The following is a 72089-nucleotide window of genomic DNA, read 5'->3' on the forward strand; positions in this document are numbered from 1 at the left end:
AACAAAATTGAGTTATTTGTAGTGAGGTGGATGGACCTAGTGTCTGTCATACAGAGTGAAGTAAGTCAGAAAGAGAAAAACAAATACCGTATGCTAACACATATATATGGAATCTAAAAAAAAAAAAGGTCATGAAGAACCCAGGGGCAGGATGGGAATAAAGACGCAGACCTACAAGAGAATGGACTTCAGGACATGGGGAGGGGGAAGGGTAAGCTGGGACGAAGTGAGAGAGTGGCATGTACATATATACACTACCAAATGTAAAACCGATAGCTAGTGGGAAGCAGCCGCATAGCACAGGGAGATCAGCTAGGTGCTTTGTGACCACCTAGAGGGGTGGGATAGGGATGGTGGGAGGGAGGGAGACGTAAGAGGGAAGAGATATGGGGATATATGTATATGTATAGCTGACTCACTCTGTCATAAAGCAGAAACTAACACGCCATTGTAAAGCAATTATACTCGAATAAAGATGTTAAATAAATAAATAAATAAAGTCTTAAAGAATCCAGAGAGTTCAGATAAGCAGAGTCAAAGAGAAGAAAGGGGGGAAGGAAAGGAAACTGAATTTGTCAAGCATCTCCTAACAATCACTTGCAGTTTCTGAGCACTTTATACCAGGACTTGCGCTAAGCACGTTATTTTATTTATTTCTTACAAAAACCCAGAAATGCCAGTATTATTATTGCCATTTTTAGATAAAGAGTCTGATTTTTTTTTTTAAGTGTTTAGAAATTTGCTCAGAGTTATACAGCTAGTAACTGGTGAACCCAGGTTTCTCTGCTATAGAAGCTCTTCTCTTTACATAAGGTAAAAATAAACATAGGCACTCTGGAAGAAATGTGCCTATGGTTTTTGAAAAGGCGATCTGCTGGAACCAAATTCATTTTGTTTTTCATGACAAAAGCATTCTGATGTGTTTTATTCTATTTAAGCAACTTTCTTTTTTTAATGTTGATCACAACCTACTAAACAGATTATTTAACATATTGATGGGCCATGACTCACAATTTGAAAAATAATACATTAAAATGTATTTGGTTTCACTACATACCTTGAAATTACTCTTCAGAATGACTATGCTAATTTACAAGGCATCAGGTTCTTTTTTCTCTACATCTTATTCAGCACTTGAATTTTTTTTTTTTTTTTTTTTGGCCAGTCTGATGAATGTAAAGCAGTGTGTCACTGTTGTTTTAATTTTACTTTCTCTGGTTACTAATAAATTCAGTTTCTCTTCATATGTATAATTACTACTTGACTTCCTCAGAAAGTGAGTTTGCCTGTTTTTCTATTGGGTTGCTAGATTTTTTTTTTTTTTTTTTTTTGGCTGCGTTAGTCTTCGTTGCTGTGAGCGGGCTTCGTCTAGTTGTGGCGAGCGGGGGCTACACTTGTTGCGGATCACGGGCTCCAGGCGTGTGGGCTCAGCAGTTGTGGCTAGTGGGCTCTAGAGCCCAGGCTCAGTAGTTGTGGCACACAGGCTTAGTTGCCCTGCAGCATGTGGGATCCTCCCAGACCAGGGATCAAACCCGTGTCCCCTGCATTAGCAGGTGGATTCTTAACCACTGCGCCACCAGGGAAGTCCCTGGGTTGCCAGATTTTTTTTTCTTGCTGACTTACTACTGAGTTTCTTGTACAACTTAGATTATAATTCTTTATTGATTTGTTGCAAATGCGCTGCAAATACTTTTTCCCAATCTGTTAATCATTTGTTAACTTTGTCTGTGATGTCATTCATTGAACAGAAATCCATCAGTCATTTTCTTTATGGTGTTTATTTAAAAAATGCTTTCTTGGGCTTCCCTGGTGGCGCAGTGGTTAAGAATCTGCCTGCCAAGGCAGGGGACATGGGTTCAAGGCCTGCTCCAGGAAGATCCCACATGCCACGGAGCCCATGCACCACAACCACTGAGCCTGAGCTCTAGAGCCCACGAGCCACAACTACTGAGCCCATGTGCCACAACTACTGAAGCCCACGTGCCTAGACCCCATGTCCCGCAACAAGAGAAGCCACTGCAATGAGAAACCCATGCACCACAATAAAGAGTAGCCCCCACTCGCTGCAACTAGAGAAAGCCCGTGCGCAGCAACAAAGACCAATGCAGCCAAAAATAAAATAAATACAGATAAATTAAAAACAAACAAAACAAAGAAATGCTTTCTTCACTCCATGTCATCATGATTTGCCTTTCAATATTTTATTTTTTACCATCTTTACTGGAGTATAACTACTTTACAATGTTGTGTTAGTTTCTGCTGTATAACATAGTGAATCAGCTATATGCATACATATATCACCATATACCCTCCCTCTTGCATCTCCCTCCCACCCTCCTTACTCCACTCCTTTAGGTGGTGGCAAAGCACCAAGCTGATCTCCCTGTGCCATGCAGCTGCTTCCCACTAGCTATCTATTTTACATTAGGTAGTGTATATATGTCAATGTTACTGTCTCACTTCGTGCCAGCTTACCCTTCACCCTCTCCGTGTCAAGTCCATTCTCTACGTCTGTGTCTTTATTCCAGTCCTGCCCCTAGGTTCATCAGGACCATTTTGTTTTAGATTCCACATATATGTGTTACCATATGGTATTTGTTTCTCTCTTTGACTTACTTCACTCTGTATGACAGACTCTAGGTCCATCCACCTCACTACAAATAACTCAATTTCGTTTCTTTTTATGGCTGAGTAATATTCCGTTGTAGATATGTGCCACATCTTCTTTATCCATTCATCTGTTGATGGACACTTAGGTTGCTTCCATGTCCTGGCTATTGTAAATAATGCTGCAAGGAACATTGTGGTACATGACTCTTTTTGAATTATGGTTTTCTCACGGTATATGCCCAGTAGTGGGATTGCTGGGTCGTATGGTAGCTCTATTTTTAGTTTTTTAAGGAACCTCCATACTGTTCTCCATAGTGGCTGTATCAATTTACATTCCCACCAACAGTGCAAGAGGGTTCCCTTTTTTCCACATCCTCTCCAGCATTTATTGTTTGTAGATATTTTGATGGTGGCCATTCTGACTGGTGTGAGGTGATACCTCATTGTAATTTTGATTTGCATTTCTCTAATGATTAGTGATGTTGAGCATCTTTTCATGTGTTTGTTGGCAACCTGTACATCTTCTTTGGAGAAATGTCTATTTAGGTCTTCTGCCCAGTTTTGGATTGGGTTGTTTGTTTTTCTGATATTAAGCTGCATGAGCTACTTGTAAATTTTGGAGATTAATCCTTTGTCAGTTGCTTCATTTGCAAATATTTTCTCCCAATCTGAGGACTGTCTTTCCGTCTTGTTTATGTTGTCCTTTGCTGTGCAAAAGCTTTTAAGTTTCATTAGGTCCCATTTGTTTATTTTTGTTTTTATTTCCATTTCTCTAGGTGGTGGGTCAAAATGGATCTTGCTGTGATTTAATCATAGAGTGTTCTCCCTATGTTTTCCTCTAAGGGTTTTATAGTGTCTGGCCTTACATTTAGGTCTTTAATCCATTTTGAGTTTATTTTTGTGGATGGTGTTAGGAAGTGTTCTAATTTCATTCTTTTCAATGTAGTTGTCCAGTTTTCTCAGCACCACTTATTGAAGAGGCTGTCTTTTCTCCATTGTATATTCTTGCCTCCTTTATCAAAAATAAGGTGACCACAGGTGCGTGGGTTTATCTCTGGGCTTTCTATCCTGTTCCATTGATCTATATTTCTGTTTTTCTGCCAGTACCATACTGTCTTGATTATGTAACTTTGCAGTACAGTTTGAAGTCCAGGAGCCTGATTCCTCCAGCTCTGTTTTTCTTTCTCAAGATTGTTGTGGCTATTCAGGGTCTTTTGTGTTTCCATTCAAATTGTGCAATTTTTTGTTCTAGTTCTGTGAAAAATGCCATTGGTAGTTTGATAGGGATTGCACTGAATCGGTAGATTGCTTTAGGTAGTATAGTCATTTTCACAATGTTGATTCTTCCAATCCAAGAACATGGTATATCTCTCCATCTGTTTGTATCATCTTTAATTTCTATCATCAGTGTCTTATAGTTTTCTGCATACAGGTCTTTTGTCTCCTTAGGTAGGTTTATTCCTAGGTATTTTATTCTTTTTGTTGCAATGGTGTATGGGAGTGTTTCCTTAATTTCTCTTTCAGATTTTTTATCATTGGTGTATAGGAATGCAAGGGATTTCTGTGCATTTATTTTGTAACCTGATACTCTACCAAATTCACTGATTAGCTCTAATAGTTTTCTGGTATCATCTTTAGGAATCTCTATGTATAGTATCATGTCATCGGCAAACAGTGATAGCTTTACTTCTTCTTTTCCGATTTGGATTCCTTTTATTTCTTTTTCTTCTCTGATTGCTGTGGCTAAAACTTCCAAAACTATGTTGAATAACAGTGGCAACAGTGGGCAACCTTGTCTTGTTCCTGATCTCAGAGGAAACGGTTTCAGTTTTTCACCATTGAGAACAATGTTGGCTGTGGGTTTGTCATATATGGCCTTTATTATGTTGAGATATGTTCCCTCTATATCTACTTTCTGGAGAGTTTTTATCATAAATGGGTGTTGAATTTTGTCAGAAGCTTTTTCTGCATCTATTGAGATGATCATATGGTTTTCCTCCTTCAATTTGTTAATATGGTGTATCACATTGACTGATTTGCGTATATTGAAGAATCCTTGCATTCCTGGGATAGACCCCACTTGATCACGGTGTATGATACTTTTAATGTGCTGTTGGATTCTGTTTGCTAGTATTTTGTTGAGGATTTTTGCCTCTATGTTCATCAGAGATATTGGCCTGTAGTTTTCTTTCTTTGTGACATCTTTGTCTGGTTTTGGTATCAGGGTGATGGTGGCCTCATAGAATGAGTTTGGGAGCGTTCCTACCTCTGCTATATTTTGGAAGAGTTTTAGAAGGATAGGTGTTCGCTCTTTAAATGTTTGATAGAATTCGCCTGGGAAGCCATCTGGTCCTAGGCTTTTGTTTGTTGGAAGATTTTTAATCACAGTTTCAATTTCAGTGCTTGTGATTGGTCTGTTCATATTTTCTATTTCTTCCTAGTTCAGCCTCGGAAGGTTGTGCTTTTCTAAGAATTTGTCCATTTCTTCCACTTCATTCGTTGTCCACTTCATTGGCATATACTTGCTTGTAGTAATCTCTCATGATCTTTTGTATTTCTGCAGTGTCAGTTGTTACTTCTCCTTTTTCATTTCTAATTCTGTTGATCTGAGTCTTCTCCCTTTTTTTCCTGATGAGTCTGCCTAATGGTTTATCAATTTTATCTTCTCAAAGAACCAGCTATTAGTTTTATTGGTCTTTGCTACTGTTTCCTTCATTTCTTTTTCATTTATTTCTGATCTGATCTTTATGATTTCTTTCCTTCTGCTAACTTTGAGGTTTTTTTGTTCTTCTTTCTCTAATTGCTTTACGTGTAAGGTTAGGTTGTTTATTTGAGATGTTTCTTGTTTCTTGAGGTAGGGTTGTATGACTTTAAACGTCCCTCTTAGAACTGCTTTTGCTGCATCACATAGGTTTTGGGTCATCGTGTTTTCATTGTCATTTGTTTCTAGATATTTTTTTATTTCCTCTTTGATTTCTTCAGTGATCTCTTGGTCATTTAGTAGCATATTGTTTACCCTCCATATGTTTGTATTTTTTACAGGTTTTTTTTCCTGTAATTGGTATCTAGTCTCATAGCATTGTGGTTGGAAAAGATACTTGATACGATTTCAATTTTCTTAAATTTACTGAGGCTTGATTTGTGACCCAAGATATGGTGTATCCTGGAGAATGTTCCATGAGCACTTGAGGAGAAAGTGCATTTTGTTGTTTTTGGATGGAATGTCCTATAAATATCAAGTCCATCTTGCTTACTGTGTCATTTAAAGCTTGTGTTTCCTTATTTATTTTCATTTTGGATGATCTGTCCATTGGTGAAAGTGGGGTGTTAAAGTCCCCTACTATTATTGTGTTACTGTCGATTTCCCCTTTTATGGCTGTTAGCATTTGCGTTATGTATTGAGGTGCTCCTATGTTGGGTGAATAAATATTTACAACTGTTATATCTTCTTCTTGGATTGATCCCTTGATCATTATGTAGTGTCCTTGTCTCTTGTAATAGTCTTTATTTTAAAGTCTATTTTGTCTGATATGAGAATTGCTACTCCAGCTTTCTTTTGATTTCCATTTGCATGGAATATCTTTTTCCATCCCCTCACTTTCAGTCTGTGTGTTTCCCTAGGTCTGAAGTGGGTCTCTTATAGACAGCATATGTATGTGTCTTGTTTTTGTATCCATTCAACCAGTCTATGTCTTTTGGTTGGAGCATTTAATCCATTTACATTTGAGGTAGTTATTGGTATGTATGTTCCTATTACCATTTTCTTAATTGTATTGCATTTGTTTTTGTAGGTCTTTTTCTTCTCTTGTGTTTCCTGCCTAGAGAAGTTCCTTTAGCATTTGTTGTAAAGCTGGTTTGGTGGTGCTGAATTCTCTTAACTTTTGCTTATCTGTAAAGGTTTTAATTTCTCCATCGAATCTGAATGAGATCCTTGCTGGGTAAAGTAATCTTGGTTGTAGGTTTTTCCCTTTCATCCCTTTAAATATTTCCTGACACTCCCTTCTGGCTTGCAGAGTTTCTGCTGAAAGATCAGCTGTTAACCTTACGGGCATTCCCTTGTATGTTATTTGTTGCTTTTCCCTTGCTGCTTTTAATATTTTTTTCTTTGTATTTAATTTTTGATAGTTTGATTAATATGTGTCTTGGCATGTTTCTCTTTGGATTTATCCTGTATGGGACTCTCTGTGCTTCCTGGACTTGATTGACTTTTTCCTTTCCCACATTAGGGAAGTTTTCAACTATAATCTCTTCAAATATTTTCTCAGACCCTTTCTTTATCTCTTTTTCTTCTGGGACCCCTATAATTCGAATGTTGGTGCATTCAGTGTTGTCCCAGAGGTCTCTGAGACTGTCCTCACTTCTTTTCATTCTTGTTTCTTTATTCTGCTCCCTGGCAGTCATTTCCACCATTTTATCTTCCAGCTCACTTATCCGTTCTTCTGCCTCAGTTATTCTGTTATTGATTCCTTCTAGAGTATTTTTAATTTCAGTAATTGTGTTTTTCATCACTGTTTGTTTGCTCTTTAGTTCTTCTAGATCCTTGTTAAATGTTTCTTGTATTTTCTCCATTCTGTTTCCTAGATTTTAGATCATCTTTACTATCATTATTCTGAATTCTTTTTCAGGTACGTTGCCTATTTTGTCTTCATTTATTTGGTCGTGTAGGTTTTTACCTTGCTCCTTCGTCTGCAACATATTTTTTTTGCCTTTTTTTTTTTTTTTTGATGGGTGGTGCTGTATTCCTGTCTTACTGGTTCTTTGGCCTGAGACGTCCAGCACTGCAGTTGGCAGACAGTTGGATAGAGCTGGGTCTTGGTGCTGAGATGAGGCCCTCCAGGAGGCCTCACTCTGATTAATATTCCCTGGGGTCTCAGGTTCTCTGTTAGTCCAGCGGTTTGGACTCAGAATTCCCACCACAGGAACTTGAGCCTGACCTCCAGACTGGGAACCAAGATCCCGCAAGCTTCGTGGCGCAGTAAAACAAGAAAAAAGGAAGAACGAAAGAAAAAAAGGAGCAGTACAATATCAAAGAATAAAAAACAAAATAAAATTAGATAAAAAATATATTAGGAAAAATAAAACTATAATTGAAACAACTGCCACAAGGTAAAAATAAAACCACAACAGAAAAAAGAAAACAAAAAAACAAAAAAAACGGGGGGGGAACAAGCCAAAAGGAGACATCACTAACAAAGTATAAAGAATAAAATAAAATTAGAAAAATAAAAGATTTATTAGGAAAAATAAAAATATAAAAGAATCAACAACAATGAATCAACAAGGTAAAACAGAACCCCAATCTAAAAGAGGAAAAAAGAAAAGAAAAAGAAAAAAAAAAAAAAAAAGCCTTGGCTATGGGGGCGGAGTTTAGGCGGGGGTGGAACTTAGGCAGGGGCAGGGTTTAGGGTGAGGCAGGACCTAGGGGGGTTGGGGGGGTGACGTTTGAGCCTGAGGCAGGGCCTAGGCCAGGCGACGTTCAAGTGTGAGGCAAGGCCTCTGTTTAGGTCCTGCACAGAAGGGGAGAGGCAGCAAATCCTAAGGGTGGAGTTCGGGAGTTTGGAGGTAGGGCCCTGAGTGAGGGTGTGTGGGTGGGGTTTAGGCCCAGCACATCGGAGGGGGGTCTCCAAGTGTAGAGGTAGGGCCGTGGGTGGGGGTGTAGGGGCGGGGATTGGGCTCTGCACGGCAGGAGGGAGGCTCCAAGCGCAGAGGATTAGGTGCAGGAGCCAAACAGGCTTCCCGGTGCCTGAGTGGACAGGGAAAGCACTGGCCCCGTTCCCTTCTGTTCCTTCGTGCCCTTCCCCTACCATCTCCCCCAGGGTCTCCCCTGTCGCCGCTGGACCCCTAAACATGGGTGGGTCCTGCTGGGTGTAGGAACTCCTTCCCTCCCCCAGCCACCCCTCAGGGGTGCCGGTCCTGTAGGTCTAGCCTTTACTTTTTTGCTCCCCCTTCCCTCCCTCCCATTCCCTCAAGACCCGCGCAGCTGGAGAGGGCCTAGGTGGGCAGAGGATCAGGCCCAGGATCTCAACAGGTTCCCGGGGGTCCAAGTGGCCAGGGGAAACCTGGCCACACTCCCTTTTGATCCTCTGCCCTCCCAATGGTTCCCCAATTTCTCCCTTCGGGCGTGGGATCCCTTCCCCTCCCCCAGCCACCCCTCAGGGGCACCAGTCCTGTCCCGCCTCCACTTCTCCTCCCCCTTTACTCCCCCCACACCACACATCCTACCCGATTGCATGGGGTTCGTCCTGTCCCCTTAGGTGTCCGTGGTCCCCCACCAGTGCCTGGTAGGTGCCCTAGTTGTGAGGAGATGCGGATTCCGCGTCCTCCTAGCCCGCCATCTTGACTCAGCCTCCCCAAATTTATTTTAGGGAAACACTAAAACCTTCTCCCATGGATTGGCTAATGCTCTCTGAATCAAATCTAAATTTAATATTGACTCTAAAAGAACACAATTATAAGGATATATTTGCAACCAAAATAAAAATCTCATAATACTTTCCAAAGTCAAGTAAAAATATTTTTAGATTATGTGCATTTAAAAATTATTTATGCTACTATTCCTACTATTCCTCTCCATCAATGTAGAAAATTAAGTGCAGTGTATCCTAAATGAAGCATGCCTTTAGATTTAGGAGGGTAATATGCTTACATTTCAAATATATATTTTATATCATACTCATTTGAACATCTCAATTATCTTATTTAACTATGGATTAACATGCTTTGCAAACAGCCTAGTACTCCAATGTACGTTCATTTAGCAACACAACATAAATAATAAAACATTTGGGAAAACAAGCTAGATCTATCTAATAGAATGCTTTGCTGTGGTTCCTAACTTTTGTTTTCTCATCAGTGGTAGAAATGACTGCTGAATTTGTAGTGTTCATGCTTTCATCTGAAAGAGCAAATGTAATTCTGTGTAATATCCCAGATACAATATAAATTATATGCTTCTTTAGAGAACAATAATTACAGAGTTTCTACCTATAAGAAGTAAACCTGCAATTGTCTGGCACTGAGAGGCTTCAGTGAATCAAAGAGCTGACTGAAATTAGAAAATTTCCTCATTTTTCTACTTTAAAGCCATGCATGTTCAATGAAGGACTTCTACAGATACACCAGACTGCAGAGAACATTTACATTTTATCTGAATATGAACTTAGTATCTACAACAATTTTTAAAACTAGAAGAAATTACCGGAAATGGCCCACAGTTGACAAAGGTTACAACACAAAACTATCTAATGCCAAGTCCTATAGTTGGGGAAATGGAATAGTGAGAGTAAACGCACCCCTATGTTCATTGCAGCATCATTTACAACAGCCAAGATATGGAAGCAACCTAAGTGCCCATCAATACATGAATGGATAAAGAACATGTGGTACATATATACAATGGAATACTACTCAGCTATGAAAAGAATGAAGTCGTGCCATCTGCAACAACATGGATGGACCTTGAGGGTAACATGCTAAGTGAAATAAGTCAGACAGAGAAAGACTAATACTGTATGATTTCACTTATACATGAAATCTAAAAAACAAAACAAATGAACAAACATAACGAAACAGAAACAAAGTCATAGATACAGAGAACAAACAGGTGGTTGCCAGAGGGGAGGAGGTTGGGCAGAGCAAAGAATTAGGTGCGGAAGGTTAAGAGGTACAAACTTCCGGACGCAAAATAAATGAATCACAGGTATGAAATATACAGTGTGCAGAATATAGTCAATAGTTATGTAATATCTTTGTATAATGACAGATGGTAACTAGACTTATCATTGTGATCATTCTGAAAAATTTAGAAATTTCAAATCACTATGTTGTATACCAGGAACTAACATAGTGTTGTAGGTCAGTTATACTTCAAAAATAAACAAGCAAAGAAACTCATAGAATTTTGGTTACCAGTGACAGAGGGTGGTGGGAGGGGAATTGGATGAAAGTAGTCAAAATGTACAAACTTCTAGTTATAAGATAAATAATACCGGGTGTAATGTACAAAATGATAAATATAATTAACACTGCTGTGTGTTATATATAAAAGTTAAGAGAGTGAATCCTAAGAGCTCTCATCACAGGAAAAAAAATTTTTTCTCTTCTTTAATTTTGTATCTATTATGAGATGATGGCGGTTCACTAAACTTACTGTGGTCATCATTTCATGATGTATGTAAGCCAAATCATTATGCTGCACACCTTAAACTTGTACAGTGCCATACAACTCAATAAAACTGAAAGAAAAAAAGAAGCTTACTTTTTTTTTATAACTCAATAAAACTGAAAGGAAAAAAAAAAAAGCTTACTCTCTTTGCTAACACCTTTCAACCCTTGCTGACACTAAAGCAATAGTAGATGGGTTCCTTGCCAAAAGTCTACAAATAAACAGTCTTTTAGATTTGAAGAAAAAAAAAGTCTAAGTGATGTGGAGAACCTGCAGCAGAACCAAAGAATAGGTCCGCCATGGAGAAACAAGTCCAAAGCCACTAAGTATAAAATGCAGAACAGATAAAGATGAGGGTAGGAGTAAGGAAAGCAAAATTTAAAACACAGCAAGCAGATACAGAGCCATTCTTCTAGCTTCTCTGAGGACTTTTTGTCCAAAATCACAGACAGATTGAAGCCTACCTCTCTGTCAAACTTCCAATGAATGCTCTCTCACACTGCTGGTGGGAGTGCAAATGGGTACAATATTTTTAGAAAATGACTGTTATTAAGAATCTTAGAACTGTTTAAAAAAAAAACAAAACTGTGATCCTTACTGGATCAATTCTAAAAAAATATATCTTAAGGGAATATTTCTAAATAAGGGAAACAACAACATGCACAAAGATGTTAGGGATTGACTGTTTACAATAAACAAATAAAAGAATAACACACTATTAGCAGAGCCATTAAATAAATTACTCTTCCCAAAGGAATATAGCCATTTAAAGTGAAAAACTCCTGCAAAACAAAAAAAGGGAAAAAATGTTTATGTTGAGTGAAAATGCAGTATGATCAAACTATGTCAAACAGGCTAAAACTCTACCTAGGTGAAAAGCAAAATGTGTGCACATTGGTTTTTCTTTCAGTGGTGGGACAACACCTTCTACTTTTCTGTATTTAATCATCTATGAAGAAATGTTACTTTTTGCAAGAAAAAATCTGGTAAGTTTTATCTTTATATAAACCAGAATATACTCCACAAAATGTTAAATGAGGATAAAGCCCAAAGAAGGCAGTAAAGAGAGAAAGCGATTATTTTCTTTCCCCTACCAGCTAAATATAATAGTACTGCAATGTTGATCCAGCCACTGGGTTTTCCTGCTTCTAATGAGGGGCCTGCCACATCACAGCTCTCTGTATGAGGCTCGTCATCACTCAGGGCAGGCTAGCAGTCAAAGCTTAGCTGGCAGCGTGGATTAAACACAGAGGCTGTGCATGCTCCTCAGTTTAGCAGCAAATCCACAGTGACACGCATTTTCTTTTTTCCTCCACTCATGGATACTAAAACTTCAGGTGGGCAGGCTATGCAGCTTCAGGGTACACTAGCAAGGCTAGTGGGTCAGCCAAGAGTGACATGAGCAGTTTCTTTGAATAATGATTAAGAAAGGGTATGTGGATGAATAGATGAAAGAAAAACTCAACTTTATCTTTTTCTAGTGAAAGAAGGCCAGCTTAGCCACAATCTGAACATCAAAGTTAGTGACTATTTTAAAAGGCTGAAAATACTAAGTGGTAGGGGATTAGTTTGGTTAAATTTTTTTTTTAACAGAGAAGCCTAACTGTGGCAAATGGAAATCATAACTCTATTTATTCTACTCATCCTCCTTTCCTCATACCTTTTGAAAAGTCCTGTGAGGCCAAGTTATACCATCAAAATATAGCCTCTCTCAGAGCATATCAGACTATAATTAGTTTCCTTTGGTTTGGGGTCATTTCATCTGCTCAAAAATGTTAACTGTAAAACCAGGGTATAGATACCAGGTTGACTCTGTTTTTTGTTTGCTTCTGTGTTGCTGACCCAGAAAGCCCTTATCTATGTCATTAAAAAGCATTATTCTGTAATTCAGAAGTTATAGGGCTTTTCATTCGGTTAGAACCTCTGAGCATGGAGACAATTGACACAAAGGAAGAACTAATAGATATTCCCTATCAAGGAATGCTTCATTACCTCTTCATATAGTGCCTGACAACACAAGTGCTCAAAAAAATATTTGGTGAGTTGACGAAAGCTATCTTTTATTGTTCTAAAATCATTTCATAGGCAAGAACCACGACTTATAAATCTTTTGTCTCTTCCAGCACACACTACCGTCATGGGTTCATAATAGGCAGTCAATTAAAATTTTAGGTAAATAAAGCCCCCCAAAATTGATATTATGAGCAAACACATAAAACCTGCTAAGCAAGTTTTATGCAGGGTACCTAAGAATAAATTTGTCTTTTCGTCTCCACATTCCTCTGATGTCCAACTGCCTCTCATAGACAGATATCCAATCTTTCTCCCCCTTTTAAAATTTAATCATATACTGTTACTCCCCACTTATACCAGCTTAAATTGAATTTGAACAGGGATGTGAATGATTGAAAATTACGACTCATAATGAGCCCCTCCTGCACCCCTCTTTGTGCACCTCACTTAGTGTGATAAACGCACCCTACCACCCCTGAAAGGAAATGCTTTAGCCCCAAGACAATATCGAAACACCACGGACACAGCTGAAAAATCAATAATCACTTTGCACTGGTATTTGACTAGAAGCAAGGCAACTGCTTTTCAAAATCTGATTTTTTTGGAAAATATAGTGGTAAAACAAAGCAGATTATACAGCCATTTAAAGTATGTCTGACACCTCCCAAAGCAACTTTTCCTATAAGAGAGTAGTCATGCAATAAATATGGCCCCCCATATAAATATAGTATAGCATAAGGCATTCGAGTAACTTACACAGTCATTCAGAGCAGCAGATAATCTCTCAGGGCTCTGTGAGAAAACTGACAAGCTAAATAACTCAGTCATCAAGGCTGTACTGAAGATCCTGGGCAAACATTACCCATTAATAGGAAACGGGATTGGGAATTAGGTTTGTCTAAGGAAACTTGGTTCTTTGCAAATTCTATCAGGCAGAACTTGCAAAGAAGGGAGGATATATAAAACAATCCAGTTGGACAGGAAGACTTGAATAAAACAACTTGGTGGAAAAATAAATGTGCCCAGGATATTGGCATTCCTTTTAGATTTGGGGAACAAAATTTGGGTACTGTCCAAATTACTGCAGGAAATTCAGCTTACACGAAAACTATAAACTGTCTGTCTTTGGTCCCATTTGTTTTCATCAGACCAGTGCTTTGTGCCTCAGTCTTATTCTGTTGGCCAACCATGCCCCTGCTCACGCTCAGCTTCCCAGGGAAGGCGTTAAGTCTTGTCCGTGCCCCTAAATATTTGCCAGCCCTCCTCTTCCCTCTCAGACCTCATCTTCCAATCCCCTCTCCCTCGTCCACCCCCACATTAACCCTCTCTACCTTCCTGGCCTCCTTGCTGCTCTTCGACCCAACCAGGCCCCCACCCACCTCTGGGCCCCCGTGCTTGCTATTCCCTCTGACGAGAACAGTTAACAGTGTTCCTATTTCCATGTGGCTTGCTCCTCACCCCCTGCTCAGATAGCTTCCTCCCTGTAGACGCACCCTAATACCCCTATTCAGTACCGCAGCTTCAAACACACACACATACACACACACTCATTTGGATATAAGCCTCATTAAGCCAAGTGTTTCTGGTGGTTTTGTTCACTACTGTCTACCCAGCACCTAGAAAACTACTCGGAACATAGTAGGCTCTCACTAAATGTTTATTGAACGAATGAATGATTAGAGGACTGGATGCTACTTCGAGGTTAAACAATTTACTTTAAATACCAACTGATAACATACAAAACAGTTTGCTTTCACATGGTTTTAGATAACAGTGCCAAGATAAAATGTAGATCAAACCTCTCGAACCATAATGGCAATTGTCAATGTTTCACTGATCAAAGGTTTTTTTGTTTTTGTTTGTGGGATCTCAGTTCCCTGACCAGGGATTGAACCCGGGCCACGGTAGTGAAAGCGCCAAGTCCTAACCACTGGACCACCAGGGAATTCCCTGATCAAAGTTTTTTTTAAAAATTGATGTCCACTTTATCCATTTGTCAAAATTATTGAGTGGTGGGCAGGAAGGGGGAAGAAGTATAGATGAAATAACAGTGGCAGATGGTGACAGTGGATGAAACTGCATGGTAGGTACATGGAAGCCCATTATACTATTTGTCGTATAGGTTTGAAATGTTCCATATATTAAGATCTTTTAAAAACGTATATTGAAGATTAAGAGATACAAACTACTACATATAAAACAAATAAGCTACAAGGATTTATTGTACAGGACAGGGAATATAGCCAATATTTTATAATAACTATAAATGGAATATAACCTTTAAAAATTGTGAGTCACTATGGTGTACACCTGAAATTTATATAACACTATAAATCAGCTATACCGCAATTAAAAAAAAAACCTATATTGAAGTTTCTTTCCAAATTGAACTGAGAAATAAGGAAAAAGAAGCTTATCAATTTTGATGGTAGCCTGTGGGCTATTTCTCTACGTTCACATTTTTAAAACTTTGAGCCTTCCCCAGGAAGTTTCCTTGGAAACACAGCCACTAGAAGTCAGAATTCCCCCAAGTAAACTTTGTTGGCTTCCTATTTTGATGGAGGTCGTGGAGCTATCCAGGTATGAGGCCAAACTGTGCAGAACACCATGTTTGGAAGGGAGAGTGTGATCACAGCCTTTGGAGTCAGTAAATGGATGCTCGTCCCAGTAGGGGTGAAAGCAGGTAAAGGCGCATTGTACACACCTGCACCAACCTCCCATGCTGCCTAGAAGGGGACAATAGGCCTGATTACAAACCCAGCTGTGGCAAGCCAGTCCTCCCTCCTCCTGACTCATCTCTCTAAAATACAGCCAATCTATGACTCCAGGAATAGCTAAAATCCTTTGCAAATAATGATACATTCTGGGGTTAAAAAAACTTTTTTGAATGCTAAAATAGTCCTGAAACAAATAAAAGTCAGTTCTGCATTTTTATATCCCTTTTTAGATGTCTACAGTCCTCAAAATTCAAAAGACACATGATTTTATACAAAAATTATGTGTGTCTTACAGCATGGTGATCATTCAGCCTTGTTGATGTGCTTTTTTAATTTATTCAGCATATGGAATATTTTTTCGAAGGCTGGGGCAAGCTCTAGCCTTATGGTTACAGAAAGACCTATATCTTCCAGAACAGCCTGAAAGAATATACTACTACCCTCATCTCCCTGAATATGACCAATTGCATTTGGAAGAGATATTAGAGTTTAATGATTCTACTCTGACCTCTAATCCATTTGCCTGCCACAGTTCACCAATTCATTGAAGCCCTAGCTTGAGTAAAAACAGAATACCATCCTTAGGTTCATTTAAGCCCCTGATTGCTGGGCCAGTTATTACCTAGCAGATAACTGACATGAAATTTTCAAAAGAAACTAAAGTAGAGGTTTTAAAGACTGGTGACTAGCAACAGTGTAATGAGTTTGTCTGTTGTCCACCTTACATATTTGTTACAAACAGTTGCAGAAAAATAATTTTAAAATTCAAGAAGACATTATTTCAATAAAAAAGTTTTTGTCACCACCTAATACCCATTAGGATGACTACCATACAAAAAAACAGAAAATAACAAGTTTTGGTGACAGTATGGAGAAATTGGAACACTTCTGCATTGTTGGTGAGAGTGTAAGTGAAGCAGTCGCAATGGAAAACAGTATGGTGGTTCTTCAAAAAATTAAGAACAGAATTACCAAACAATTGCTGGATCACGTATTACATGCCGAAAAGAACTGAAAGCACAGTCTCAAAGACATATTTATACACTCATGTTCATAGCAGCGTTATTCACAATAGCCAAAAGGTAGAAGCAACCCAAGTGTTCACCAACAGATGAATGGATAAATAAATAAAATGTAGTATATACATGCAATGGAATATTATTTGGACTTAAAAAGGAAGGAAATTCCAACATATGGTACAACACAAATGAATCTTGAGGACAGTATATTAAGTGAATTAAGCCAGTCACAATAACAATAATAATAATAATTTATGATTCTACTTATATGGGGTACATAGAGTAGTCAAATTTATAGGGAGAGGAAGTAGAACGCAACTGCCAGAGGCTGGGGGAGTGGGGAGTTGTTGTTTAGTGGGTGCAGAGTTTCAGTTTTAAAAGATGAAAAGAGTTCTGGAGACTGGGTGCACAACAACATGAATACACTTAACTACTGAACTGTACGCTTTAAAATGGCTGAGATGGTCAATTTTATGTTGTATGCATTCTACCACAATTTTTTAAGTCAAGAGAAAAAAGGCTTTTGTCTATCTGGTGGAACAAAGCCTTTCTCCTCCTGTTCTCTGGAGTCTTGAAATCGTTACTGACACTGGATGTACAGACAGCCATGCTCTGACACTTACAGCATTCAGATGAATTGCTCCAAGGATCTAGTGTAAATCAACTGGAAGCACCAGGGCATGGCTGCAGATGGCAGAGGAGACATCGTGGCTGATAGAGCTTGATGAGGAGCGACTTTGAGGGACAGGGAGGCTGAGTCTGGCTATGTCCAATGCCATAAAAGGCACCACATTGAAAAAGTCCAAATCAGAGCTTTCAACTATCTTAGCAACTAATGCATCCTACAGCAAGGTCCATCTATCAAATGTACCACTCAGGGCAGGAAAATATGAATGTATGGACACAATTTTAGGCTAAACAAATGCAACAATAATTGTAATTGGATCACCCCTTCCTGCCGTTCACCCATCCCTCACGCTTCTTACCCACAGATTTACTGAACAGCAACTGAAAACCAACTACTGGATACAACTGTGTAGTTCTAGAGCCAGAAGAGCTTCTAGAGATAATCTGTCTCAAGGCCACCCTGATCATTTGGTATTAGCTGCCTCGAATGTGATGCTGAGAAAGATTCTAAGGCTACATCTGGGCTCAGTGGGAAACCATGACTTGATGACTTGGTTATGTCTGGCCCAGATCATTCAGAGAGACTGAAACAGAATTGGGAATAAAACTACCTGTCCAGAGTCTGTTCTGTTGAAGAGCAACTTCTCATGGATGAAGAAGCAAGTTGGTAAGCCATAAAATGGAATTTGCTTTACATATCGCTTCCAAGTTCCAGTCCACAGAATAGGAAATGACTTGGGGGTGGGAGGAGAGAAGGGGGGAGTTTGGGAATACCTGCTTCAATATAACTAGAATTTTCATAAGTGAGGTGGGCCTCTGGATATGAATGACTCACCAGAAAGGAGACAGTAGAGAATCACAGAGGCATAAAAAAGAAAAAAGAAGGCTAGTAAGAGAAAAAACATTCATAACAAGATAAGCTTTGTAAGAAGCCAAAGAGACCTTAGAAAATTCCAGTCCAACGTATTTCTTTTGTTTTCTCATGATTCTTTTTTTACAGAAATTGTCTACCTTGTCATCCCTGTTCTTGTGCACATTAATCATATCATTTTAGAGTTTGCATCTAATAGCTCTACTATCAGGACGATCCATGGATCTATCTGGTTTTCCTTTGGTTTTTAGTCATGTGGTCCTGTCTCCTGGCATCCTAGTTAACTCTTAATTGTCATGTATTGTATATGAAAAGTTAAAAAGGATATACTAGCTTCCTCCAGAGAGCATTTAATTTTTCTCCCAAAAGCTATTAGACCAAAGGCAGATCCAATTAGGAGCTGAGATGCTTTGAGACTAGTTTGTAGCCTTTGAGAGGGCTGGTCTACTTCTGGTTTATCCTAGAGTCCAGTCTTTCAACAGTCTCAACTCAGGCATTTACCACGGACACTGTTCCTTGGAGTTCTGACGCCATTGTTTTTTTTTGTTTGATTGGCTGGTTGGTTTGCTGGGGCAGGGGGGCTGTTTGGGGGAGGGTTTGGGGGTTTTTTGGTCTCCCAAGCTCTAAGAGAAATCCAAAAACCCTAGGCCTCCACTTTTTACCCAGCCTCTCATCCCTGCTTACACATCAGCAAAAACCTAGAGTGGGGAAGTAACAGAATTTCAGGGTTATTTCAATGTGTTTCCCTTTTCTCTATCTTGGCTCTTCAAGTCCTGGCTGTCTTGGTTGTTTTCTGATGATTTCAACAGCTATTTGTGTATATATGTGTGCGTGTGTGTGTGTGCATGTGTGTGTGTGTGTGTGTGTGTATTGGTGACAGGATTGATCTGATACAAGTTTTCTATTATAGCCAGAAGCAGAAGGATGTTTTATTTTCAATAAATTAATTATTCCACTATTGGATGGTACAAAAAAAGCATAATAAAACTGAAAAAGACAAAAGGAAACGGCTCACCCGTAATCTTATCATCTTAATATAATCAACTTAGTATTCTGGTATTTTCTTAAATTATTTTCTCCTATGCCTTTTTACATCATTCTAATAATAGTATAAATACAACTTTACAGCCTAGTAAGAACTCTAAGGAAACGTGTACAAAATTTTAAAGTGTAAATCCCTTTAGAACTCTTTAGTAAGTGATGTGAGGATTCAAATAGATGTAATCTGTGGCACCAAAGAGCTTATGATTTGTTTAAGGAGACCAAAAAAATGCATAACTCTTAAAGGTTTTTCAACTCAGTGATGAGGGCTATTCTCTAACTTCTTGACTTAGCAAAAAATAATAAAATTATTTTCATTTTTTCATAAACAAATGAATGGCCCAAGGGAACTTTAAACCTAAAAACTGAATAACTGGACAAAATTAACATCACAGGACAAATAAAAAAATACAAAGAAAAGAATCTTTCAGGACTTTTGCTTAAGCTTCCTTTCTTTAAAAAAAAATCTATAAAAATTACTTTCCTCCATCTTTCATTTATCATATCCTCCCAGTAGTAAATACTCTATATGTGCTTGTGAGCCAGCCAGCCAGCTTTCAGCTGACTGATATATCTAGTTAATTTAAGATCAAGCCACCAAGGTAGTAAGCTGACCACAACGCCTGCTTCTGACGAGCTGTTATCCTGTGAAGCCAATGTGCTAAGGACAGAATTTCACAGTAGGGATTTTCCACATCTATGTTGCAGAAGAAATTATTTGAGGTGTAATAGATTTTTTTGCCAGACCAACTGAGTCAGCACTTTGTAGTGTCAATCCCTCTTCCCTCTTAGGTTTTAGATACATGCTTGTCCTGGAATTGATGCAGGCCAGCATGATGCCTTACAAGTCATTCTTCAGACCAAAGAGGACCAGGAAGGGCTCATGACATTTCTCATTCTTTTGCAGCCAGACATGATGGGCAGCTGTCTTTAGAGGGGTCTCCCCCTTCAGGTACTGCTTAGCCAACAAATCTGTGAAACACATCATGGGCATTAAACCTGACTAGTATGTATGAATCTAAGGATTTCTCAAAAGCAGAGTATAAAATTATGAAAAAAATATTATTCATCCTCCTGAGTAAAGTGACTTGGCTTTTTCTATTTGCATACCCAAGCTGAAATTTCTTTGTAAATAAAGCATGGTGTGATATGAAGTTTATGTTTCAAAGAAAATACTATTAATAATACTTTGAGTTTTATAATATCCATTATATCCAACATAAACAAATGAACAAGCCCATAAAGACAAATAAATAATTTAACATGAAGCTGGGAGATGTTTCAGGTAAGTCACAGAGGACTATGTTGGCAGGGAAGTAACATTTTTTCCTCTTTTTTGGTACAACTCCTAGATTTCTTTAAAATGCATGTAAAGCAGCCCTTTGACACTCACCAGTACATGTACCCAGATATTCATAAATTCCCAAATCATAATTGTTTCTGATACCTACTGGTTCTCTTCCAAATCATGTTTCATCAAGAGCCACATGTTTCTTAGGCAGATCTTCACATCACTCAAGTTTTACCCTCTCACTCAGTGACCATTTTCACACACACAAACACACACACAATTATTGTGTATGAAAATTAGCAGAGAAAAACAAAGCTTTAAAACTATATTAAAATACAGGAGCCAGGGAGCCATCTAGGCTCACAGGAAAGCAAATACTGAGCTGTCACCTACTATCCTTCACCCAACCTCAATTCACACCTTTTCAAAACTGCAATATAAAGTACGTATCATGGACCTTGAGATCCAAGAGAAATCACTGAAAACTGCAAATATCAAATCCTTGAAGGACAAAGATCAACTGGTATTGACTATCTGGTAATGATGCAAAGCTCCCAGTGTGGTATATAAATATTCTTAGAAGGCTTAAAAAGATATCAAAGGACTCTGATAGTGTAAAATGGAAAAATTTAACATTCAGAAAACAACATCATGGAACTACCAATAGGTTCACTTTAAAAAATGGCTGGTACAAGTGTAGAGGATCAACTAAACAAGCCTTACAGGGTCTAAATCAAATAGACTCTTCCTTGTGCTGATTGCATCTTCAAGGGATCGCTGGAGGTAGGTGGTCTCTTTCACATTAGTAGACTTGTAACACATAAGAGCAAGTGTCCCTTTTATTCTACCCACATCTATAGCAGACTTATTTCCTTAAGTAAATATTTTTCTAAATATGACATCTTAAGTGCTTTCAAGATCATTTTATTACTACAACACCCAAGAAAATATATTCCATTTTTTCAAAGGTCATAAAAGAAACCCACCCAAATAGAAAGGCACAGAAATGTACCCTTTCATATGTATGTACAAGTCTAGTTTTTACCATTGTTTCTCCTTCTGAGTCAAAACCATTGCTTGTATGCATGTCCTCAGCCTCCTAACAAAAGGCACAATTATCATTTATTACACCAATAAGTAAGCTTTAGTTTCCACAGCCAAAATCAGAGTTTAAGCCAGGAAAAAGCCTGAGCAATGACCAAGGAAAATGCTTTAATTTTTTAAATAACTTTTCCTATTCCTTTAAGATTTCCAAAGGATCACTTGCGCAATCCAGGTAAACCACAGAAGGAAATGGGTGGCAAATGACAGTGATAGGATTACAGCACAGTAATACTAGCACCAAGAATATAATGAAATGAAATTCTAGTCCTATAGATTGCAACAATACAGGACCTGCTAACGGGTAGTATTAGACAGGCTTTCCTCACTGGCTCAAAGACTCAGCCAAATGTCTGAATCTGACAAACTTGTTTTCCACCTAGAATGCATTAAGTCTTTAAAAATCCAAAGGCACAAAGAAAAAATAAGTCTTCTAGTGTAGATTGAAAAAAAAAAATCTGTATGTTTGAAATGGAAGAGAAGGGAAGCTTTCCTTTGCCAGTGTTTGCAGACTAGAATATTTTGAAGAAATATCTAAGGGTGCCCAAGCTTTAAAATGGATCAGAATATGCACGGAGATCACTGTCTTTTTCCATGCGGTGGGAATTGAGTAAATAAAGGGGAAGAGAGGGATTTGAACGTGCACTTAAAGAGGAGGGTTTTTTTTAGACGTGGGGACTTTTGTGTGATGGTTGTTTAGTTGCTATAAAGCAAGGAGTCTAATATTGAATTTCCTGATGTTTATGTCACAATACATACCATCCAAGGACTGGTCTTGGGGCCAGTCAGTTCAGCTACCTGAGCCTTAGCTTTGCGTCTGTTTAAGAAGAGAGAGATCATTCCTGTCTTCAATCCCAGCTCTAAAAGGCCTTCAATCTGTAAACAGGAAAGACCCTTTCATATGTACGTACAAGTCTAGTTTTTACCATTGTTTCTCCTTCTGAGTCAAAACCATTGCATGTCCTCAGCCTCCTAACAAAAGTAACAGGCAATTCATTTCTGATTCTCAGGAGTGAAATATACTAGGTGGGAAATTATATACTAGGATTACACAGGCAATTAACCAGCTCTGTCAATTGAAGTAGTGACAGCTGTTAATCATATCTTTTAATTCTTCTCTATTTTTTAATCTGTTATTATTACTCTTATAACAATTTTCTGATCTCTTTACTTTCTCACAATCTTTTTCTGCTTCAGAAAATCCTAAGTGAACTCTTCCTGACCTTCTTTTATGTTGGATAATTTTCCCCCTGGAAACACTGGCTTCACTTCATTTCAGCCCTCTAGTTTCCTCATTCTAGCTCCCTCTGCTGATTGCAACCAATTTGTTTTCAAAGGTCTAGGCAGCCATCAAAGGAAAGCACTAACTCACGCTCCTGCTCTGTAACCTCCAATGATGATAGAAAAGAATATGTTTCTTGGTCAAACATGGAGGCATTTTTCAGGCTATATCGTCCAGCCCTTTATAAATAAGAAAACTGAGATTTTTAAAGACTCCACTAAAGTAACTGTACTATGTCATTTTAACATTGCTTCCATAACTAACCATTGTCACATGACATATGGAAGGACCTGCTGACTTCTTGCTCTGATTTTAAGTGCGAAGCTCCAAACAAATCACATTATTATTATCATCATTACCATAAGAGGAGTTGGTTCAACAGCAGCTCTATTAGTCGGGGTTTCTAGTGGAAACAACAGAATCCCCTCTGGCTAATGTAAGCAGAAAGGAGGTTTATTAAAGGATATTAGGTAACTTACAAAATCATAGAGAGACTAGAGGCTCAGGTTCCAGGAACCTGAGGACCTGACTTTACCGTCCCTGCCACCACCTCCAGTACAAATACTACTTCTTACCACCTATGCCACACCTGAAAGTCAGCTGCCTCAACAGCCAGGCAAACCAGAGAATGGAAGTCAGCGCTGCCCTGTTTCCTCCTGCTCTTGCAAATCAACGCCTCACACAGACACAAGCCCAGCATCCCACATTTATTTCAAGTGCAAAGGGCACTGAGACTCATAATGTGGGAATTTCCCCAAATACACAAAGGCTATTCAAAAGTAAATGAGTAGCCAAAGATCTAACAAATGTGGACTTCAGTTGCTAAATGAAAAGCAGAATTCCAGCGTCCTCCGGCTCCATCCCCCTGGTCTTGCCCATTTTATTACAGCACAATTACATTCACAAATGACTCATTCCTGCAGTGAACAGAGAGAAATAAACATTCTCTTTATCCACACACACACACATCCAGAGCAATACTGGGATGCAGTAAGTCCTCAGCTAGACTCATTCCCCCAAAAATGAATGCTTATACATTGCTTATGTTCAATGCAATAAATAAATATCAAGCACGTGCTATATCTAGAGCTTGTTCTGGGTGCTGAGGGATGATAAATAGATGAGTAAAATATGGTCCAGCCCTCAAGGAATTTATAGCTTGGGAATAGGAGAAATATTTGGGGACTAAATGTAATACACCTTGACAAATACCATGCAATAAAAAAAAGACATGAAATGTGACAAGGAAACAAGTAACTAACTTTACCTTGAACTGGAAAGCTGGGGAAGTGGGGTAGCAACCTTTGGACCCAAGTGCAAAAGAGTTTTACAGATGAGGAGAAAGGACACTTCAAGCAGAGGACTTAGTGACAGCTAAAGCTTCTAAGCACTTAGCAATACCGGGCATGTTTCCAAGCATTTTACATGTGGTAACTCATTTAACCCACTCAATAAACCTATGATGTAGCTACTATTAATATTCCTGTTTCACACAAGAATTGAATGTGGGTGTCCTGATTCCAGCATCTGAGCTGTCACCATGATCCCAGCATCCATGCTGCTCTCCTGCAGTAGCAAACGTACAGATACTGAGGTGTGAGAGAGTACAGTGCATTCCACGTAGAGCTGAAACTTTAAGTGTTGTCCCTGTATATAATGGTTTGGTACTAAAGAAAAGGCTGAAAGGTAAAGTCATCCTTAACTGCCTTAAATTTAAATACCTTTCTTAAGCAGCAAGAGTTAAGATCAGAGTGGCTAATCTTTGCCAGGACAAAAGTGGTGAGGGGGAAGAAGGGTAACCTTTTTTTTTTAAATTATTTTTCAAAATTGGTAGTAGAAAAAGTGAAAGCTTTGCTAAAGAAAGTGAGTCTTGCTCTGTGCTGCTGTGCTTCCCAGCTTAACTTTGGTGCCTGGTTGTGCCCGGTGACAAGAGGCTGCCCTCCCCCTCTGACAGTGTTTACGCCCAAGGTGGCTAGGGTAGGCACCTCTTTTCTCCTTCATCCCTCACACCACATCCCTAGGACCACAACCACTTCAGAGGGAAGCACAGTAAATATTCTATTGAAGCCAAGTTCAGAAACCTTGTGACTTGAGGCACAGAAAGTTAAACCAAGCTACTTTTTTGAAATCCTCCCAAACAGAATAATTCCCCACTAGAAAAGAAGGATCAGCTGGTTTACTCATGCGACTCATCCATCCCTGACGTCTGTGATCCTGTGATATGATTCCAATTTGCCTTCATGGAGGGCTGTCTGCTGAGCTAATTGTATGCACCCCTTTGTGCTCGCCTCTTATGTTTATTTCATTACAATATTTACAAAAGGACTTGAGAAATAAGTCACTATGCAAATGGAAGTATGAATACATGATTCAGAGGAATATTAAAATTCATTAACCTTATTTACATTTAAACTATTATCATGTATATTTGAGCACAGTGCACCTGCCAGAATGGATGTAAAGCCACATCAGCAGTCCACTGAATAATCTATTCACTGTCTTTATTTCCCCGTCAAGTAAAGTAAAAACTTCCTCATCTTGGACACATTCAAAAATCACTACCAAACTGATTTATTCATTAGCAGTTCTTATTTCTAGAGAAGTCTAATACAAATTTCAAGTTGTCCTTTGGCATTTGGAGGCTCTATTCCGTTAAAGAATTTTTCTCATCTTTGTTAATTTTGAAGTACTGTGTTTCTCTTATCACCCACTTGGAAATGAAGTAGACCAAGCTCATCATTTTAAAGGCTGACAAAGAAAAGCTATATCTGCATGACACCATCCCTCACCGCCCAAAACTCAGTTCTATAAGAAAAGGAAAAATATAAAAGAAGAACAGTCAAATTGGTGACTTGGTATTAGTTAGGCAAAGCAACCAACTGATAGGAATTTTCACTTTTTCAGTCATTTATTTGGCATTATCTTGATCCAGTTAGTGTATGGGATCAAGTGACAAGTCGAAACGGTGAGCAGAGCCACTCTGATGATGTTTTACGCCCTCTACGACAGTGAGAACTGAATCTGCCTCAGACAGTCCACTTGGCTTTGGATTATGTAGCAGAGGAAACAACAGGAAAAAAATGTGTGATTTACAACTGCTGTCTGACAGGGTAAATCCAATTAAAGGGCAGTCTTTCTGTTCTACCAATGCCTTCATGAGTTTGTAAATGCAAGTTGGCAAGTGGGAGCTGATGAGAGATCCACACAACAGAAGGATGATATTCTGAAGACCCAAAGGAGCTAATGAGAAGGGTAGAAGCTGAGCGCTGTAGGATGCGAGGGTCAGAACAGCCCAAAGGCCAGCACAGCTGAAAAGAGAGAACAGGAATTTCCAAAAGGCCACTGTTAACTTGTTTCTTGTGGGGTATGTAATACAAATACCTCCTCGCCACTCTTCAACTTATCTTCAGTAAAGTCTGCATGTTCATAAGTGCTTTTTGTGTGAGTGGATTCTTAGAAGGAGTGTTTAGATTTCTAAGTCAATGTGGTGCAACAAAGAATCAGCATAAGAACTTGGAGCCTAGAAGCAAAGGGCTCAGTGCAAACAACAGGTCGTAAGAACATGTGGCATCTAAGAGCTGCAACATAATCAATAATCAATCATAACTACATAATCAAGCCATGGAAATGGTGGGTTTGGGCAGTGGCTCTCAAACTTTAACTTGCATCAGAATCACCTGGAGGACTTGTTAAAACAAATCTCTATGCCCACCCCTGAGGTTTTCATTCAGTAGGTCTGGGCTTGGCCCCAAAATTTATATTTCTACCAAGTTCCCAGGTGATGCAGATGCTCCTAGAATGGGGACCACACTTTGAGAACAGCTCTCTCTAGCTCTAGAGATGGCAGGAGGCCTGAAAGCTCTACTAACTACAAGGCAGTGATTCTCAGTTTTGGATTCATGTTAGTATCACATGGGGAGCTATTTTAAACTATTAATGCCTAGGCCCACCCTACTAGTTAAATCAGAATTCTTAGAGGTGGGAAACTAGGCCTTGATATTTTTTAAAAGCTCTCCAGACAGTTGCCTGTAATGCCAGGATTAGGAGGCACCACCATAAGGTAACAATCAAAGGCAGAGACCTAGACAGCAGAAGTTGTGCTTTCTGGCATATGGAACTCTGATGTGGAGAATGGACAATAGGACACAGTGGCTTAAGTGGACAACCCCAAGTGCAAAGAGAGGCAGCATTTAAAGAAACACACTGCAGGGCTTCCCTGGTGGCGCAGTGGTTGAGAGTCTGCCTGCCAATGCAGGGGACACGGGTTCGAGCCCTGGTCTGGGAAGATCCCACATGCCGCAGAGCAACTGGGCCCGTGAGCCACAACTACTGAGCCTGCGCGTCTGGAGCCTGTGCTCCGCAACAAGAGAGGCCGCGATAGTGAGAGGCCCACGCACTGTGATGAAGAGTGGCCCCCGCTTGCCGCCAACTAGAGAAAGCCCTCGCACAGAAACGAAGACCCAACACAGCCATAAATAATAAAATAAGTAAATAAATAAATAGCATTCCCTTTAAAAAAAAAAAAAAAAAAAAGAACCACACTGCAGCTTCTCACTCAAAGGCACAAGGGTAGCAGGCAGTCAAAGGTGGAATAGTCTCTTCTAAAGAAAAGCCTGGAGATTAACATGGGTCAAAATAAGAATAGAAAGCTCAGGAAAAGCTTTGGAAATAGCATCTATACCATCTACATATATCTACAGTATCAACTACAGATGGAGTAGTTTACAAGTCTTTGCATTAGAACCACACGAAAAAGAAGCTTATCAATCTAATCTCTTTAGCTAACTCTATACATAGTAGTGACAACCATCATCCTAACACCACGCATACAAATTGAAAAGTGGGAGCTGAAGAGATATAAACACAATGGGGAGAAAACAACTGAAGATTCAAAGGGGCTAATAATTATGTGTGTGCTGGGGAAGGAATGGGGTGGGGGGGTGTTGCACACACATGTGTATATTTGTGCATGTGTGACTGTGGGTGCGTAAGTGTCCCAGAAGACTTGGATCTAAGGCCTAAGGACATTTAACTTGAGAAATCAGGTGGCACCTCCCCCTTCCATCTGGTCACAACCTTTGATGTGCATGGAGCCCATGAACCTCCTGTAAAGAACATACGGTGTATGCACACTTGGAGGTCCAAACTCATAGACTTGTGTACCCACTTTGGTAAGAGCACTCAAGTTGGCTAAATTATGTGGATCTCTATGGAGCAGAGCCCTTGAGGAAAAAAATAATGGAGGCGGGGTGAGAGGAGACACCTGGCCAGCACAGACAGACTTCACAGAAGAACGCAAGCATCTGAGAAAAGTAGTGGTTCCAGGTATCATAGGAGGCTTTATTTGAATCACTTTATAGGCACTTTTGTAAAGCAAATAATCGTTGCATCAAGATTTTCACACATTATTTTTAGCATAGGAACATTGTCATCAAGCAAAAGCATATCGGAAACAAAGTTATAAAGCAGAAAAAGACAGAACTGCTCCACAGGGAAGAGTGGCAAGCCCCATCCCCAAACTGGGGCTCACCTTACTCCCTACTGCAGTCCCTGAGAAGCCCTGCACATCATAGTTTGAAAACCGCTGGAAAACACATTTGGTATTGTGAATCTGAATTTTTCACTCAGAAAACTGATTTTTATACAAGATAAAAAGGGAACTGTGGTATTTTCATTGAACCCTGGCAAATAAGAGGTTAGACTATTCTTTGGTTTCTAAGTCATGAGAGGTGCCAGAGGAAGAACTACCCACAGAGTTCAGCCCAGCTCAGAGAGCAGTTCTGCAGATGATATCTAGTAGAGCTGCCTTGGTCAGCAAGCCAGTCAATGTGTCTTCGGTGCACAAGTCTACAGAGGTCAAGTAAATTACCACCTTAGCCTTTTCCTCTCTGTGTATTTATTTTCTTAAGGTCAAAAGAAGGTAAATTCAGAAGTACCTTTATGCCTGAACGTCAAAGTCAACCTGCTTGGAACCAGGTCCTGTGGCATAAACTCTTTTATAGCTGGGTAGTTTTATTATTAGATTTAAAACCTCATATCACCAACTGACAGAAGGTCTCTATAAAATAGGAAGTGTAGCAATGAAGGAAGACACCTGGGAATAGGAATATATGCAGATGGTACATCTGGCCCAGCAGACGGGTAAAATCTCAACTGGAGATGCCCATCTGGGTTTACCTTGGTACCCTGAACATCCCTGCTTCCCTTCTCTAGTGTTTATTAAATTAAATCTTTAGTCTATCTCTACCCATGTTTCCCACTTAATGTTTTCATCTTCTCTCTACTCCAAACACCATTTTCCATTATCCAGACTACCAGCACAGTTTCAAGATGTTGTGTCCTAACTAGGCGTGTCCAATAGTGAAAACATTTCCAGATCCTGGGCAAGCTGGAGCAAACCCCCTCACTCACTTTTCTTGGCCATGCTTTCCCTGCTATACACTACTCAGGGTTGTGCTTCCTCAGTAGTAATAGTTAAAATATTTAATGAAGGGAATAGTAAGGGCACCCATGGCCCTACTGAATGCCAGTCCATCATTTATGACACACACGACTGCAGTCTTTGATATAAACACTTTGAATCCTCAATAAAATAACAGTATTCCAGATTCCAGGAAACAGGGTAAAATGAAAGTTTACTAATGTATTTGCAGATATGCCACAGTTAAAGAGATCCTTAAATACACTGTTATAGAAGATTACGTTATAATAAGGATTCAATATATATTAATTAGTATTCACTACTCTCTGTTTTAAGCTGAGTCATATTATTCCCATACACGTCACAACACCTATAAATACCCATAAATACACACCCAGAAAATTCCTATTACAAAATCAGAAATTAATTTTCTTCCTAAAAGTCAAATATCTTAATCAAAAGGTTCACCAACTTCCATGGACCATCTATCTCACTAAGGCACTTACTCTTTTCTAACAGAAGCTGTACTACCATCAAATTCCTCTTTTGCATGTACCTGCTTTCATCTTCTGGAACAAAGAATTATAATTTCATCATGAAGAAGGGAAGATTTAAGGCATTCCCTTCCAGAATAAATCAAATCAGACTTATTTTAAAGGATATTTTATTTTTAGGACTTTTTAATGAAGGAAGAAATAGGTCATTAATTTTGATAGGTTTTAGTATAAGTAAATATACAAACAAAGCTCCCCCAAATATTTTTTCCCTTTTGAGTGTATGCTGAATTTAATTGTAGAGTTAAACTTTTGTAAAGTGTTTAAACCAGCAAATCATCTTAGCTAGCCCGAAGGACCTATTTTCTATGCTTTTCCTCTTGTTTACTTAGAGCCACTAGTCAATTAGCTAATTGTTCACATTCTGGATTATTAGTGGCAAATCCCATTTCTTCAGCTTTGAGAAGTCCTTTTAGATTAAAAAACATAAACTTTAGTATGACTTTGAGTGCTCATGTCATAGTAAAGATGCATAAAAAAAGGTCAGTTGCTTCAGAGTGAGTCTCCTCTTAGTAAAGATTAACTCAGGTTTAGAAATACGATATTAGAGGTTTCTTTTAGGGCTCCTGGGAGAAAAGGACTACATCTTACATGACACTGATTTAGAAAGCAGAATGCCAACTTCTTAATTTACCATCACAGGATATTCCCTCAGGAGATGGTCACCAGGAGAACAAGTCAGAAATCAGAAAGATGTTCATGACCCTAGAACTGGGTGCGGGGGGAGGGAGCAGTCCTAGTTAGCCTAATATGTGGAAGTTAAGCTAAAGTATGAAAATTAATCTAAGGCAGGGATTCTCAACCTTTAGCTTGCATCAGAATCACCTAGAGGTCTTATTAAAACACAGATTGCTGGACCCCGTCCCCCGGCATTTCCAAATCAGTGGGTCTGTAATAGGACCCAGGAATTTGCATTTTTACAACTTCCCAGGTGATACTGCTCCCAGGCCCACAGTTAAGGGAACTAGATGAATCAGCCTTGCCCACTGATGGATATATCTGTCTGTATAACCAGTATTGGTATTTAGAACTAAAGTCCATCCCCTCCTGAGCAATGGTTAATTCACAAATTCTTTACTCTATAGATAAGGAATTCTTTGTCAGTCAACTATGGGACAGCTATAGCCCATGTTATAATTCTCAAAAACTTAGTGTGTGCTACTTGTGCTTTACATTAAAGCCTTCCTGATGAAATCATTTGGAAACATGCTATTCTCTCATTTAAAAATCATGTTTACAACAGACCTGTTAAATGTGCTGCTTGGGCCAGTTAATTCCATGCATTGAGCAATGATTATTGTTAGCTTCTACTTCAATCTGCAACATTTTGCTAATTTCAAGGTCTGAAGATGCCACCCGGATCAGCAAGGATTACATTCATCTAAAAGTAACAAAAAACGTGATTTACAGAGAAGCCTTGACCACAGGTTTATTTTTTCACATAATAAGAAATTTGAATTGAAGCAGTCCAGGGCTGCTGCGGCTTTTCGAGTATGCTGCCAATGACCCAGACTTGTGCTTCCTACTCTGCCATCCCTTGCATGTTGGATCTTGTCCACCTGCTTATTGCTTCATTGTAAAAAGATGGATGCTGCACCCTCAGCCTCATGTCATTATTCCAGGTAGAAAGAATAACAAAGTAAGGAAGAAAGGGGAGTACCTGTATCAGAAACTGAAAAGCTTGCCATGAAACCCAATTTAAATTTCATTAGCTGGCACTATGAAAAATGACCAACTCTAGTTGTTCAGAAAGGTGATAATTGTAGCTGGATACATAATTGTCCCTTTCCGCATAAAATTGGCATTCCATTAGGAAAGATGAAAGGAAGAGCTCATTTACCAATGTATGCTCCACTGCTGTATTTGAATATAGCATCCCCATCACAGACCTCAGCTCTCAGGATGTCAGGACAGTCCTGGGAATCTTTGACGTAAGCACAGAATCACCAGACCAGGTCATAAAGCAAGCAAGCAAGCACCATTTTTTTCTTTTGTAAGAACTGTAAATTCCACCGAATCATTAGCATGAAATATCAGTGTCACCACTGATGCCCAAAGTGCTAGAGATTTGTGAACATATATATGAATAAAAGTATTTTCCCATCAAATATTTCTATAGCAGCCCAGGGGCTCACCCTCCACAGTAGGCAGGACTCCAGGGAGGGAGTTTCAGTATTCCCATGACACACGGTGTGCCAAGGCATTGCACTAGATAATAAAGGGTTGCAAAACTGAATAAGACATCATCCCTGACCTCAAGGAACTTCGAGACTAATTTGAGAATGACCAGGGTAGGAAAGAAGGGGAAGGACATGCTGGATCTTATTCCTTTTACGTTCATTTCTTCTCCCACTACATAGGGCAGCTAATCTCTGTATAAAGGAACCAAAAGGTGATGCATCTGGGTCATGATGGAACAGCATTCCTGGCTCATGGCAGCAGAGATTCACTGTCCAATTGTTGTGTCTCCTTTATTCCCAAGAAAAACTATCCTCCAAACCCAGTCTGGCACAGTGGTTCACGGTACAAGCCCTGGGGTAAATGCACAGCTCGTACGCTTAATGCGTGAAACTTGAGCAAGTGCTTAACCTCTCTGAATATGAGAGGGATGATAATGGAATCAATCTCATAGAATCTGTCATAGGTTTCAAATGTATGGACACAGAACTGTGCTCAAACTCTCAACGTTATGTGGCATCCTGGATGGGAAGGGAGTCTGGGGGAGAATGGATGCATGTATATGTATAGCTGAGTCACTTTGCTGTGCACCTGAAACTATCACAACATTGTTAATTGGCTATACTCCAATGTAAAATAAAAAGTTAAAAAAAAAGAAAATCTCTCAAATTGGTTGACTGATGTTAACATTTTCCAAGGCCCAGATTAAAAAAAACAAAAAATCCTGATTTATGTCCAGCTAAACTCACTTAAAAAAAAAAAAAAAAAAGAGCTGTGCTCAACAGAGAAGAACTAGAGGAGCATTAACTGGTACTTGTAAACAGCATCATGTGGGAGAAGCCGGGACTTTCATCACACACAGCACTCTATACTCATACTCTGCCTCAGGCAGTGCCTGGACCTTTTTCATAAAAGCCCCCCAGATTTTTGCTCAAGAAATTTCCCTGTTGAAGGATCTGTACCCCATCCTAAGGCCTGTGTCTAAAATCAGTCCCGATGGCATCAAAGCTTTTGTTTTCCAGAAGAGAAAGCCAGGGGATGAGTTTTCTTGTTTTTACAATAAAAGAGTTGGCATGACCCAGGGAAAACAGTTCCTCTCTTTAGGGGAGAGTCTCAGATACAAAGCAATTGAAGTAGAAACGACTTCATTAGAATTCTTTTGACCACCTGAGCTCATTTCTCCATGTGCTCAAACAAGGCAAAGTAAGCCACAAAGGAGTCAGACTGGCAGAAGTTGAAACATAAAGCGTGTTATTTTAATCTTAAACTGGCAACTAAAAGACCCCTCAACCAGGCTGTCCCAAGTGGATCCGGCATTCATACCCAGAGATTTGGGATTTGGCTGCAGCTAATTCCAGAAGGCTGAGCTGAGGTTTGGGAGCCTCATCTACCCTCACAAACTGGTGCCAAGCAGGTCCAGTGTTCATCAGCTCACTCAGACATCACCAGCTCCCTGAGGAGGAATGATTTTCACAGTCCAGGACAGTCCAAGATGCAAACAGAGATGATTTTCTGTTATACTAACATATGAATCCCTGCCTGTCAGTGTTCCATGCAATATGTTAGTCCTTTCCTTTCACCTTCCTGAGGCCAGGGTGGTGCTTTCCTCTTCTCTCTCTAACCCCCACAGGACTAACCCTGCATCTTGAACACTGTGGGTGTTCAACAAATATTTGCCATATAGATAAATGGCCAATAATCCAAAGGTAACCTCGGGTGCCATAACTGCTGGCTGCTTATCTCTGAATGAGATCTTCCCTACTGCAGTCCGTTCCAAAACAGGATTAGAAACAGCCTCCATGGGCACATAGAGGACCACGACCAGGGGAATCTTGGCCCAGACTTCAGCGTTCAGCATCACTGGGACCTCGCCTTGGAAGCCCGACAGAGAATCCCCACCGAAAGTGGAACCAAGCCATTGTCTGATGAGGCTCTCAAGGATGCAGAAGGGAGGCGTGCCAGGTTGGCTCAGCTGTCTGCATCCCGTGAAACCACCCCTTCCTTGATGTGTCAGGTTAATCACAGCTGCCTAGATCCTACTAAAATTGGGAAATTAAAGCACTGTAGCACTGCTCCATTATCCCATTAGGGATACCTCCTATTCCTATTTCCATTCCAGCAGGCAGAGAGAAAAACGCTCATTCATCACCCTTAAAATGTGCTAATTAAGACCTGGACACTCATCTCAATTCTTCTCTTTACCTTGAGAACAGCTATAATACTGCAAGTTCTAGCTATCACCTTGATAGAATTCCCTCAAGCTTTGGAGGGTTCAGTGACTTGCCTCCTTCCAAAATGAGGACAGTGGTCTTCTTGATTCTCTTTTCTGGACACTTTATATTCACTTCGGCACATATCCTTTCAGCATTCCTGCACTTCATGGTGGCCTCCACATGGCTGTTTTGTGCCTAGACAGACATTTGGTATCATTCAGCAGCTCAGAATCTAAACCCTTCCTATGTTTGGTGCATTTCTATCTGAAGATAAAAATTCTAGGTACTTGCTTTCCTACCATTATCTATAACTAGGCTCAAGCTTGTAACCAATCAAAGAGATCCATTCACACCAGACTAGACTTAGGATCTAGGGGCTTGAGCAGGAAAGGACAGAGCGTTTTTCTCTCTCTCTCTCTCTCTCTCTCTCCTTCTCTCTCTCTCCCTCCCTCTCTCCCTCCCTCCCTCTCTCCCTCCCTCCCAGACACACACACACATACACACACACACACACACACACACACACACACACACACTCAGTGGCTACAAGGTTGAGTCCTTGACAACAGTGAGGTCAGCACTGGTTGTGGTAAAAGCAATTTCCTAGTGCAGAAGTGATACGAATGTTTGCATCTGTATCTTGGTGGCAGCTGAAGACCAGTTCTGATGCAAAGTCTGAGATGTTGATTCTGGCAGATTGGCCTCTGGCTTGGCACTATAGCCCTCCCAAGGATTCTATAACTTGTCCCATATCCTCTTGATAAACTCTTTTTCTGATTAATCACTCAATCTCTATTGTTTGCAACTGAGAGCTCTGACTATTGCAATAAATTTCTTAAACTGATGCTTTTCTCCAAAATCTCCTCTCATAGTAGTGATCATTTTGGACCCCAGTGGGCTGAGTCTAAATCTTGATTCAGGGTGCAACTTTCAGACACCCATGTGGGCACACTGACATGGTTCAGGTGAAGCCCAAGCTCACTCAGCTAGTGAGTAGAAGAGCTGGAGCTGAGACTTGGATCTGGATTTTCTGACTCCAAACAAGTACTTTTTATACAATTCTGTTTCTCTTGGCACAAACAAATACCTCTTGAGTTGGCAAACCAGCTCAAGTAAGTGCTGTATTTTACATTTTCTTGAAACGACTTTAATATTAAAAGTATGAGCTGAGCTACTCATCCTTGCCCATAGAAAGCCAGATTGTTGTTTCTCATTGTCACAACGTAGATAACTGCTAATAATACAGCTTTCAGGCCACTCAAGGCAAAGCTTGTGCTAACTCTGCAAAACCTTTTTCCCACTCACAGCTAACTGGCTACTCAGCAGTGTGCATCTTTGCTCCCAACCATGGAGTTGTACTCTTATCAAGAGTCAGTTGTGGGGCTTCCCTGGTGACACAGTGATTAAGAATCCACCTGCCCATGCAGGGGACACAGGTTTGAGCCCTAGTCTGGGAAGATCCCACATGCCACAGAGCAACTAAGCCCGTGTGCCACAACTACTGAGCCTGAGCTCTAGGGCCCACGAGCCACAACTACTGAAGCCAGCGCACCTAGAGACCGTGCTCCGCAACAAGAGAAGCCACTGCAATGAGAAGCCCACTCGCCGCAACTAGAGTAGCCCCCACTCGCTGCAACTAGAGAAAGGCCACGTGCAGCAACGAAGACCCAACGCAGACAAAAATAATAAATAAATTAAATAAATAAATTTATTTTTTAAAAAAATCAGTTGTGTCTGTTCTGAAACCTATTTATGAAAATTGTACTTGTTGCAATTTCATAATTTAATAAAGTACTGGGAGAAACCAACAAAATACTCATCTAAAAAGAATTTATTATTTTGAAAGGATTCAATAGAGGCAAACTGGTGAGGATTTAGGAGGTTTATAACCATAAAACTACAGAAAATCATATAGGTATAGAAAGATTTTGTTCTCAGAATTCTTTCCAACTATATTGAAGTTCTCAATCTAATTTAAAGACACTGACACCGGGAATCATGGAAGATGCATTATAGACAACGTTTATGGAAGAGAGAAAAACAGGTATTCCAATCAGCAGAACAGTACTTAACGAATGCCCTGACCCCATATCAAAATACCGAATAATGAATGTGCATGGACATGTTTTAAAGTACATTTAAATAAACTGTGTAAGCGCACCACGAAGAAGAGTGGCCCCGCTTGCCACAGCTAGAGAAGGCCCTAGCACAGAAACGAAGACCCAACACAGCCATAAATAAAGAAATAAAATAAATAAATAAAGCATGACACAAATTAAGCAATGTGAATACCATCAAGCTTTAAAAAAAAAAAAAAAAGTCCTTTAAATAAACTGTGTAAGTTATCATGCATCCTCTTTTATGACTTTCCACTTTTAGCTGACTTTGTTGATTAACTAACTAGCTCCTGGGTCAAGTCACATCAGATAGGAGACCAGCTATTGTAATTCTATTTGTGGTTCCTCTCCTGGCAGAAGAACCTGCCTGTTCTGGATGGGACAGGCTTGATTCTCTGTTGCCTATGTCAGGATGCTATTGATCTAGAGTTTCCAAACAGAGAACCTCAGATCCCAGGGAATATTGATCAGTGAGGTCTCACGGAGGTCCTCATCAAAGCACCAAGCCACAGTTCTACCCAATAGCCTACAAACTCCAGCGTTGGAAGTCTCAGGCCAAACAACCGGTAAAACAGGAAAACAATATCACTCATAAAAAAAAAAAAAAAATGAGATGGCAAAAATATATGTCACAGATGAAGGAGCAAGGTAAAACCTACAAGACCAAATAAATGAAAAGGAAATAGCCAATCTACCTGAAAAAGAATTCAGAGTAATGAAAGTAAAGATGAGCCAGAATCTCGGAAATAGAATGGAAGCATGGATTGAGAAAATACAAGAAATGTTTAACAAAGACCTAGAAGAACTAAAGAATAAACAAACAGAGATGAACAACACAATAACTGAAATGAAAAATACACTAGAAGGAATCAATAACAGAATAACTGAGGCAGAAGAACGAATAAGTGAGCTGGTAGACAAAATGGTTGAAATAACTGCTAAGGAGCAGAATAAAGAAAAAAAAATGAAAAGAATTGAAGACAATCTCAGAGACCTCTGGGAAAAAACTAAACGCACCAACATTCGAATTATAGGGGTCCCAGAAGAAGAAGAGAAAAAGAAAGGGTCTGAGAAAATATTTGAAGAGATTATAGTTGAAAACTTCCCTAACATGGGAAAGGAAATAGTCACCCAAGTCCAGGAAGCACAGAGAGTCCCATACAGGATAAACCCTAGGAAAAACACACCAAGACATATATTAATCAAACTAACAAAAATTAAATTCAAAGAAAACATATTAAAACCAGCAAGGTAAAAACAAAAAATAACATACAACAGAATCCCCATAAGGTTATCAGCTGATTTTTCAGCAGAAACTCTGCAGGACAAAAGGAAGTGGCAGGATATACTTAAAGATATGAAAGAGAAAAACCTACAACCAAGATTACTCCATCCAGCACGAATCTCATTCAGATTCAATGGAGAAGTCAAAAGCTTTACAGACAAGCAAAAGCTAAGAGAATTCAGCACCACCAAACCAGCTTTACAACAAATGCTAAATAAACTTCTTTAAGTGGGAAACACAAGAGAAGAAAAAGACCCACAAAAACAAACCCAAAACAATTAAGAAAATGGTAATAGGAACACACATATTGATAATAACTTTGAATGTAAATGGATTAAATGCCCCAACCTAAAGACAGAGACTGGCTGAATGGATACAAAAACAAGACCCATATATATGCTGTCTCTAACAGACCCACTTCAGACCTAGGGACACATACAGACTGAAAGTGAAGGGATGGAAAAAGATATTCCATGCAAATGGAAATCAAAAGAGAGTTGGAGTAGCAATACTCGCATCAGATAAAATAGACTTTAAAATAAAGACTGTTACAAGAGACAAGGAGGGACACTACATAATGATCAAAGGATCAATCCAAGAAAATATAACAATTATAAATGTTTATGCACCCAACATAGGAGCAAACATAGGAGCATACATAAGGCAAATGCTAACAACCATGAAAGGAGGAATCGACAGTAACAATAATAGTAGGGGACTTTAACAGCCCACTTAACACCCATGGACAGATCATCCAAACAGAAAATAAATAAGAAAACACAAGCTTTAAATGACACAATAGACCAGATAGATCTAATTGTTATTTATAAAACATTCCACCCAAAAGTGGCAGAATACACTTTCTTCTCAAGAGCACACAGAACATTCTCCAGGATGGATCACATCTTGGGTCACAAATCAAGCCTCGGAAAATTTAAGAAAATTGAAATCTCATCAAGCATGTTTTCTGACCACAACGCTATGAGTTTGGAAATCAACTACGGGAAAAAAACTGTAAAAAACACAAATACATGGAGACTAAACAGTGTGCTACTTAATAACCAAGAGATCACTGAAGAAATCAAAGAAATAAAAAAATACATAGAAACAAATGACAACGAAAACATGATGACTCAAAACCTATGGGACACAGCAAAAGCAGTTCTAAGAGGGAAGTTTATAGCAATTCACTCTCACCTCAAGAAACAGAAAAATCTCAAATACACAATCTAACCCTACACTTAAAACAACTAGAGAAAGAAGAACAAAGAAAACCCAAAGTCAGTAGAAGGAAAGAAATCACAAAGATCAGAGCAAAAATAAATGAAATAGAAATGAAGAAAACAATAGCAAAGATCAATAAAACTGAAAGCTGGTTCTTTGAGAAGATAAACAAAATTGATAAGCCGTTAGCCAGACTCATCAAGAAAAAGAGGAAGAGGACTCAAATCAATAAAATTAGAAATGAAAAACGAGAAATCACAACTGACACTGCAGAAGTACAAAGGATTATAAGAGACTACTACAAACAACTATATGCCAATAAAATGGACAACCATGAAGAAATGGACAAATTCTTGGAAAGGTACAATTTTCCTAGACTGAACCAGAAAGAATTAGAAAATATAAACAGACCTATCACAAGTAATGAAATTGAAACTGTAATTAAAAATCTTCCAACAAACAAAAGTCCAGGACCAGATGGCTTCACAGGCGAATTCTATCAAACATTTAGAGAAGTGCTAACACCGATCCTTCTCAAACTCTTCCAAAAAATTGCAGAGGGAGAACCTCCCCAAATTCATTCTATGAAGCCACCATCACCTTGATACGAAAACCAGAAAAAGATATCACAAAAAAGGAAAACTATAGACCAATATCACTGATGAACATAGATGCAAAAATTCTGAACAAAAATACCAGAAAACAGAATCCAACAGCACATTAAAAGGATTATACACCATGATCAAGTGGGATTTATCCCAGGGAAGCAAGGATTCTTCAATACATGCAAATCAATCAATGTGATACACCATATTAACCAATTAAGAAATAAAAACCATATGATCACCTCAATAGATGCAGAAAAAGCTTTTGACAAAATTCAACACCCATTTATGATTTTAAAAACTCTCCAGGGCTTCCCTGGTGGCGCAGTGGTTGAGAATCTGCCTGCCAATGCAGGGGACACGGGTTCGAGCCCTGGGCTGGGAAGATCCCACATGCCGCGGAGCAACTAAGCCTGTGAGCCACAACTACTGAGCCTGCGCGTCTGGAGCCTGTGCTCCGCAACAAGAGAGGCCGCGATAGTGAGAGGCCTGCGCACCGCGATGAAGAGTGGCCCCCGCTCGCTGCAACTAGAGAAAGCACTCGCACAGAAACGAAGACCCAACACAGCCATAAATAAATAAATAAATAAATAATTAAAAAAAAAAAAAAAAACTCTCCAGAAAATGGTCATAGAGGGAACCTACCTCAACATAATAAAGGCCATATATGACAAACCCACAGCCAACATTGTTCTCAATGGTGAAAAACTGAAAGCATTTCCATGAAGATCAGGAACAAGACAAGGATGTCCACTCTCGCCACTCTTATTCAACATAGTTTTGGAAGCCTCAGCCACAGCAATCAGAGAAGAAAAAGAAATAAAAGGAATACAAATTGGTAAAGAAGAAGTAAAAATGTCCCTGTTTGCCGATGACATGATACTACACATAGAAAATCCTAAAGATGTCACCAGAAAATAACTAGAACTAATCAATGAATTTGGTAAGGTTGCAGGATACAAAATTAATGCACAGCAATCTCTGGCATTCCTATACACCAACAAAAAATCAGAAAGAGAAATTAAGGAAACACCCACGTTTATCCTTGCAACAAAAAGAATAAAATACCTAGGAATAAACCTGCCTAAGGAGGCAAGAGACGTGTACTCAGAAAACTATAAAACACTGATGAAAGAAATGAAAGATGATATAAACAGATGGAGAAGTATACCATGCTTTTCGATTGGAAGAATCAACATTGTGAAAATGACTATACTACCCAAAGCAATTTAGAGATTCAATGCAATCCCTATCAAACTACCAATGGAGTTCTTCACAGAATTAGAACAAGAAATCTTACAATTCATATGGAAACACAAAAGACCCCAAACAGCCAAAGCAATCTTGAGAAAGAAAAACGGAACTGGAGGAATCAGGCTCCCTGACTTCAAACTATACCACAAAGCTACAGTAATCAAGACAGTATGGTACTGGCACAAAAACAGAAATATAGGTCAATGGTACAGGACAGAATGCCCACAGATAAACCCACGCACATGTGGGCACCTAATTTACGACAAAGGAGGCAAGAACATACAATGGAGAAAAGACAGCCTCTTCAATAAGTGGTGCTGGGAAAACTGGACAGCTACATGTAAAAGATTGAAAGTAGAACACTACCTAACACCATACACAAAAATAAACTCCAAACGGATTAAAGACTTAAATGTAAGACCTGACACTATAAAACTCTTAGAGGAAAATATAGGAAAAACACTCTTTGACATAAACCACAACAAGATCTTTTTTGACCCACCTCCTAGAGTAATGGAAATAAAAACAAAAATAAACAAATGGGACCTAATGAAACTTAAAAGCTCTTGCACAGCAAAGGAAACCATAAACAAGATGAAAAGACAACCCTCAGAATGGGAGAAAATATTTGCAAATGAAACAATGGACAAAGGATCAATCTGCAAAATATACAAACAGTTCATGGAGCTCAGTATCAAAAAAACAATCCAGTTAAAAAATGGGCAGAAGACCTAAATAGACATTTCACCAAGGAAGACATACAGATGGCCAAGAGGCACATGAAAAGATGCTCAACATCATTGATTATTAGAGAAATGCAAATCAAAACTACACGAGGTATCACCTCACGCCAGTCAGAATGGCCATTATCAAAAAATCTAGAAGCAATAAATGCTGGGAAGGGTGTGGGAAAAATGGAACCCTCCTGTACTGTTGGTCAGAATGTAAATTGATACAACTACTATGGAAAAAAGTATGGAGGTTCCTTAAAAAACTAAAAATAAAACTACCATATGACCCAGCAATCCCACTACTGGGCATATACCTGGAGAAAACCATAATTCAAAAAGAGACATGTACCACAATGTTCATTGCAGCACTATTTACAATAGCCAGAGCATGGAACCAACCTAAATGTCCATCAACAGATGAATGGATAAAGAAGATGTGGTACATATATACAATGGAATATTACTCAGCCATAAAAAGAAACAAAATTGAGTCACTTGTAGTGAGGCGGATGGACCTAGAGTCTGTCATACAGAGTGAAGTAAGTCAGAAAGAGAAAAACAAATACTGTATGCTAACACGTATATATGGAATCTAAAAAAAAAAAAAAATTGTACTGATGAACCTAGTTTGCAGGGCAGGAATAAAGAGGTAGACATAGAGAATGGCCTTGATGACATGGGGGGGAGGGTGAAGCTGGGGGCAAAGCGAGAGTAGCATCAACATATATACACTACCGAATATAAATATTTGGCTGGTGGGAAGCAGCAGCATAGCACAGGGAGATCGGTTCGGTGCTTTGCGATGACCTAGAGGGGTGGGATAGGGAGGATGGGAGGGAGGCTCAAGAGGGAGGGGATATGGGGACATGTGTGTGCATATGGCTGATTCGCTTTGTTGTGCAACAGAAACAAACACAGTATTGTAAAGTAATTATACTCCTTTAAAGATCTATTTTAAAAAATATTCTGAGATAAACTAAAAGGGGAAAAAAATGCTTGCAGGATCCTTCCCTTGGACTTAGCTGTCTTAAAGAAATTATTAAGTTATGCTTTGTCCTATGCAGGAAGATAGCCCTGAGACAACAGTGGGTGATGCGAAGTTTACATCCAAATATACCAGGTTATAATCCAGAATTTGAAAAGGGTGGCAATTTCTGTGATCCTCTATAGATGATAACAGGGATTGGGTAGGAGCATGTTCAATTTTCCTACTAGTGAACATTGGTCATGCAAGTACATAATAATCAGAATCTTCTTCCAACATAATAATCCATCCCTCTCTTTCTTATTGAGAAGTTATTAAGCACCTACTGTTATGGATTGAATGTTTGTGTCCTCCCCTAAACTCACATGTTGAAATCCTAAACCCTAGTGTGATGGTATTTGGAGGGGGCACCTTTGAGAGGTAATTAGGTTTAAACTATGTCATGAGGGTGGAGCCCCCATGATGATATTAGTGCCCTTATAAGAAGAGGAAGAGATGTAACAGCCCTCTCTCTCTCCATGAGCACACACCAAGGAAAGGCCATGTGAGTACACAGTGAGAAGGCAGCTGTCTGCAAGCTGGGGAGTAATTCCTCACCAGACACTGGATCTGTGGACAACTTAATCTTGTACTTTTCAGCCTCCAGAACTATGAGAAATCAATTTCTGTTGTTTAAGCCACCCAGTCTATGATATTTTGTTATAGCAGCCTGAGCAAACTAAAACACCTACTATGTGCGAAAAACTATTCTAGACATTAGGGATGCAAGAGTGAACAAAACAAAGTTCTGCTCTCATGGAGGTTAGATTCTAATGGAATCATTTAGCCTCCCCACCAGTCTGTGAGTTCCTAGAGGGTACAAATTGCATCTAAATCATCTTTGTATTTCTAGCACTTAGCACAATGTCTGCACGAATTAAATGTTCAGTGAGTTGAATTAAGTAAAACTGAATCAAACTGAAGCTAATTTTCTGAGAGTAAGACCTCACCAAACTTGGTAGTTATTTTTCTATCATATTAGAACTCTGGACTGTTCTCTATTTCTCCAAATTTAATTTGAATGATATAACAACCTTGTTTGAATTATGTCTCAACTGCACAAAGACAATCCTATTTCCCAAGGAGGATTTTTTTTTTTTTTTCCAAAAGCAGGCTTCACTTCAGCAAATTGTATTTCAAAAGATTACATTAGGGCTTCCAAAACAGTTTTTAAATATGACATGTTTACATACAGGAAACTTAGATCCTGAGAGCCAGTTCCAAAGTAAGCAATGGAAACAGTCAAGATCAAGATCTATAACAAAGGAATTTCATCCAGTCGGGGCATAAGAGGAATGAATGTTAAATCTTCACAAGCTGTATATAAACATGCTGAGTGTATGTGCATGCATCCACATTAGTCATTTTGTCTTCTTCCCACAACAACCACTACTGATACTTAATATTTAAAATGCTATTTTTGTTTTTCCAGTTCATAGATATTTCTAATACAGAAATTTTGATTAAGCAAATATTTGAATGCCTACTTTTTTGAATGCCTACTTTTTTGCCAGGCATTGTGTTAGAGACTCCATATAGGATATAGCATCATCCAGTTTTCACACTGATTTCTCCCCTGAAGAAATACACACTGTCTTTTAAATCTATTTCTACAGACAACTTTTCACGGCTTGTGAGATGAAAGTTGCCATGTAATTCTGAGTACTTGTTTCCCTGCCACACCTAAAAGGAAATTATTTTCTGGAAACAGTAGAAGAAAATGAAATCTGATAGTCTCCATGAAATTTGATAGCCTCTTCCGGGGATGTTGTTTTCTAGACCTGGTAACGTGCCATTTGCTTGTGGAACTGAGGAAACAGTGTCCGGCGAGGCTGAAAAGGAGAAGGTTCTGGTCTACCACAGGCTTCCTGTCCTTTTTGGGCTCCCAGGCAATTCACCTGGAGGAATAAAGACAAACTTCTCCACATTCCTGGGAACTTACAGAGAAGCACTCATCTATGCTGTAGTAAGTAAAGCAAACTGCAGTTTTAACAATACTATTAGTGCTATTATTCTTAATGTTAGTCTCAGAAAAAAAAAAAAGGTAGGCCTTGGAGAGTGGTGCTGAAACTTAAAGGAGGTGATACAACACCAAACATCCAACTGACAAACTGTAACCTAGAGTAGATCAACTAGATCTTCCATAAATGTAAATAAAAGACACAGATCTTCAAGAATGCCTTCTTCCAGGAATAAAGACACAGACACAGAAAATGGACTTGTGGACATGGGGAGGGGGAAGGGTAAGCTGGGACGAAGTGAGAGAGTGGCATGGAAATATATACATTACCAAATGTAAAATAGATAGCTAGTGGGAAGCAGCTGCATGGCACAGGGAGATCAGCTCGGTGCTCTGTGACCACCTAGAGGGGTGGGATAGGGAGGGTGGGATAGGGAGGGTGGGAGGGAGACACAAGAGGGAGGGGATATGGGGATATATGTATATGTACAGCTGATTCACTTTGTTATACAGCAGAAACTAACACACCATTGTAAAGCAATTATACTCCAATAAAGATGTTAAAAAAAATTTTTTTAATAAAAAAAAAAAAAGGGGCTTCCCTGGTGGCGCAGTGGTTGAGAATCTGCCTGCTAATGCAGGGGACACGGGTTCGAGCCCTGGTCTGGGAAGATCCCACATGCCACGGAGCAGCTGGGCCCGTGAGCCACAACTACTGAGCCTGCGCGTCTGGAGCCTGTGCCCCGCAACGGGAGGGGCCGCGATAGTGAAAGGCCCGCGCACCGCGATGAAGAGCGGTCCCCGCACCGCGATGAAGAGTGGCCCCCACTTGCCGCAACTAGAGAAAGCCCTCGCACGAACCAAAGACCCAGCACAGCCAAAAATAAATAAATAAAACCCTACTACCAATAAAAAAAAAAAAAAAAAAAATTCAGGCACTATATTTAAAAAAAAAAAAAAAGAATGTCTTCTTCCAACAGATATTTATGTAGCCCTAGCAGCATTAAGGCCTAAGGCCCAGGGTGATGACTGTGGTGCTGTGGGGATTTTGTTTCTTTAATTGATATAATAATCGTCAAGAAGATAAATGGAGAAAAGTGCAATATATTTATTAGAAAAACCAAAAATACTGGATCTCACAATAAACTCTGACATGGATGTCTGCTTACATGAGCCTTAAAATGTCTCATCCAGCTTGTATCCTTTCAGAAACAAAAGAGCAAAGAATAAAACTCATTCATGTCCTCCGGACAACTGCCAGCCCACCTCTAATGTCCCTCACTATAGGAAGCTAAGAATATGGACAAAGAGAAAGCAAATGACATTTAGTTGAATGATTTTTTAAAAAAATTAAAGGTGGCTTTCCTATTGTGCTATTTTTCCTCCCTATATGCACAGCTTCTCTGGATGGAGCTATGTTATGTAACTGCACTTGCAGAGAGGGGATAGTTTGCTGGACCCAAAGGAGTTCTGGGAATACTGAGAGAATATGTTACGAGATGGACCCTGAAAGAGGAGCATCTGGTTGCCCTAAGTATAATGCTTGTGGCAGAGAAATCACCGTAAATAGCTTTAACAGAGACCAAATGTGTCCACTTCAATCCAGTATTTTATCACCCACCAAGGGAATGTATCGGGGTGAAGGGAGAGAGGGGGAGTGGAGTCATTTTAGCAGGGCATGGTTCATAACTCTTTTATTAGGACCAACAGCTCAGGGTCTTCAATAGCTGTAAGATGGAAAGTTAAAATCACTGTTATCCAGCCACATTTAAAAAATGAAAACAGAGAAAATTGAGAAAGAGGAAAACTAGTCTCTCCAAAGCTGGGGGAAGAGGAGGGATTGTATTTAAAACGTGATTTAGAGAATTAGAAAGGAAGGTTGTATGTGCTTTTTTTGCTTAAACAAAATATACTTTGGTGGGGGAAACAAATTATAAATAAAATTTACCAAGGTGGACAACAGTCAGATCCTGATAAATTTGGGATTTTCTTACCCTGTCTCCAAGGAAATGAATTGAAGACTCATAGTCTTAGGAGAATTAGCATGTACTAGAAGTGAAATAATAGGCTTGTTCATAGGAGGAATATAACCATCAAACACACTGGTTTGCTGCAAATTAACAAAAACACAACAAACAGTTGGTAATTCAAGTACATGTCTATACAAAAAGTGCATGCATACTTAAGAATTATTTATTTTATTTAAATAGCAATAAGCTGCCACATGGCATGGATTAAAGGATATTTTAGTACACTGTAAGGTACACCTCACTCTGTTTCTGAGGAAGGTGGGGAAATACCATACAAAAAAATCAACTGATTGAATTCTGGTGAAATACAATCTCAAAGGGAAATTCAGGCATCCCGTGAAGAGCCCATAGGATCAACTAAATTTCTGGCATTTTTCCTTGTCAGGATGGCAAAAAAAACACCGTGTGCCACTTCTGCTGGAGTCCTTGCCCGATGTCCTGGCATCACCAGAATCCTCTTGCTTTGGAAAATTATTCTGAACTTGGACATGAAATTTGACCACAATTACCACTGCACTCTCCTTCCTTATGCGAGTCTGTTTTAACTGCTCTGAATCCACTCTCCAGAGAAGTCATTATTTGTTAGATGTCTTTTGGACCAAGTTGCATGTCCTTCGATTTAAATGCTGCATAAATGGAATAATAAAAAATAAATAAGGCCTGGCATATGGGCAAAACTGAGGCTTCTATCTTATTCCATCTTTCAAACTATTCTTTTCAGATCTAATTGTATGCAGGCAATTTAAATCAGAAATAGCATTTGTGTTTCCCCTGCTGCAGTCCCTCCATTCTTATAATGAAAGAGCTAACTGCCATCTTCATCAGCACATTACAGCATGAAAACAACCTGAACCTTACTGCAGATGATTGACTGAGCCACTAAAGGCATCGAAATCCTGTAATATAGCTGTCTGAACAATATCAAACGCCCATAGAGATGTGCCGGGGAAAGAACTCAGACCTATCTCAACAAAAATAAACCCTGTTTAACTGGAATCACCAGTCTCCTCGCCTTTGCCTCACCCTCTCACCTACTACGTCAAACACTATAAAGTCCCACCTTTGCCTTGCCCAGGCGGAATTGTTTGATTTAATAAAGGGCCAATACCTTGACCAGTGTGCTCTGTATATACTCTGGATACTTTCTATTCTTGAACACATACTTCTAACATCTTTTGACTCTCTGGCAGCTGCCTTTGGTCTCTATACCAAACCTACATTTGTTGAATGACAATTACCAAACCTGCATTTGTTGAATGACAATTCAGCAAGGCTCTCTGACCTCGACCACATCTGACATTTTTTCCTCTGGCTCACCTTGCTGCCTTCATTGCACATGTCGACTATCATTCATCCCTTGTGCTAAAGCCACAGAAAGCCAGGTCCTTCAAAAGCTGAAGCCAGTATCTTGAGCTGACTGCAGTTATATAAACTGCTACCCAGCATCCACTCATTTCCATCCATCCCCAATTCCTCCTCTCTGAGCTGTCAGTCAAGAGTAGGAACACTTTTAGTGCCTGCATGTTTCTACTTACAATAATCAGAGTGAATGTTGCTTTTGTTAAAGAAAAGCCAGCCTTAGCCACAGAGTTACAACTAGGCTTTGATGATGGGTCTTTATCTAAGAATGACAGTCTCTGAAGGGTGTTCTCATCAACCTTGGAAGGGGCATGAGGAAAGATTGGGGGTGACAGAAATGTTCTATAAATCGGTTAGGGTAGTGGTTACCTGAATATATACATTTGTCAACAACTGCTACTTAAAATTAACACATTTTATTGTACAAAAAGTATACTTCAAAAAGGGGATTGTAAAAAAAACCCTATAAACAGACAGTAGGTAGGAAGGTGATAGATAGATAAAATGAAGCAAAACTGAACTCATCCGAGTGACAAACCATTCCCAATTTTCTAATTGTATATCCAGGATCGAATTTCCTAAACTGAATATAGTTTGGAGTTTTTATTTCATTCAGAAATTGTTAATGCAAAACTCTAACAGGCCAGCAAGTCATCTAAATCCTGCCAAGTGTTTGATCAGACAGCATGAGTTATTACCTTGACACAACTATAGGAAAAGCAAGCAACCTAATTTCCCCTATATATATACACTGCTGGAGGCAAGAAACTTGGTTTCACATGAGAATTTCCCAGAATCAGCATCCTCCACAATTCTCACTTTTGGTGGCTAGGGAGGGATTCTAAACCAAGGGGCAGGAAGTCAAAAGACATGTGAAGAAAATTCTCAAATATAACGTTTATAGAGGAAAATAACGTTTGTTTTCTTCATTGTGTAAGGACATCCAAGGTGAGAGCCAAGCTCAGCTGCTCCTTGTAAATCAAAATAACCTTTTCATTTTTACCTAACAAAGCAGAGAAAGGAGAAAGAACAAGGCTACAGAGTGTTCTTACCTAGTGGGAATACTAAGAGGAATGGCATTGTTGACAAAATGTGCAAGGTATATAAATCACACGGGTTAGAAGTAACAGGGCACACAATTAAGTGTAATATTGGGAAGGCACGATTCTTCTTTGACAAGGTTGAATTGTTCAATATAAATCCTGGGAAGAACCAAAATGAATGAGGAAAAAATAAAGAAGATCTGGAATGTGGTACAGTTTCTGAATATCAGATGTTACAGACCAAAGGAAAAATACCATAAAATATTCTGTGTGTGGTCAACCCTTGATTATCCAAATTAGTAGTATACAGGAATGCACATGAATTCCAAAAGAGCAGGTGATTAAGAAACAATTTATATTTAATTTTGGAGGGCAGTCACACACAGAGACTCCTACACACATACACACACACACACACACACACACACAAACACACACACACACACTCCCCTGGTCTTAACATTCTTCACACTCCATGCTATTGTTCACAGTGTGCATTCCAGCTGAAGTGGAGGAAGCCAGGCAACAAAAGACATGTGTACGTGTTCCGCGAGAATTTCACTGGGTTCTTAGGATGGATGTTGACAAATAACTTTAAAGTAGCTCAAAGAGAGAGACGTTATTCCTTGAAGATGCTGCTCCTTTGCTCATACGAGCTAATATATTATAACATTTATTTCTATTTAACAAGCTGGCAGCTTTCCAGCTGTAAATTAGGAGGTATTTCTAAATGAGTTGCACTAAGTCTTCAACACCGTTCAGAGGGACTGCTGCCTAACCAATCAAGTCATGAGAATAAATCTAATCAAGTACACTGTGTCCTTTCAATGATTTAAAAAAAAAAATCTACACTTCTGAATGTTAGCATTTAAAAACTACTTAAATACCCCAAACATTTGCAAATATACACCTGTCTTCCTAGAAACACTTAGCTGCCTAATTTATGTACCCATATTATAATGTATAAGTACCAATATGCACCAGGCATGGTACAAAGCATTCTGTACACGTCAACTCACAACAGTTCCATGAAGTAGGTATTGTTATATCATCATATAACAAACAAAGGAACTGTGGTTTATAGAGGATAAGCAATGGGCACAAAGTCACATGGCTAATAAGTGATGGAGCCAGGGTTCAAACTCAGGTCTGTCAGAAACCTAAGTCCATGCACCTGCAGAGAGCAGCACTGGCTTCTGGTGCTCAACATGACACCCAACTAATTAGGATAATAAGAGCATCAAAAGCTGAAACCTCACGTGCACTGCGAAGAAATTACTCTTTATAGTGTGAAATAAAATTCACATTGTATGGCAAGACAAGAAAAATTTAAACATGAAAACTTTTCTCTGCCCTTTGGCCTCCTCTCTCCTCTCGCTGTGCACTGTGTATCTGCATTATGCATCGACCAACTTCCCCCACCAGCAGAAATACCTGCTCAACCATAAAGAGCAACATTTTCCTAGCATCAACAAGACAACTCACTAAAGATAACATTCCTTCTTGATCTTGTAAGGGGCTGCGATGACGCTTTTATCTGGATTGTGTAAACTGTCAATAATACGTCATTTAACGTACAGCCCTCTGTCTCAAAAAACTTCTATAACTGTGCCTTAACTTCTAACAGGTGGAACAGTTCTTAGAGCTTTCTGAGATGCTGTTCCTAGGTTATAACCTCAATTTGGCTCGAACAAAATTTTCCATTTCTTTCTTAGATCGACTGATTAAGTTTTCGTGGACAAGAGCATTTGTTCATTAGAGAAGTTGGTACATCAAGCTGGTTAAGAACACAGACTATGTAGCCAGACCACCTGGTTTCAAATTCCATCTCTGTCACTTACTAGCTGTGTGACCTTGGGCAAGTTACTTAACTTGTCTGTGCTTTGGCGGCTTCTTTTGTAAAACGGGGATAACACTACTTAACATATAAGGTTTCTTTATAAGGGTTACATATATGTGTGATACTGGCATTGTGAGAATCTTTCTTAAAACGTCTTTTCAAGATGCATACTGAACTATTCAGAGAAAAATATTTATGAGATTAAGATAGTGGGGTTGGAAGGCTATAGATAAAACAAAACTGATCATGAGGGAATAATAGTTAAAAATGAAATATGAGTATGTGGAGGTTCATATATTCTACATACACAGGTACTCCTGTTTGTGTTTGGAATTTTCCATAATAAAAAGTTTTTAAAAATATTTTATGTAAAACATTTAAAATTATACCTGGCACATAGTAAGCACCATATAAAAGTTGGTATTATTACAGCAAAAACTGCATTTTCAAAGCACTTATATAAATTTATTTTAATTCTATTTACAGTTAGCCTCTTTTTTATTTCTAGTACATAAGGAAAAGTAAGCAATAAAATGTTCTTCTATATCTCTAGTTGGCTTAGAAGAAAAGGCAAATGAAGCCATCCAAGGAACTGTTATCAAAAAAAATGGAAAAATAATCCATCATTCAGATAAGTGTTAGAGTGACAAATCTGATTTAGTGCCCAGCTCCTAAGAGTAAAAGATTCCAAGTCATGAGAAAAAAAGTTAAGATAGAGACGTTTATACACAATCTGAGTTAAGTAGCATCGTATAGTAAAAAAGAGAATAGGACGTAAAATCAAATAAAAATAGCAGTAATAATAACAATACTAGCTCTCATGTACTGAGGAGATATTATGTGTGAGGTACTGTCATAAGTGGTTTTACATTTATTACATCATTTAATCCTCCCAACCATTAATTATCTCCATTTTATAGGTATGAAAACTTTGGCCAAAAGAGGATAGCTAAGACCTGTCACATAAGTCTGCGACTGCAATATTTTTCTTCCCCAAACATAACTGGCTCAGGAACTGAGAAGTTCCAAAGTATTTACCAGGCTGACAAATAATGGCATGCCCATCATCACTCAACCAGCTAGTTAACGCAGGAGCTGACACACTCAAGCCACCAGCAGGCTGACTCTAGAGCCCTCACTCACAACCATATCACTACAGAAAACCTGGGTTCAAGTCCTGACCACCTCAGCTTATACTCTGGTGCAAGTTGCCTCACTTTTAACCTGTCCTAAGTCATTTCCACTGCTTCACCTTTCCTTGTTCTTTTTGTCTGAAGCGATAGATGGTGCCCTTTTGCGGACCTCAGCAGCTCTGAGTTTTAACAAGACACAAGGAGGCAGGAAAGATCTCAGCAAAGCCCAGATCACCACGTGGTTGTTGCTAGGTATTGCCAGTGATTGCTCGTCAACACACAGCTAACGCAGTAGCTGTCAACCCTGACAATACATTAGATTCACCAAGAGCTTTTAAAAATTACCAAAGCCCAGCCTTATTCTCAGATCAATTAAATCAGAATCTCCAGGGATTTCACTGGTGGTGCAGTGGTTAAGAATCCGCCTGCCAATGCAGGGGACACGGGTTCGAGCCCTGGTCCGGGAAGATCTCAATTGCCACAGAGCAACTAAGCCCGTGAGCCACAACTACTGAGCCTGCGCTCTAGAGCCCACGAGCCACAACTACTGAGCCCGCATGCCACAACTACTGAAGCCCGTGTGCCTAGAGCCTATGCTCTATAACAAGAGAAGCCACTGCAATGAGAAGCCCGCGCACTGCAACTAAAAGTAGCCCCCACTTGACACGACTAGAGAAAGCCCATGCGCAGCTAGAAGACCCAACACAGCCAAAATTAATTAATTAATTAATTAATTTTTTTTTAAAAAAAAGAATCTCTAGAGATGGAGTCCAGGCAGTGGAATTTTTTTTAAGTTCCCTAGATGATTCTACTGAATCCGGTGTTGAGATCTGCTGAGCTAAAAGATGGGAGACATCCACAGTTAGCATGGAGATTTAATAGAAGCAAAATAACCTAAATATTGAAGTAAACACTCCAAAACAGTGTTTCCCCATATACTGTACCCTACTTCTGCTTATTTGGAAAATCCTAACTCCAAGATTAAATATGTTCGTGTATTATTCATAAATTTACAATATAGGCATATATACATGTGTACACATACATATACACAAACATATATGTGATGAGTATGACTGTGTGAGTGCATAATTGTTACACTACTACACTCCTATAGTATTCTATGCATCAGGTTTTCAGGTAATATTAACATCAAAATGTCAGTAGTACTTCCATTCTACCACCATACACATACACGCACATACACACACTTCATGCTAGTGCTCTGTAAGGCTGGAACCTCACCTTCACATCTTTCTAAGATTGAAGAACGTAAGTTATTTGAGCTGCTGACAAATGAAAATGTCTTGTCTCTAGTTATAGTCACATTTGAACCAAGGAAAAAAATGCCTTAAACTCTGCTGGTTTTCTATTGTCATTTAAATTGGAACATTTTGATTTTTACAGCAACTTCTGTAGATTTTTATATAGGCATATGTTTAATAATTTTTCATGTGTCACACAAAGAATTTAATGTGCACAACTGAAAGGGGGAAAAGGCCATGGTATTAAGATATTTAAAATAAATTGAACATTCTTTCCACGTTTTTCTGGATGACTTACCTCGATAAATTATACCTTTTGCACTATGCCATTTGTTTCCCTCAACTGTTTCTATATGGTGCAATAATTACATGCTCTGTTGAATTCAAAAGGGTTACTGAAAGAGCAAATATAAGGAAATGTAAAGGAAAAGCTGCAGTTTGGTCTCTGTTGGTACATAAATAAAGATAAGTGAATAGGAATTTCATGGAAAGGAAGGAAGACATCAAGATTCTGTTCAGGTTACATTTTACACAAAGCTCTCCATTGGAAAACACACACTAAGCCACCTTAAAAGTGTAATTTTCTCATGTCTCTTCTTCCTTACATAAGCAACAAAGAATCACAAAATGATAATAAGAAAATCTGTTTGAATACCATTCTGATAGCATATAAGAACAAATGAACAATTTATACTATAAAAATTAAAGATAAAAGTAAACAAGATTGGATAGTCTACCCTCATGGACCTGTGAGCAATTTGAATCTGAGTACATTCTTTACAATGCTTCCAGTTTTGTCTTAGTATCATAGATGTTTAAAGCTGAGAAAGCTGATCAAGCTTATCAAGTGCAGAAGCCAGAAGGTGCCAACAAAACCTCAGCAACCGATATACACAGCTTCAGTCTAAATCGCTCTCTGACCGCCATTGGTAAGGTGAGGATAGGATGCTGCTGTGTACATACTTCCCTGAACTCCACACATACTGTGCTTTGGGAACCACCTTTCAAGGTTGCCTCTGGCGTTCTTTTTCCTGTATCAAAACATGGCACGCAGAAGGAGAGGAAGATGAGAAAGTAAGGAAAAAACACATTATGATTTTCCCTGGACCTCAGCTCCCCTGTGAAGAGCCCAGTGTACTCCAAATGCATTTATGCTGAATTTCTAAATAGATTCCTGATAGAATAAGAACTAAAATTATCTCACTGCCAAACAAAAGGCTTTTGCATTGAAATGTGACAGCTCATTGCTCAAGCAGCTTATTGCCAGAAGGATACACACCGTTTCCAGCAGAAAATTGGTTTCAGGAACTCACCCAACAACCCAGACACAAAATAAACTTCCCTGGCTCTTTGCAACTGGTCAAGGCCATTGGGATTCACCCCTAGTCCATTCAACAGAGCCTTCAAATTTTGAAGGCTTTGAATCTCCTTCAAATTTAAAAACCCAAACTAACTAAACCAGATTATGCCTCAAATGCCAAAGACTGGCATTGCTTTCTCGGGCATTTCTATTTTGTCAGTGAATTTATTCCACAGAATTGCTCATAACTACACACAGCATTCCTTCATTAAGCCCCAGTAGAACTAAATTTAAGCTCTCACCTGAGAAAATATATTCCACCATTGCTCAAGAATACGGTTTGCCACTACATGAACCGTTTTCTGTTATTTATTCATTTATTTATTTATTTATTTATTTTTGGCTGCACTGGGTCTTCGTTGCTCCGCACAGGCTTTCTCTAGTTGCGGCGAGCACGGGGCTATTCTTGGTTGCAGTGCGCAGGCTTCTCACTGCAGTGGCTTCTCTTGTTTCGGAGCATGGGCTCTAGGCAGGCAAGTTTCAGTAGTTGTGGCACGCAGGCTCAGTAGTTGTGGCTCATGGGCTCTAGAGCGCAGGCTCAGTAGTTGCAGCACACGGGCTTAGTCCCTCCGCAGCATGTGGGATCCTCCCGGACCAGGGCTCGAACCTGTGTCCCCTGCGTTGGCAGGCAGATTCCTAACCCCTGTGCCACAAGGGAAGTCCCACAGGAACCGTTTAGCTCTGTTAAATATATAGGTTTCCCAAAAGTTCTGTGCCGTTTTTGCCTTCAGAAAAGCACAACACATGTAACCTTGGTAGTTAGCATTTGAGTATGAATAAAGAAATTCATGATTTGGTGGTGTTTTCAAAGATGGACTCTAAAATTTATTTTTATTTTTTAAGATTGCACTGCCAGATGCGAGTTCAGCAATCATGAAGTCTACTCTGCTCATTTTACTGATTGGAAAAAAGGAGACCCAGAGAGGCCAACAGATTTATTCAAATCATGCAGCCATGTAGGGTAGAACCAGAGCCCAAATCCAGCTTTCCTGCTTCCTTGTGCCTCTGTTCAAAGGAACAGAGAAAGTACATGAAAAAACAGGAAGTCTAAAATATGCAGATTCTCCCACAGAAGATGATATGTTCTTGCAGGTGGCTCCTAGGGACCTGTCAAAAACTGCCAAAGATTCCAGTCACTTTTCCATCTGAAGGGAAGGAGGAAGCCAAAAAAATGGAAAAATCATGAGGGATCCCTGCTCAAGCTCCAGCCTCTCATAAAACTGTTAAGGTTTTTTCAGTTTTATAGGCATATATTACTTAAAAGAAAATCTGAAACATAAAATCCAAATGTGTAAATCAGATAAATCAGGAGGCATGGTTTATCTTTGCTTTACTAAGCTCTTTACTACGTTTTCTCTAAGATAATGACCCCTTTATGATTAATAAATATTCTGTTCAGGTGCAATCTTCAGGGCCATTTCTATCGCCTTAAGCAAGGTATGTCTTTGTAGTTTACTCCACTGAATTTTAACTTTCTTTTTTTTTGTTTTTTGGGGTTTTTTGGGTGGATTTAAAAAATTCTATTTATTTTTTTATACAACAGATTCTTATTAGTTATGCATTTTATACATATTAGTGTACATATGTCAATCCCAATCTCCCAATTCATCACACCACCAGCCCCCGCGACTTCCCCCTTGGTGTCCATACGTTTGTTCTCTACGTGTGTCTCTATTTCTGCCCTGCAAACTGGTTCATCTGTACTATTTTTCTAGGTTCCACATATATGCATTAATATACGATATTTGTTTTTCTCTTTCTGACTTACTTCACTCTGTATTACAGTCTCTAGATCCATCCAAGTCTCTACAAACGACCCAACTGCATTCCTTTTTATGGCTGAGTAATATTCCATTGTATATATGTGCCACATCTTCTTTATACATTTGTCTGTCAATGGGCATTTAGGTTGCTTCCATGACCTTGCTATTGTAAATAGTGCTGCAATGAACACTGGGGTGCATGTGTCCTTTTGAATTATGGTTTTCTCTGGGTATATGCCCAGTAGTGGGATTGCTGGGTCATATGATAATTCTATTTTTAGTTTTTTAAGGAACCTCCATACTGTTCTCCATAGTGGCTGTATCAATTTACATTCCCACCAACAGTGCAAGAGGGTTCCCTTTTCTCCACACCCTCTCCAGCATTTGTTGTTTGTAGATTTTCTGATGATGCCCATTCTATCTGGTGTGAGGTGATACCTCATTGTAGTTTTGATTTGCATTTCTCTAATAATTAGTGATGTTGAGCAGCTTTTCATGTGCTTCTTGGCCATCTGTATGTCTTCTTTGGGGAAAAGCCTATTTAGATCTTCTGCCCATTTTTGGATTGGGTTGTTTGTTTTTTTAATATTGAGCTGCATGAGCTGTTTATATATTTTGGAGTTTAATCCTTTGTCCGTTGATTCGTTTGCAAATATTTTCTCCCACTCTGAGGGTTGTCTTTTCCTCTTGTTTGTAGTTTCCTTTGCTTTGCAAAAGCTTTTAAGTTTCATTAGGTCCCATTTGTTTATTTTTGTTTTTATTTCCATTATTCTAGGAGGTGTATCAAAAAAGATCTTGCTGTGATTTACGTCACAGAGTGTTCTGCCTATGTTTTCCTCTAAGAGTTTTATAGGGTCCTGTCTTACATTTAGGTCTCTAATCCATTTTGAGTTTATTTTTGTGTATGGTGTTAGGGAGTGTTCTGATTTCATTCTTTTACATGTAGCTGTCCAGTTTTCCTAGCACCACTTATTGAAGAGACTGTCTTTTCTCCATTGTATATCCTTGCCTCCTTTATCATAGATTAGTTGACCATAGGTGTATGGGTTTATCTCTGGGCTTCCTATCCCATTCCATTGATCTATATTTCTGTTTTTGTGCCAGTACTATACTGTCTTGATTACTGTAGCTACGTAGTATAGTCTGAAGTAAGGGAGCCTGATTCCTCCAGCTCCATTTTTTCCCCTCAAGACTGCTTTGGCTATTCAGGGTCTTTTGTGTCTCCATACAAATTTTAAGATTTTTTGTTCTAGTTCTGAAAAAAATGCCATCGGTAACTTGATAGGGATTGCATTGAATCTGCAGATTGCTTTGGGTAGTATAGTCATTTTCACAATGTTGATTCTTCCAAGCCAAGAACATGGTATATCTCTCCATATGTTTGTATCATCTTTAATTTCTTTCATCAGTGTCTTATAGTTTTCTGCACACAGGTCTTTTGTCTCCCTAGGTAGGTTTATTCCTAGGTATTTTATTCTTTTTGTTGCAATGGTGAATGGGAGTGTTTCCTTAATTTCTCTTTCAGATTATTCATTATTAGTATATAGGAATGCAAGAGATTTCTGTGCATTAATTTTGTATCCTGCAACTTTAACAAATTCATTGATTAGCTCTACTAGTTTTCTGGTGGCATCTTTCGGATTCTCTATGTATAGTATCATGTCATCTGAAAACAGTGACAGTTTTATTTCTTCTTTTCCAAATTGTATTCCTTTTATTTATTTTTCTTCTCTGATTGCTCTGGCTAGGACTTCCAAAACTATGTTGAATAGTAGTGGCGAGAGTGCACATACTTGTCTTGTTCCTGATCTTAGAGGAAATGCTTTCAGTTTTTCACCATTGAGAACAATGTTGGCTGTGGGTTTGTCATATATGGCCTTTATTATGTTGAGGTAGGTTCCCTCTATGCCCACTTTCTGGAGAGTTTTTATCATAAATGGGTGTTGAATTTTGTCAAAAGCTTTTTCTGCACTTATTGAGATGATCATATGGTTTTTAATCTTCAATTTGTTAATATGATGTATCACATTGATTGATTTGCATATATTGAAGAATCCTTGCTTCCCTGGGCTAAATCCCACTTGACCATGGTGTATGATCCTTTTAATGTATTGTTGGATTCTGTTTGTTAGTATTTTTTTGAGGATTTCTGCATCTATATTCGTCAGTGATATTGTTCTGTACTTTTCTTTTTTTGTAGTATCTTTGTCTGGTTTGGGTATCAGGGTGATGGTGGCCTCATAGAATGAGTTTGGGAGTGTACCTTCCTCTGCAATTTTTTGGAAGAGTTTGAGAAGGATGGGTGTTAGCTCTTCTCTAAATGTTTGATAGAATTCACCTGTGAAGCCATCTGGTCCTGGACTTTTGTTAGAAGACTTTTAATCACAGTTTCAATTTCATTCATCGTGATTGGTCTGTTCATATTTTCTATTTCTTCCTGGTTCAGTCTTGGAAGTTTATACCTTTCTAAGAATTTGTCCATTTCTTCCAGGTTGTCCATTTTATTGGCATAGAGTTGCTTGTAGTAGTCTCTTAGGATGCTTTGTATTTCTGCGGTGTCTGTTGTAACTTCTCCTGTTTCATTTCTAATTTTATTGTATTGAGTCCTATCCCTCTTTTTCTAGATGAGTCTGGCTAATGTTTTATCAATTTTGTTTATCTTCTCAAAGAACCAGCTTTTAGTTTTATTGATCTTTGCTATTGTTTTCTTTGTCTCTATTTCATTTATTTCTGCTCTGATCTTTATGATTTCTTTCCTTCTGCTAACTTTAGGTTTTGTTTGTTTTTCTTTCTCTAGTTACTTTAGGTGTCTAGCTCCTTTAGGGGTAAGGTTAGATTGTTTATTTGAGATTTTCTTGCTTCTTGAAGTAGGCTTGTATTGCTATAAACTTCCCTCTTAGAACTGCTTTTGCTGCATCCCACAGGTTTTGGATCGTCGTGTTTTCGTTGTCATTTGTTTCTACGTATTTTTTGATTTCTTTGATTTCTTCAGTGATCTCTTGGTTATTTAGTAGCACACTGTTTAGCCTCCATGTATTTGTGTTTTTTACAGTTTTTTTCCTGTAGTTGATTTCCAAAGTCATAGCGTTGTGGTCAGAAAAGATGCTTGATGCAATTTCAATTTTCTTAAATTTTCCGAGGCTTGATTTGTGACCCAAGATGTGATCTATCCTGGAGAATGTTCCATGTGCACTTGAGAAGAAAGTGTAATCTACTGTTTTTGGATGGAATGTCCTATAAATATCAATTAAATCTATCTGGTCTATTGTGTCATTTAAAGCTTCTGTTTCCTTATTAATTTTCTGTCTGGATGATCTGTCCATTGGTGTAAGTGAGGTGGTTAAATTCCTCCACTATTATTGTGTTACTGTCAATTTCCTCTTTTAGAGCTGTTAGCAGTTGCCTTTTGCATTGAGGTGCTCCTATGTTGGGTGCATATATATTTATAATTGTTACATCTTCTTCTTGGATTGATCCCTTGATCATTATGTAGTGTCCTTCCTTTTCTCTTGTAACATTCTTTATTTTAAAGTCTATTTTATCTGATATGAGTATTGCTACTCCAGCTTTCTTTTGATTTCCATTTGCATGGAATATCTTTTTCCATCCCCTCACTTTCAGTCTGTATGTGTCCCTAGGTCTGAAGTGGGTCTCTTGTAGACAGCATATATATGGGTCTTGTTTTTGTATCCATTCAGCAAGCCTGTGTCTTTTGGTTGGAGCATTTAATCCATCCACGTTTAAGGTAATTATCGATATGTATGTTCCTATTACCATTTTGTTAATTGTTACCGGTTTGTTTTTGTCAGTCCTTTTTTCTTTTGTGTTTCCCACTTAGAGAAGTTCCTTTAGCATTTGTTGTAGAGCTGGTTTGGTGGTGCTAAATTCTCTTAGCTTTTGCTTGTCTGTAAAGCTTTTAATTTCTCCGTTGAATCTGAATGAGATCCTTGCCTGGTTGAGCAATCTTGGCTGTAGGTTCTTCCCTTTCATCACTTTAAATATATCATGCCACTCCTCTGGCTTGTAGAGTTTCTGCTGAGAAATCAGCTGTTAACCTTATGGGAGTTCCCTTGTATGTTACTTGTTGTTTTTCCCTTGCTGCTTTCAATAGTTTTTCTTTGTCTTTGTCAATTTGATTACTGTGTGTCTTGGTGTGTTTCTCCTTGGGTTTATCCTGCCTGGGACTCTCTGCACTTCCTGGATTTGGGCGGTTATTTCCTTTCCCATGTTAGGGAAGTTTTCAACTATAATCTCTTCAAATATTTTCTAGGGTACTTTCTCTCTCTCTTCTCCTTCTGGGCCCCTTATAATGCACATGTTGTTGCATTTAATGTTGTCCCAGAGGTCCCTTAGGCTGTCTTCATTTCTTTTCATTCTTTATTCTTTATTCTGTTCGACGCCAGTGAATTCCACCATTCTGTCTTCCAGGTCACTTATCTGTTCTTCTGCCTCAGTTATTCTGCTGTTGATTCCTTCTAGTGTATTTTTCATTTCATTTATTGTAGTATTCATCTCTGTTTCTTTGTTCTTTAATTCTTCTAGGTCTTTGTTAAACATTTCTTGCAACTTCTCCATCTTTGCCTCCCTTCTTTTTCCGAGGTCCTGGATCATCTTCACTATCATTATTCTGAATTCTTTTTCTGGAAGGTTGCCTATCTCCACTTCATTTAGTTGTTTTTCTGGGATTTTATCTTGTTCCTTCATCTGGTACATAGCCCTCTGCCTTTTCATCTTGTCTATCTTTCTGTGAAAGTGGTTTTTGTTCCACAGGCTGTAGGATTGTAGTTCTTCTTGCTTCTGCTGTCTGCCCTCTGGTGGATGAGGCTATCTAAGAGGCTTGTCTTAACTTACTTTCTGATTGTAATTGGGAGCAAAACACAAAGTGTGAGATACCCAAGACCACAGTGAGCTGACACCAGCTCACAGCAGCTCACAAGAAGCTGTTGTGGGCACCTCTTTCCAACTCTGCATTCAGTAGTTAAGGAATCGGACAGCTGATCCTGAGTGGACCACATAGGGGGGCATAGAGAAGGCATGAAGACAAGTTTGTATAGGTTCCACCAGTTGCTTAGAACATAAAATTTTAAATCATACAGAAAAGGCCCAGGGCCCTGGTGGGATTTCATGTAACCTGGAGCCTAAGGCCTCAGCAGCTTAACTCCCTGTGAAGAAAAAGAAAAGGAAAGGACACACCAGTTTGGAATAGAAGTTCAGGGAAGCCATTCCAATGCCTCAAGTTCTATGCCAGGCACAGAAACCATGGCCCACACAATGTGCCACTACCAACAGTGCAGTGACAGTGAAACAGGGCAGCCAAGACGGCATTGGGCAGTGGATGGCTGGGCTTAGTGACCCCAAGTATAGCCATAAAAGAGGGGTGACTAAGGCAGTCTCATCACTCTCACCCAAATGCAAGAAAGCGTGGGGGAATACGTGGGAGAGGACAATAGGTTGGATCAACTAAGAATACGTGTCACATCAGTACCTCTTGGCTGGTGTCATCCAGAGATATATCTGTTAAGTGGAGCATACAGGATGGGAAAACACTAAATGAAAGCTGCTGCTTTGGCCTAATTGTCCCAGACCTGTACTCTAACATCCAAATTCCCTTCAACCTGAATTATTTCATCCAAAGCCTTAATGACAGAGCAAATAGTCAATCAAAAAACATGCATGTCCACCATCCACCTAGAGGTCACTAGTTACTGAGACTATTTGTGTATGGGAGTAATCACCAGGCTCACAGCATGTTAATGACAATATTAAATGAGGTTCATTATGTCACTCTAGCAAAGAGTAGAAAGTATTTTTAATTAGCAGAGTCCTGATAAATTCAATACTACAACCTCAATTGGTGCTTTATGTGGGGAATAGAACATTTAGGGTCCATTTAGCATCATTATATTCCCCACGGGCTCCTTTGTGATCTTTATGCACCCAAGCCATGGGTGAGGGTGATATGAACCAACTGAACCTGACAATGGCCCATTTGTTATCCCTTGCTAAACATTACTGGTCTTGCATTAATTAAAGACACAGCATGTGAGTTACCTAGTATTCAGTCTATAGCCAAACCATCCTATTTTGTCCTAAAGCCACTGTGGCTTTCCAAAATTCAGAGGATACACACGAACAAGGATAGGTTAAAATCATAACTGCTATTTAAACTGATTTTCCCACTGAGCCAAACAATTATAATAGATATGTATGTGTGGGTAACAAATTTAAATATTCAATTTCATTCATGTAATCAACATTTCTTTTTTTATAACCCAATTCCTGAAGTATGAATAAAAGCTTAACTGAGAATAGAACTTGTTTATCTTCTCATTATTGATAGCTTTGGCTCCATTTACATCACTGAAGTTAATGAAAATACTTAGGACAGGAAACATTTTTAAATTTCACGAGATTTATTGGTCCAGTGTTTTTTAAAAATTATTATCTAATACATTTTGTGTTGGGTCAATGGTGAAATATTTTGGCATTAAGAACAAAAGGAATTTTGCCTAAGGCTTTTGTCATTTGCAAAATGAACTAAAAAATAAATCCCAACATTCACCTTATTCCATTATCCCATTATGGGCTCAATCACCCAATAAAAAGTATCCAGCTGGGTACATGGACTAGGGTCCAATAGTAATTTATTCAGTTCGAATTCTTCCAATTAATCATCTCAGCTCAACAAGTTCCAACTCTTAGTTCATTTTGTCCCAGACAGACCCAGCTTAAATGACTGTTTTGGAAGAAAGTAACTGTTCTACCAGTCGATCACGAAATTTCCACTAGAAGATAAAAGGCAAGTGGATTGAATATGGAAATTTACCCAATTCCAAGAGAATCTGTTGTATCCTGCGATAATTTGGTCTTACATCTGTGTCCCACCTAGGCAGGATCAGTCATCCAGTCATTGCACAAAATATCAAATTCTCAAACTATCTGCAAATACACTAAAGTTCATTCGGGTAGATTTTTTTACAGAACGTTTTTATATTATTTTTTTTTAATAATACACATTCACTGTAGACAAGTCAGAAAGCATAAACAAGCAAAAAGAAAATGAAGTCACCCATATTTTCCTTCTACTTCTAAGAGAGATTTTGTGAACGTTTTGCTCTGTAATTTTTCAGCTCTCTGTGTGTGTGTGTGTGGGTGTGTGTGTGTGTGTGTGTGCGCGTGCGCAATATTCAAGAGATCTGAGTCTTGGACTACCTTGCCCACATTACTTGCTTTAGCCACATGTACTCATTTATCTCCATCACACTAAGACCATATCCGGTCTCCATCTCAGAAAGTTTTGAGCTTAGAATCCTAAGTTTTGAGCCATGATCTTCATTGCTTCTCCTGGCCATTAACTGTTACTGAATTTCTTGCCTGGATTCTATCCCCTTTACTTCTCACCCCCTCCAGACTTCTAGCTAACATTTTGTTTCCACCTGTGAGTCCTGCTGGGCTTGCCTGTCCTGCTGGACACTTGGTCCTACAAGGCAGGCCCTTTTGATAGCAGCCTCTGCCTTCTATCCACCCTCCTCTCTGGTCTCCAAGCTCCAGAACCACCAGGCTTCCTGCCTACATTCTCTTTCTTTCCACATGCACAGCTTTGTCTCTTGCTAGATCTCCCAACACTGCAGTCTTCTTTGTTGGACCTTCCATGATGGGTGACCTAACCTTCTGGTGTCAGCCCTATTGGTCTGACACATTACTTCACTAAAAGAAACCCACTTCTGACTCTTGATATGTGTAGACAGCCCATTAAGTACTCTGTTTATTTAATATTTGAAGCCTGAGGAGATTTCTTACCCCTTTTTTCCTAAGATCAACATGAAATCATTTTTGTAGACCAGTATTTTAAAGCAGTTACCTGCATGATCAATTATGCTAAATTTTATGCAGTTGTAAAATAAGTATAATGTCCATTCTTGGAAAGAAAACCACAGATGCACATAACTTATCATGTTCATCCCAGATAGGAAAGACTACTGCGTGATTTACAAGTTCAGGCAGTTGTGATAATACTCTTCAGTGTCAATAATGTTAAGAGAACTCACTGGACTTAGAAATAACATAATTTTCAACAGGACACTTTCACCTTGTTCTGACTTTGACCCTTATGGTCTTATATTCTTATCCTGAGTCCACACGCCATCTGCTAAGAGTAGGCACCTGAAAGTATCTGGCGAGATGATTTAGCTTGCTAGGCCCAGATGAGGCCTGCCAGAAGAATGAAGAAAATTTAAAAGGAGGGGAGGGAAAGCAATGCTGCCTCCATAGGATCCCCTGCAATATGCTCTAAACGGCACCAGTTAGACACCAAAGATCATCTAATGCAACACACAAGAGTCCATGTTGGATGTCATCCACGTCTCCAGAGTCAACCATGAACATCAGTAAGCATTAACATCTGGGTAAGAAATGAGATTAAGGGAGTGGACAGCCTTTATGTTGCCTCACCATACACCATCTCCATAAACAAACTCCCTCTCTTGCTTCCACTGCCAGGTGATGGAATCTTGAGCCCAGAGAAACAGAAACAGGACTGTGAGTCAGAGAAAGAGAAGATGGGGAGGGGGAGCTGTGAAGAGCTATGTGAGAGATAATATCATGTAAATTTGACTGAATATTTACACTAAAGCAAGATTTAAAATTTAGTTGACAAGAATACATGAACATGACAAGACTGTTTTTCCACTGCCAAGTGAGAACAGTGGCTTAAAAAGCAATCAAGTTCTATTAAAGATATAGAGCTTTGATTTTTCCGACCTAATTTGTAATTATTTATATAACTTCTGATGTCATGTATACATAGAAATCAGAAGAAAGAGAGCTGACCCATTATGAAGAGGACTGAGAAATTAAATGATGAATAAAATGAGATCACAATGACCACATCAAGCAGAGGGTATTCGCCTGGTTTGAGACTGATTTTCCAGGTCCAAGGTGAGGCCAAGAGCAGGTTCTTTTATGCCTAGGGAAGTATACCCTTACACAGTAACACAGACTTACAGAACATGGTAAAAGGACAAGCAGGGTTTAATGCCTCCACCCAACTTCTCAAATCTAATGGGAAAGAAAGGGAGTACCTCTAGCCAAATGGGGGAATAGCTCTTTCTCAGCACTCCAGGCAGGACATTACCATGGTTGAGAGGTCAAATTGGGGAAGTAGGTGCAGTTTGGCGGCCACAAGTCCTCAGGAAACTGGGTTCTTTATCATCAGTCCACCCAAAAAGAAGTCCTTCCATCAGCAGGACCCAGCAGACGCAAGGCAGCAGCACTGGTCAGCTATGCATCATACTGCCTAACTCGGCTGAGAGAGAGAACATAAGGCACCCTGGCAATAAGGCGGCTGAGTTTAGTCTGACTTATTGGGAGTGGCCAGGCAAATTTTACATTTTTTAAAATCAGGAGTGGCCAGGCAAAGTTTTTAAATACACAATTAAAAGCCCATCATACAATCTGGCTTCAAAAATCAAAGTGAAATTTTTTAAGCAACTTGCACCAGCCAACTTTATATTTAAGGTCTATGGGTGTCTCTTACGTAGGGAATGATCTGGAAATCAGAAAAAGGAAATCTCGGGAGATTAACCAAGATGGCGGAGTAGAAGGACGTGCTCTCACTCCCTCTTGCGAGAGCACCAGAATCACCACTGGCTGCTGGACAATCATTGACAGGAAGACCCTGGACTTCACCAAGGAGGATACCCCGCGTCCAAGGACAGAGGAGAAGCCACAGTGAGACGGTAGGAGGGGCGCAATCAGAGTAAAATCAAATCCCATAACTGCTGGGTGGGTGACTCACAGACTGGCGAACACTTATACCACAGAATTCCACCCACTGGAGTGAAGGTTCTGAGCCCCACGTCAGGCTTCCCAACCTGGGGGTCCGGCAACGGGAGGAGGAATTCCTAGAGAATCAGACTTTGAAGCCTAGAGGGAATTGATTGCAGGACTTTGACAGGACTGGGGGAAACAGAGACCCCACTCTTGGAGGGCACACACAAAGTAATGTGTGCATCGGGACCCAGGGGAAGGAGCAGTGACCCTGGGGGAGACTGAACCGGACCTACCTGCTGGTGTTGGGGGGTCTCCTGCAGAGGCGAGTGGTGGCTCTGTTTCACCGTGGGGATAAGGACACTGGCAGCAGAGGCTCTGGGAAGTTCTCCTTGGCGTGAGCCCTCCCAGAGTCTGCCATTGACCCCACCAAAGAGCACCGGTAGGCTCCAGTGTTGGGTTGCCTCAGGCAAAACAACCAACAGGGAGGGAACCCAGCCCCACCCATCAACAGTCAAGTGGATTAAGGTTTTACTGAGCTCTGACCGCCACAGCAACAGGGAGGGAACCCAGCCCCACCCATCAACAGTCAAGTGGATTAAGGTTTTACTGAGCTCTGACCGCCACAGCAACAGTCAGCTCTACCCACCACCAGAGCCTCCCATCAAGCCTCTTAGATAGCCTCAACCACCAGAGGGCAGACAACAGAAGCAAGAAAAACTACGATCCTGCAGCCTGTGGACCAAAAACCACAGTTACAGAAAGATAGAGAAGATGAAAAGGCAGAGGGCTATGCACCAGATGAAGGAACAAGAAAAAACCCCAGAAAAACAACTAAATGAAGTGGAGATAGGCAACCTTCCAGAAAAAGAATTCAGAATAATGATAGTGAAGATGATCCAGGACCTCGGAATAAGAATGGAGGCAAAGATTGAGAAGATGCAAGAAATGATTAACAAAGACCTAGAAGAATTAAAGAACAAACAAACAGAGATCACCAATACAATAACTGAAGTGAAAACTACACTAGAAGGAATCAATAGCAGAATAACTGAGGCAGAAGAACGGATAAGTGACCTGGAAGACAGAATGGTGGAATTCACTGCTGCAGAACAGACTAAAGAAAAAAGAATGAAAAGAAATGAAGACAGCCTAAGAGACCTCTGGGACAACATTAAACGCAACAATATTCGCATTATAGGGGTCCCAGAAGGAGAAGAGAGAGAGAAAGGACCAGAGAAAATATTTGAAGAGATTATAGTCGAAAACTTCCCTAACATGGGAAAGGAAATAGCCACCCAAGTCCAGGAAGCGCAGAGAGTCCCATACAGAATAAACCCAAGGAGAAACACGCCGAGACACATAGTAATCAAAGTGGCAAAAATTAAAGACAAAGAAAAATTATTGAAAGCAGCAAGGGAAAAACGACAAATAACATACAAGGGAACTCCCATAAGGTTAACAGCTGATTTCTCAGCAGAAACTCTGCAAGCCAGAAGGGAGTGGCATGATATACTTAAAGTGATGAAAGGGAAGAACCTACAACCAAGATTACTCTACCCGGCAAGGATCTCATTTAGATTTGATGGAGAAATCAAAAGCTTTGCAGACAAGCAAAAGCTAAGAGAATTCAGCACCACCAAACCAGCTCTACAACAAATGCTAAAGGAACTTCTCTAAGTGGGAAACACAAGAGAAGAAAAGGACCTACAAAGACAAACCCAAAACAATTAAGAAAATGGTCATAGGAACATACATATCGATAATTACCTTAAACGTGAATGGATTAAATGCCCCAACCAAAAGACATAGACTGGCTGAATGGATACAAAAACAAGACCCATATATATGCTGTCTACAAGAGACCCACTTTAGACCTAGGGACACATACAGACTGAAAGTGAGGGGATGGAAAAAGATATTCCATGCAAATGGAAATCAAAAGAAAGCTGGAGTAGCTATACTCATATCAGATAAAATAGACTTTAAAATAAAGAATGTTACAAGAGACAAGGAAGGACACTACATAATGATCCAGGGATCAATCCAAGAAGAAGATATAACAATTGTAAATATATATGCACCCAACATAGGAGCACCTCAATACATAAGGCAACTGCTAACAGCTATAAAAGAGGAAATCGACAGTAACACAATAATAGTGGGGGACTTTAACACCTCACTTACACCAATGGACAGATCATCCAAAATGAAAATAAATAAGGAAACAGAAGCTTTAAATGACACAATAGACCAGATAGATTTAATTGATATATATAGGACATTCCATCCAAAAACAGCAGATTACACGTTCTTCTCAAGTGCGCACGGAACATTCTCCAGGATAGATCACATCTTGGGTCACAAATCAAGCCTCAGTAAATTTAAGAAAATTGAAATCATATCAAGCATCTTTTCTGACCACAACGCTATGAGATTAGAAATGAATTACAGGGAAAAAAACGTAAAAAGGACAAACACATGGAGGCTAAACAATACGTTACTAAATAACCAAGAGATCACTGAAGAAATCAAAGAGGAAATCAAAAAATACCTAGAGACAAATGACAATGAAAACACGACGACCCAAAACCTATGGGATGCAGCAAAAGCGGTTCTAAGAGGGAAGTTTATAGCTATACAAGCCTACCTAAAGAAACAAGAAAAATCTCAAGTAAACAATCTAACCTTACACCTAAAGAAACTAGAGAAAGAAGAACAAACAAAACCCAAAGTTAGCAGAAGGAAAGAAATCATAAAGATCAGAGCAGAAATAAATGAAATAGAAACAAAGAAAACAATAGCAAAGATCAATAAAACTAAAAGTTGGTTCTTTGAGAAGATAAACAAAATTGATAAGCCATTAGCCAGACTCATCAAGAAAAAGAGGGAGAGGACTCAAATCAATAAAATCAGAAATGAAAAAGGAGAAGTTACAACAGACACCACAGAAATACAAAGCATCCTAAGAGACTACTACAAGCAACTTTATGCCAATAAAATGGACAACCTGGAAGAAATGGACAAATTCTTAGAAAGGTATAACCTTCCCAGACTGAATCAGGAAGAAACAGAAAATATGAACAGACCAATCACAAGTAATGAAATTGAAACTGTGATTAAAAATCTTCCAACAAACAAAAGTCCAGGACCAGATGGCTTCACAGGTGAATTCTATCAAACATTTAGAGAAGAGCTAACACCCATCCTTCTCAAACTCTTCCAAAAAATTGCAGAGGAAGGAACACTCCCAAACTCATTCTATGAGGCCACCATCACCCTGATACCAAAACCAGACAAAGACACTACAAAAAAAGAAAATTACAGACCAATATCACTGATGAATATAGATGCAAAAATCCTCAACAAAATACTAGCAAACAGAATCCAGCAACACATTAAAAGGATCATACACCACGATCAAGTGGGATTTATCCCAGGGATGCAAGGATTCTTCAATATACGCAAATCAATCAATGTGATACACCATATTAACAAATTGAAGAATAAAAACCATATGATCATCTCAATAGATGCAGAAAAAGCTTTTGACAAAATTCAACACCCATTTCTGATAAAAACTCTCCAGAAAGTGGGCATAGAGGGAACCTACCTCAACATAATAAAGGCCATATATGACAAACCCACAGCAAACATCATTCTCAATGGTGAAAAACTGAAAGCATTTCCTCTAAGATCAGGAACGAGACAAGGATGTCCACTCTCACCACTATTATTCAACATAGTTCTGGAAGTCCTAGCCACGGCAATCAGAGAAGAAAAAGAAATAAAAGGAATACAAATTGGAAAAGAAGAAGTAAAACTGTCACTGTTTGCGGATGACATGATACTATACATAGAGAATCCTAAAACTGCCACCAGAAAACTGCTAGAGCTGATTAATGAATATGGTAAAGTTGCAGGATACAAAATTAATGCACAGAAATCTCTTGCATTCCTATACACTAATGATGAAAAATCTGAAAGAGAAATTATGGAAACACTCCCATTTACCATTGCAACAAAAAGAATAAAATACCTAGGAATAAACCTACCTAGGGAGACGAAAGACCTGTATGCAGAAAACTATAAGACACTGATGAAAGAAATTAAAGATGATACCAACAGATGGAGAGATATACCATGTTCTTGGATTGGAAGAATCAACATTGTGAAAATGAGTATACTACCCAAAGCAATCTACAGATTCAATGCAATCCCTATCAAATTACCAATGGCATTTTTTACGGAGCTAGAACAAATCATCCTAAAATTTGTATGGAGACACAAAAGACCCCGAATAGCCAAAGCAGTCTTGAGGGAAAAAAATGGAGCTGGAGGAATCAGACTCCCAGACTTCAGACTATACTACAAAGCTACAGTAATCAAGACAGTATGGTACTGGCACAAAAACAGAAACATAGATCAATGGAACAAGATAGAAAGCCCAGAGATTAACCCACGCACCTATGGTCAACTAATCTATGACAAAGGAGGCAAAGATATACAATGGAGAAAAGACAGTCTCTTCAATAAGTGGTGCTGGGAAAACTGGACAGCTACATGTAAAAGAATGAAATTAGAATACTCCCTAACACCATACACAAAAATAAACTCAAAATGGATTAGAGACCTAAATATAAGACTGGACACTATAAAACTCTTAGAGGAAAACATAGGAAGAACACTCTTTGACATAAATCACAGCAAGATCTTTTTTGATCCACCTCCTAGAGTAATGGAAATAAAAACAAAAATAAACAAATGGGACCTAATGAAACTTCAAAGCTTTTGCACAGCAAAGGAAACCATAAACAAGACAAAAAGACAACCCTCAGAATGGGAGAAAATATTTGCAAATGAATCAACGGACAAAGGATTAATCTCCAAAATATATAAACAGCTCATTCAGCTCAATATCAAAGAAACAAACACCCCAATCCAAAAATGGGCAGAAGACCTAAATAGACATTTCTCCAAAGAAGACATACAGATGGCCACGAAGCACATGAAAAGATGCTCAACATCACTAATTATTAGAGAAATGCAAATCAAAACTACAATGAGGTATCACCTCACTCCTGTTAGAATGGGCATCATCAGAAAATCTACAAACAACAAATGCTGGAGAGGGTGTGGAGAAAAGGGAACCCTCTTGCACTGTTGGTGGGAATGTAAATTGATACAGCCACTATGGAGAACAGTATGGAGGTTCCTTAAAAAACTAAAAATAGAATTACCATATGACCCAGCAATCCCACTACTGGGCATATACCCAGAGAAAACCGTAATTCAAAAAGACACATGCACCCGAATGTTCATTGCAGCACTATTTACAATAGCCAGGTCATGGAAGCAACCTAAATGCCCATCAACAGACGAATGGATAAAGAAGTTGTGGTACATATATACAATGGAATATTACTCAGCCATAAAAAGGAACGAAATTGAGTCATTTGTTGAGACATGGATGGATCTAGAGACTGTCATACAGAGTGAAGTAAGTCAGAAAGAGAAAAACAAATATCGTATATTAATGCATGTATGCGGAACCTAGAAAAATGGTACAGATGAGCCAGTTTGCAGGGCAGAAGTTGAGACACAAATGTAGAGAATGGTCATATGGACACCAAGGGGGGAAAACTGCGGTGAGGTGGGGATGGTGGTGTGCTGGATTGGGCAATTGGGATTGACATGTATACACTGATGTGTATGAAACTGATGCCTAATAAGAACCTGCAGTATAAAAAAACAAACAAAACAACTAATACTAAACTTTCATTGGGTTATTTGTATGGAAATATGTTAATATAAATGTTTCAGACATTACATGAAATTTCTAAAAATCTTATATTTGTATTTGTATGGAAATATGTATGGAAATATGTTAATATAAATGTTTCAGACATTACATGAAATTTCTAAAAATCTTATATTTGTATTTGTATGGAAATATGTATGGAAATATGTTAATATAAATGTTTCAGACATTACATGAAATTTCTAAAAATCTTATATGTTCTGGTATAATGTTATAAGTAATAATCCTAGTTATTACTTTAAAATGTATATCTCAGAAATAACTAATTTTCTTGTCAACTGCATTATTATGAACTTTCATCAAATCTTTAACCGTGGTCATTTTTAAGTCTTTTGTCATTTACAGACAGTTCTGGGTGTACTCTGATGATTTTGCAAATATGTTCCTATAAAAGGGTTTCATCTT

Source organism: Balaenoptera musculus, chromosome 7 (assembly GCF_009873245.2).
Source record: "Balaenoptera musculus isolate JJ_BM4_2016_0621 chromosome 7, mBalMus1.pri.v3, whole genome shotgun sequence".
Classification (NCBI taxonomy): Eukaryota; Metazoa; Chordata; class Mammalia; order Artiodactyla; family Balaenopteridae; genus Balaenoptera; species Balaenoptera musculus.